Source organism: Homalodisca vitripennis, chromosome 6 (genome assembly GCF_021130785.1).
Source record: "Homalodisca vitripennis isolate AUS2020 chromosome 6, UT_GWSS_2.1, whole genome shotgun sequence".
In the NCBI taxonomy this organism is placed as follows: domain Eukaryota; kingdom Metazoa; phylum Arthropoda; class Insecta; order Hemiptera; family Cicadellidae; genus Homalodisca; species Homalodisca vitripennis.
Genome location: NC_060212.1, coordinates 161,434,792 through 161,506,880, shown reverse-complemented (window position 1 = coordinate 161,506,880; position 72,089 = coordinate 161,434,792). Strand labels below are relative to the sequence as shown.

General features: G+C 33.5%; 1 protein-coding gene across 1 annotated transcript; it reads right to left on the bottom strand.

Moving 5' to 3' along the window:
* Window positions 1-40,182: 40,182 nt before the first annotated feature.
* LOC124365622 (neurogenic differentiation factor 1-like) lies at window positions 40,183-41,978 on the bottom strand. Its single transcript, XM_046821611.1, has 3 exons — window positions 41,810-41,978; window positions 40,576-40,804; window positions 40,183-40,419 (listed from the first exon to the last, which is right to left on the bottom strand). Exons 1-3 carry the CDS (start codon window positions 41,947-41,949, stop codon window positions 40,183-40,185), a joined length of 606 nt encoding a protein of 201 aa, XP_046677567.1. The 5' UTR covers window positions 41,950-41,978.
* Between the last annotated feature and the right edge of the window lie 30,111 nt (window positions 41,979-72,089).

The following is a 72,089-nucleotide window of genomic DNA, read 5'->3' as shown; positions in this document are numbered from 1 at the left end:
GAAGTTCCTTACTATAGTAAACCTCTACATTCAAGAAGTGATCCTGCATGCTGTAAAGTCAGGACAAACCAGAAACAGAGACTTCCACTAGCATCACTCTCGTAATGCTTTAAACTTTACTCTTCCAGTCCACCACCTGATTCTTTCTGAAAATAAGCCGTCATAAAAAGGAGCTCTTCACTTCGATAAACTTCGAGAACCTCTAAGAAAAGAACCACCAAAAAAAGGTTTTAAAAATGCACTGACCAACTGGCTACAAGAAAGACCATTTTATTCAGAGAATGAATTCTTAAGTAATTTAATTTAATTAGAAACAAGATATGTACTATACGACGCAATGCACTATTCTCAACTGTGTCAATAAATAATTTGGATATTGTCCATTGTCTAGGGTTACGAATTTCACAAAACAGCAATTTTAATGATCTTAGCATTGGAGTATCTCGGTGTCTGGTCAAGATCTCCCGATTAAAAGTTCCAGGGTGAATTCACAAGAATAATTTGTCGTCTTCCAGGTTATTATTTCCGGTGGAATCGTATTTGTAGGTATAAATACTGTGAAGCGTTATTGATATTCAATACCTGAGCTACAAGGGGTCAACCCCACACAGTTAATGCAAACAACAGTTAATGGTAACAGCTATAAATATTAATGTATAAATCTTTTATTTAAAAAATTATATAAAATAAGACATCGTAAAAGACCTAAGAAATGCAAGTTGGAGATAACAGGAAGTGTAATATGAAAGTATCCAAGACGCTGAAGGAGTTGTCTCCTGTAACTCGACTAACTTTCAACAACGGGATAAACTTTAACTCGTCTTAGCACTCTGGCTTGACGAGGAATATCTTTTTATGGCGCATTTTGATTTTTCATAGCAATTTTCGGGGCAAGTTTTATGTAATTTGTTTTGATGTTAATAACGTTATGTAAAAGTTTAAACGTTACTTCATTATATGAGTATGCAGTTGTCTTTGCCAATATACCTCATAAGCATAACTAATATTATAAATGAGTAAGTTAGTACTGACTAAAAATAGATATTAAAAAAAAAAAACATTATGGTTGCCTGTAAAGTCGGTTTTACGGGCGAATATTTTACGTGACAACGTCTTTTTCTCGGTAGAATATTTATTGATATGAATATTATTAAATTGCACAATAGGAACAAGGAATTAAATGAAAATAAGAATTGCACAAATTTTAACTATAGAAATATATTTTGTTTACTAAAACATTGTACATAATTTGAAATTAATTAAAATTTGTTATTGTAAATGGTAAAGTTGAATAAAAACATTTACTAAAATTGGAATTTGAAATTCTTGCTAAACACAGTTAAATTCTAACTCCGCGCGTGGTGATTGGTCGGTTTAGTTCGTTTGTTTGGTCGCACCGTTATGACAGGTTAGAGGTTATAATTTGTTATTTTAAATGTTTGACTAGCAATACGCGCTGTTTCTTCTCAATCGACTGAATTACGATTGATTGCAGAGTGATTTAAACTAATAATTTACTTAATACTATCAACATTTGTCAATAGTATGACATAACCTATAAACTCAGTTTCTCAACTTTTGTGTCAATCTAACAATTAATCAATCAATCATAGTTTACGATAATGAAACATCAGTGTACAATTATTTACCTTTATTTTTGTAGTTGTTGTAAATGACGAATCTAAGCACTCCACATTTTCACGAATAAACATAGTTATCTGCTTTATCCCGTGCGGCGGACCCACAGTTATCTGCTTTATCCCGTGCGGATCCCGTGCGGCGGACCCACTGGACGGGCATCGTAACGTTACCGGGCGTTACACTTTTTCATGAGTGACTCCGAGCCGCAACCTAATTTAAGACGTTTTCACGTCAAAATAAAACTTAATAAGTCTCCGTACGGTTTTAAAAAGTGTTTTAATAATTTTCAGCCATGGTTTATCTACTGTAGAATGCCATTTACTATTGGCCACTGGTTACTTGCTAGTGGTTGGCTAATAAGTACAGATCTATTACGACCCTTTACTCTTTAGTTCTACTGCTAAGATAACTAATGTTTGTTTATGCACTAATAAAGTGTATGCCTTAGGAATAGTCTGAATTGACGTTTTTTATTCCTCTCACATGCGTGTCATAACATGCTGGTATGATCTATTTATTTCTAAACCTAATGATATTATAAATCCGAAAGTGCCTTTTTGTTTGTTCTGCTTCTACGCATAAAAAAATTAACCGAGTGTGCTGAAATTTTACATGGACACCTTTAATATCCCTGGTACGAATATAGGCCTATTTCTCTTTCGAAAACCCATTCAGCCAATGCTCCCCGGGTCACAGTAGCAAACATCCCATCTTGGTCTTTATAGTTGTGAAATATTAATTGAAAGAGCTTGTCCAATGTAAACAACTGTTCTGTGTAAACATTGTTTTGTGACAGCACAACTATATGTTTAATTAATTTAACCAATATTTTAAGTTTGTTTAAATTTATAGCAAGTCAATGTTTTGGAGTTATCTTTCACAAATATTTTAGCTTTTAGCGATTTAGAGTACTTACTCATCTACCACATAAATTGTCCTTAAATATAAGATGATCAGAATTTGACACAAAAATTTCCCTTTGAAGCATTTGGGTAGAACTATGCTAGATGAATGTTCGCTGTACTGCTCTAACGTTTTCAAATATTAAAATACAATTTTCGGTTTATCAGAAATAAACACGTAAATAGAGCCGTTGTTAATGTACTTTTACGTGTAAATGTTTAGCAAATATTTAGTATTAGATATAAAAAAACTATGATACTATCTGTTACCACAAATTTAAAGACTATTATAAAACCTAACTAAGCCGTCATTTGACAGAAATAGGCTTTTTAGATCTTTGTACTTATATACATTTGCTTGATAAGAAAAAGGTCAAAATCAACTATGGAATAGAAATACTAAGGCCGAAGTAAATTTCAATAGCCTCAAATATACGCATTGGCTGCAAAAGAGGCATAAACATTTGTTGACACTTGTTTTGAAAAATATTAATCATGCAGTCCTTGATCGGTAGTGCATTGCAGGTTGAAAAGTCTATGCTACCATCTACTTTTTACTACAGGTTACTAAAGTAACGAATTTGCATGGCATATTCTAGTGAAACGCTATCATACATCCACCCTACTGAACAAAGCTGTGAAAATTTGCACAAATAAGGTCCTTTAATTAGTTGGCTTCCTTGATATTGTGCATTACACATTATCAAGGATATGACGCCTTTAGGGAAAACGGGGGAATGGAGACAAACAGATCTAAGAGCCATTATGTATCAGACTACACAATTTGATAACTTTGATATGTTAAATAAACTCATTTTCAAGGATTTTCATTTCTTCCCTAATCAGAACACAAACGACGGAAGAAGGTAGTATTTGACTAAAATAGTGTTTTTAAACTTACGTAGGCGTATGTATATACATGTTTTTGATCTTTAAAAATATAAATTGTAACACCAGAAATATCTTAGATTGGAATTAGACGTTTCTAAATATAGTTTGGTTTCCGAGACCTACATATGTATAGTCTACATTATTTTCCTGGCCAGGGAAACAACTAAACCCAACTACGGAAACGTAAATAAATTAGATCGGAAGTGAATTAAAAAAGCTTCAATAAACCGTTTAATAAAGCAGTAAATTTTTAGTCGTACGTAAGTATTATATTAACTCCTTCGTTATAAGAAGACGAACTTAACTATGGCTCATAAAATATGTTATACCAAAAGTATATTATAAGAGCTTGAAGGTTTTAAAAATTAACATATAATGTTTTATAGGGAGACACTCATCTGTTAGAGCTGAATTTCAACGATAGAAATAGACACTTTTAGACTGTAATATCTTTAGATTTCTACGTATTTATGTGTGTATATATATATATATATATATATATATATATATGTGTATATATGTATACCATTACCGGTTAATGGTAGCACATTCACCCGGCAAGGGATCCGGGTTCGAGTCCCGGCGGAGCAAGTACTTTTTGTGATTCAATGTTTATTGAAAAACTGGATCAATCTTTTTGAGTGCGGTTTGCGGCATTAAACTCTGCTAGATAAGCCCTTTAAAATTATGTGCATAATGACCTATGCTCCTATTTAAGATTTCCTTATGACTCCTTGCGGTACGACCCCATGATATTACAGAAAGCTGATAGTTCCTTAAAAAAGTAGATTTTTAGGTGTAGTGTTGATGTACCAAATTTTGTTGATTTATCTGTTATCGTTCAGAAAATATGATACCTGTGCAGGACTTTATGTACACCCGGTATATATAAAACTTCTTTTAATACCGTACCTTTAGAGTTTTAAGATAGTGGTAATATGTGTGTTTACACACACACACACACACACACACACACACACACACACACACACACACACACACACACACACACACACACACACACACACACATACACACACACACATATATATATATATATATATATATATATATACACATACACATATACATTATATTGCAAAAAATAAGTGTTTTAGAACTATCAGGCATATTATAAAAATGTCTCCCCAGTGTGTTAAAATATCATGTATGAATTCTCAATAGCTGGCGTACAGTTTTAACTACTATACAACATTGCGGTAGTAATTATGGTGAACACGATAACTAACGTTGTTCTTAATAGATGCAGACTGAACTTAGTACATAAGCAGTATTTTTATATAGCTATGATGAGTTTCTGTAAATGTTATATCTTAAGCCTTAGTATAATTGCACTTTATATAAACAAGAAAAACAATTATCACCATAATATATGTTAGTACAACTGAATATATTTTCCAATAGAGGCAATTACAGTAAATTAAATAGCTTATTTTATACAATCCTTAATAGCTTAACTCTTAATAGTCCATATTTTAATGTTAGAACACCACAGAAATTTGTAAATGCTGTATGTAGCACTGTATCCATACCTAAGTGTATTGTTAAACATAAAGTGTAATATTGGATGTAAAAATCATTAAATTATCTGCATTCATTTTGTTAACCAAACAATAGCTCGATACCTGATGCGCGGTTTATTAATTAAGAGTGATGGTAATGTCATCAATAGTTAAACTTTCTGTGATTCTAATGTTAAAAATTATCGCGCTTTCATATTTAAAAATAGCTTTACATTTAATTATTGTTATTTGAATATGGAAGTTTGTAGTATGTTTGCAGAGTATATGCTAAAAACTGCTATATACTAAAAGAAAAACACTACGTTTCGAGGATTTGAGTCTGTCCTCTTCTTCAGATGTCAAAAGATTTAATATGTAGGAAAGCAAACATAAATGTATGGACTAACCAAAGTCAAAACGGCAATAGATAAAGTTACTCGTAAGAAAAATCGGAAAACTTCCCTGAGGTTTATAACAGTGTTAACAATCACAAACCATGAAACTCCGAAATACAAGCACACTGCACAAAATATGTTCTACAAACAAAGGAGATTGAGTTTTGGGCTCACTTTTTGGTTTCACCTTGGCGGGTCTATCTCCGTATATTGATTTAAGGTGCATGTCAAAAGATTTTTCAAGAGAATTTGTCTTTTGTCTTCTGAGGCGATGCACATTTTTGTCTGTTTGATTGGATAACTGTCTATGTGTCTGCAGGATATGTAGAAAATGAAATGAGCTTTACAGATTTGATATTTTGGATGCTAACTTACCGAAGACTGTTTTATTATCGAATTGAAAAATAATAAAAATTACCGGTTAATAATAATATTAGTAGTTTCGATCTATGGGTAGAACAAATCACGAAGAGGTCACCAGGGAGTTTGGTAACACCCCGTAATCAGCAAAGAGACCGCAGCTTAGTTTTGAGACTTTTCGAAGAAATTAGGAACTGTTATTGAATACGAAGGTATTCAGTGACTAATCACCAAGTTCTATCACGTTTACAGATTGGCGTGACTCTGATGTAATTATTTGAAAGGCTTCTTGTGGTCTTTGATATTGTTACTTAATTGAACAGTCACGCTGAACAGATTTGGTCTATACTGAAGTAATTACGAGTAAGTTATTTTTTACTCATATACTCTTACTCTTGAGTATATGTTAGGTGTATACCAATACTCGATATTTGTATTGGATCGGTCATCCCGTCACATTATTTCGAACAGTACCCTGTGAGTACACAGTGAAAATCTGCATAACAAGACAAGATATTTTCTTGTTAATTTTAAAAGTATTGAAATTGATTTATGAATGATAACTATTGAAAAAATATGACAAATTAACATTTTAGCTTTTGGGTAAAACACGTCAAAATATTATTAACACAATTAAAATAATTAGTTGTTTAGGTCTCGATTTATATATAGATCTATCTTAAGTCAAAAGACGTTAAACTACTACTGGAAACTGGATAAAATGGATTAAAGGGCATTTTAAATAACAGTTTTTGTTTTAAATGTCTGGAAAAAAAAGTTTAAATATTTATTTTGTTATATGTCTTTGAATAATAACTTAAAATAACTTGAAACATCGATAGTTACAAGATGATTTATGAAACTTCAAACAATATTTTGTTATTATAAGAAATATAATTCTTTATATTGAAAATCTGCTTCCGCTGTTATAAGTGCAATTAATAGAGTTGTAAGAAACTCAAATGTATAAATTGTGTCAATAGAAGAACAATATGGAATCAAGGAAGACATTTAAGTCATCCTGTGAGATAATCATAATGGGAGAAGGTTTTATGTGACACAAAATATTTAGAAGGATTAAAAAAATAATAGTTCTTTAAAATAAGTTCGAATTGTAACATTCTAATATAACTTTAGATTAATCTCTAAACATCGATTACACTTAGAATTTTAGTTTAAAACTATTAGACTAAATTAAGAAATGTGTTCATCAAATATTTATGTTCTAAATAATACAGTAAAGCAAGTACCCAACATTATTAACTAGATATGTTCCCTGAAAAGTTAAAATCCAAATATATTATATTAAAAGTTTAGTTTTCAATTCTAAGCAGTTTCTCAATAAAAGAAATACATTTATAACTTTATTTATAATACAACATTTTATATAAGGAAAAGTTACAATTATTACAAGCTGCAACAACGAAATAATGAAGTAATGATTTATTCATCCATTATTTTACAATTTCATATTTTTAGAATTACTTAGGATTAATGAACGTTGCCGGCAAGCTGTGTTTATTCCGTCCTCAAAAATCAAATTAGGTCACTTGGCCATTGCCAATGTAGCTACAGTTTAACTTGTATTTATTGACACTATTATACTGGAATAAATACAAATTATAAATCTTACTGAAGCAACACTCCAGCTACAAAAGTTTTCACACCTAATTTTATATTGCTATTACGTGTTAAGAGTATTACATTTGTAATTTGTTTTAAATTTTCAAACAGACAATAAGCTTTATGATACACCGATGTTTCTGTTAGTGAAGATTTTTCTGTTACTGTTTAATAAACATATCTACAAGCCTTTTATATTGTGATATTTTGTGTAGCTCTTATCAATTCTACCACGAAGAGTTTTGACCAACAGCTATCATTATGAGTGAACTTGTAGCTGTGCACTTCCTGTTATTCATACTGTGGTAAAAAAATACAAAAGCAGAGAACTTTTTTTGTAATAAAATTTTTGAGATGTTGTTCGGAATAATAGACTCGATTGCTTTTGAAAAACTAGACAGTATATCGTACCTAATATTGACTTGATATAAACAGATATCAAATATCTCTAGTATAATAAGTAAGACAATCACTAAAGCGCTGATGTACTAATATTGCAACATTAGATACGACAAGAATATAGAAAACGTGAAATACGATAACCAAGGCAATAGAACAAAAAGTGTCAATGGGTCTCAGAGAGGCATCAAACAACTTTCTTGGCCGATCTCAAGAATTAACTTGTCGGCTCGTTAAATTCTTTCAGTTCTTTATTGGGCTCCAAGAATATCTCGAATTGTTTCTTTGGCCACTTTAGAAAATTTTTCTTAAATTAAAATATGAACGCGTTGTGGAATCAACAATGAAACGTTTTTTAGTTCGTAAATTTTTTACCTTTCTTATTGAATTACTGTAAGCAAATATATGTTGTCCACCTTACCATCTTTAGGCAACAACATATATTTGGTCCACCTTGCCAAATATATGTTGTTAATCGCAAAACAAATGTCATGGTTTTTGCTATGGGCTCCTTTTTGAGATTTATTCTGTAGGAAATGTTCATAATTATTTGACTGAACTCTTTAACTCTCATTATTTTTTCTGCTGTCACGTTCACTCGAGGATGAAAATAAACTTGAATGACGCATTTTTATTTTTTTGTCATAGAAAACAAGTACTGAATATATTAAGGTTTTTAGAAAACTCGAAGAAAGAGTTTGATGGAAAATTTAAATTAAATGTGAGGAAAAGTCGTGCCACAGGAGCACACTTCTATTTCTCTGCACAAAATAAATAGAAGAATAAACTGTCTGACAATGTCTTACAAAATCATACTAACGACCCGCAGTGTCTTCTTAAACTCACCACCTGTCTGTCCCTATGTGCGATGACTCTTGATAAAAAGGCCCAAAAACTGGGTACATAAACACTTATTGATCTAAGGAAGAACTCTATTGGTTTTGAGGTCAAATGGTCCAAGGACTGTACAATTGTCACTATAAAGGTCATAGCTGCGCGCCTAGTCAGTATGAGCTAATATTGTGTGTTGCAGGATAGAAGGCACTCGTAATAGTCGGGAAAGAGACTTTCTTTACGCACTGCAGTGACCTTCAATACTCCGTTGTATCCATATATTGTTTTATTGCCACAAAGAATCACTTGGTGGACTTAACCTACTGAATACACACCTTTTATTGAATAAAATAGTGCTGTTCAAATTATAAGCGGCTTTGCTTCAACTAATTCTTGTACAGGTTCTTTCCGTGATCATGGTATACTCTTCTCTCTATGTATACCACTTTATATGTTGATATTTTAGGACCGAATTCCAATAAGTGGAGAAAAGCAATGGTTTCATATATATATATATATATATATATATATGTGTGTGTGTGTGTGTGTGTGTGTGTGTGTGTGTGTGTGTGTGTGTGTGTGTGTGTGTGTGTGTGTGTGTGTGTGTGTGTGTGTGTGTGTGTGTGTGTGTGTGTGTATGTATATATTTAAACACATAGATATTAAGGTGTGTACAACACCTTATAACAGATATTTAGTTTTATTTTATTATTATGTTTTTAGATCACTTCACTAAAGACAAACGTATGAAAAAATAAATACTACTTTCACGACCCAAGATATTACAGGAATTACATAAAATTTAATCGATTTTGTAACCAGTCCATATAAAAACTGATTTTTTGTACTTTTTCATAATATGCACATGGGTTATAGCTACAGGAGTGACGACTTTGTTAAGTTTTATGAGTTAAAGAAATTAGTTTACTTTAGCAGTTATAAATTAGCCATAGTGAAAGGAACGATCGTAACCGATTTGGTAGGAACATCAGTGTTGTAGGCCAGCCTACAAGTTTCCTCGTTAAATCTAAAAGAAATGGTTTTGCATTACACAGAAGATTTGCTTTAAGAAAATGAAATCACTCACTTTGCTAAAAATACATTTTTAGAAGGATAACAATTTTCCCGTGGAGGAATATTTAATATCAGTAGCTATCATGGGGCAAGAAATCGGATATGGAATAAGCAATGGTACGGTGATTGGACTATATATTCTACTTAACAGGCTACCTGTTCAGGAATAAATATTTTACTTAGAAATAGTATTTCTGAATTAAGAAAGCCCCTTTCCAGAAGTTTTTAACCTGGCACCAGCGCAATTCGATACTGGTTCTTTTAACCAGAAAATTCAATTAGTATATTTTTAAGAGATGGAAGTTGCTCAGAATAACCCTTAATTGTCAATTGCTATTTTGTCATAGCACAATAAAGTTAGTCTTAAAGTGATAAAAAATTATAATATTCATCACTATTATTACTATTATTATAGTAAATGCACATACTAATTAAGATACGATTATGTTTTGAATGTTTTTTTTGTAATTCATTCTGACCTGACAAATTATTTTGTCATTTCTACTAAAGATTCCCTAATAAGCAATTAACCCTATTCGATGAGTTTAAATTATTTTAATAATTAAAGAATTGTCATTGAACTTAATTAAGTACAAACAGCTATACATGTAGGTATTCCCTTTAACAGTGATCGTGACAGTGCAATATGTCCAATATTTTAGAATACATAATATATCGCATTCACAGTATTCGTTGATACTAATTTTAGAGAATCACCTTTATACATTTTTAAGTCAGCCAAACGGACTACACAGCGACAATTTCAAATAAAAGCAACGAAACAAAATATCTGGAAGTATTTTCACCTGGGAACGAAACACCGTACAATGTGTATTGTTGTGTACCTACCGTCTCGTTAACGATCTGTCCAGACACAAAACGTGTTGTGAGCAAGATATTGTGTTATCTCCGTCTGTAAACAATGCCACATCGCGTCGCGCTGGACGGGCTCTATTTAGCACAAAAACACACTCTATCCTTTTTTTAATTAAATAACTACAAACTGATAAAGTACATTAATTGAAAATGCTTATTGCGTAATATATTCAAAACAATATACAAGTACTATATTAAAATAACACTTACCCGATTTTGTGTAACGATTCCTCAAGGTACTTTTTGGAATCTGCTATAACCGGGCATAAGAGAACGAGCATCATAAGTTATTAATCAGTTCATGATGATAAAATATTTGTTCGACCATTTGTAAATTGAACAAATTATAGAACCATTAAGAAGTATCTTGAAAGTCACTTTTGAAATATATAACTTAAAATCAAAGTATCTTTACATTTTACAGAAATTTATATATACATTGTAAAAAATTCAGTAAGTAATAAAATATTTTGAATACTGAATTGAAGGTAATCGAGGTTTAAGATTGATATAAAAATATCGGTCATGATTTTAAGTACTAACAATTGTATTGATATTCACATAAATATAACACGATATAACTTTTTCTTTTGAAACACAAGAATTAAAGTTATATAAAATATACCTTTATAAAATAACAGATATTGTATAAAATATGCATAACAATATTACGGAATACATTTGCCTCTTTCAAACTACATGAAATAATGTTGGATTAAAGTGAAAATCTGTTAGTAAAATGCTCGTTACACTAAATAATTATAAGCTTAATTATTTAGATAAGGAAGTTCAAAAGAAACTCTCAGGACGCAACTGCAGTAAATTTGTCTGGAAACTTTCTTTGAATTGAACCAACTCAGAATAATTAAGAGTTCTTTGTTTATACAGAGAAAGAGATCTTTAACTATTATCAAAACAAGAAAACTGCAGCAGAAACAAGTTAAGATTTGGGTTTGCGAACAGTTTGCATTGAACAAACTTTTCCTCGGTATTGTTAAAATACAAACAAATCTTGTGTGGGTAGAGTGAGACACAATTATAAGGAACATTTTCTTAAGCAAAGAGAAGAATCGTTGGGAAAAACTTTGCGATAATACTTCTTAAGGATCATTGTAGTATATATCAGTAAGTATATATTAGGTTGGGCTATTTTTAATTAAAACTTTACAAATTTAACAATAAATTCCATAAGTAGTTTTAACCGATGTTTGATCTTTCAATAAAACTACTTGTAGTACGTGGTCACAAGTAGTTTAATTAGTAAAACACATTTGCAACGGTAACGACTAAACGACTACATACTTACTTGAATACTTAAATATTGCATCTTTGACCAGACTAGCTGGATAGATTGCGTTTTTTATCTAGAATAAAACTCTAGGCAAATTGGCGGTACTACACAATACATACGATGTCAATAAAGGATCTGTGGTTTAAATAGTTAATATTCTCGATCGATCGGCAAGTGAGACTATATATTATTTTATAATTTTAATAATATATATAAGTATTACTTATATATTTGATAATATATAATAATAATATATCATTTTAACTAATTCTGAATATTTACATTGTGATTCTTGGCATCATTGATGTGAATATAGGCCTATTATTATTTCTAAAACCTTCGGACTATACCCACTGGCCTTTAAAGTTGTGAAATATTTATTAAAAGAGCATTTTAAATGTAAGTTAAAATTAAAACTTATATTTGAAATATACTTTTAAATGTACATGTGCTCGCAACATGTATATTTTCTTAATCTAGAAAAAAGGCAAAATTAACTATGGAACAAAATATACAAAGTCCAGAGTAAATTAAAATGGTCATCAATATACACTTTTTGATAGATTTTCTTAATCATGGAAACAAGGCAAACTCAACATTGGCTTCGGAAATATAATTTACTCATACCAGAAGTGTTCATACACGTTCAAACTTACGAAATTGTCTACGAAACTGTGGATAACTGCTAGTAACATAATAAAGACAAACTAGGGAAAGAATAAAACTATAGCAACTACTCTCAAATGTCGATAATATGTTGGTCAAGAATTTGAAACTACCATTAAAAAGTCTGACTGGGGATCCTGATTAATCGAAATTTGGCTAGCTCAACAGAATTTTACATTTTAGAAATAAAAATATAAATACAAACCAAAAGATCAGGGATCCTCGAATTCAGGAACAAGATTGAAACAAAAATATATCTCAATGCTACAACCACATTCTAATGTCTAGTAGTACTGTCATAAAGTTCAGGCGCAGACAACAGAGAAATCTTAGGGACAAAAACATTTACATAAGTCATCCTAGATGAAGGATAAACCACAGTTTTACGCTCTAGCTCTGCTGGAAAATAGTGTGCTCTTGGCCAGTAATTGATTTTAAAGTTCTGCCACCACTTAGAGCAGGAATTTCTCTTCCTCTTATAAAAATCTTTATCATCTTGATCGTGTTTCGGGCCTTGTAGATTCTTTTAAATTGACGCATATTACTGTCGCCTCAATGTATTATTCAATATTTTATGGGTAGTAGATCGATCAAAGTGTGTTACATATCAAGCATTTTACTCTCCGTGGTTTGGCCATAGCGTTCTACCACATGCGTCATATTAAAGATACAATTTATCTCTATATTAACCTGCTATTTAGGTTTCGCATGCAGTAATAGTTTGAGAATATCATTTAAGAGTAAGAACAAAGCGATTCTAAATAAATAACTGTAATAACACTAAAATACACAAATATTATCAAAACACGTAATGAAAAAGTAACCACACAATAATGATACAACTGGATAATGTACACTCTAAACGTATGAACTGTTCTGAGATTAAAGTATAGAAGGTATTAGTTACTAAAGCGTAGTTCGAGCCGGAAAAGTCCGGTCATTCTGTCACGGTGTAAAAGACTGCATTAGTGTACTCTCTAATCTTCATTGGATTAGACTAATTCAGAACTAATTCAGACCACAAACGACTAATAAACACATTTCAAGTAACTTTACCACAACAAATAAAAGTAAAGACTTAATTATAATTTTGACGATCTGTTACTTCGTATGGGAAGAGAGAACGAACTCCGGTTTTCACCATTCTTAAGTTTTGTATGCTCTTCAAGAGGGATTTCTTGAATAAGTCTTCATCCTTTTCAGTTTAGGAATGGACCTTGTGACAGAAGACGTAGTCTTAGGAATCGTATAAATTAAACTCACAAAAAGATTAATTTGGGGGAAAGCTGATCTAAGCATAAGGCTGGACTCAAATAATTTCCACAGATCTTTCAGCGGGTTTCCTGTAAACTCTTTACTGGAATAGAAAACTAATAGTTCATTTTTTATCCGAACATTGTCAAAAAACTTACCATATACATCCAACAAGCTTTTTAAAGCTGTTTCCGGAAATGAATCTTTATTCTTCAAAAATACACCTTTTGCAGTTGGGTTTCCTCCTCTTTGTAGTTGGGCCTCCCTCCTCAACAACTTCCTCATTATCTTTATCATAGTCACCATGAACTTAAAAGAGTACTGTCATTTTTTACCTGTAGTAAGTACACTATATCTATATATTTCTGTGTATACCTCTTTAATTCTGCCTTGAACTCCAGATATACGTCCAGTCCAATGACTGTACGTACTGGCGCCATCATAAGTTTGAGCAACAAGTTTTGCATTGCATTCCAAATTGTTTAAATAACCAATGATATGTTTTGCAATAGCAGCAGCGTGTTTTTCGTAGCTTACATCACTAAAACCTAAAAACGTTCTTTTATTGACGCCATTATAAATATATCGAAATACGATAGAGAATTGAGCTTTGTTTGAAACATCTGTGGTTTCATTAACCAACACAGCCACAAAACTTGCATTACTCAATTTTTCCTTTATTGATAACAGAAGAGGCGACCCCACAGCTTCAATTAAATAATTTTGAATGTCCCTTGAATGTCCTTTAAACAAAGTAGCGTTTTCTATGTGTTCTGTTAGAAGAAGATCGTAGTCTGTTATATATTTCAAAATCTCAATGTAACACCGATTAACAGAGTTTTCAGTCTCATCGTGACCTTGAAACGCTTTTACCTAAAAAAAACGTACAGTAATGATCAGTCTTTTAGGAATATCTCAATTTTCCTTTACCTCTTGATTGTGAATAAAGATGTCTGTCTTTAACTGGTCATCTAATGCGGTCCTTATTATGCTCTGACCAAATTATCCAACACTCAAAGACGATCACAAATGATTGTCCACAAATTTCGTGTCCTGCAATTAATTGATTTTACTAAGTTTCCCTAAATGGGTGAAACCACCTTTGGTCCAACTAGTATATTATCCTCTTTACCAAATAATAAACAATTCCAAAAAAACCAGCATTGAACTATGTATTAACAGCCAAATAGTCAATTTTTATTATTAGAGTTCGATTGAAAATGTTCGGTAAACTTTTCACTTGTTTGCACCAGTAGTCTGGAAAAGACAAGTTTGGTAAGTCTTAAATAGGCCTTCCAAGTTTTATTATTTTCTTTTTTCAAAAGGTCTAGATGAGAAGGGTACATCAATAAGGCGTGTAATAATACACTCCGTCTCCATCATTGTGAAGAAACAGACACAGCGGTACTATTTTATTCATTTAAATTCGCAACATGGTAAGATGATACTATACACAACTGGGAGTTTATATGTCCAACAAAACCAATAACAGTGACACCGATAACGTTATGGATCATACAGCACGGAAAAATGTGCGTGGGTATTACGTTATAACATAATTAAAGCCAGGACAGGGCCGGGCTTGGCGGCCAGACTGTGAGCGGGTCGCGCGGTAAGCATTCGGCTCTTTGGTAAAACTCTGACGACACGTTCGGCTACAGGGATCACTTGAATGTCTCCGTCAAGAGAATCTACCTTCCCTGGTCTCTCAACACCGTCTACCGCTCCCTCTCCACCCCATAATTAACCATGAACTCTATTTGCGTCCACCAAAGCTGTCACATCACAACTTCACTTCAGACGCAGAACATCAAACTCAAAGAATTGTGTTTTTAGAGCGTTTCAGACTTATTTATAATACCATTGTTAACGGTTTTAGGTATAAAATATTACAGAAATAATTGTATAAACCTAATCAAGTAGTGCTTTATTAGGTTCATCCCAACGCGAGCTACTGAATGTAGTTAAAGATGTAAATAATTTATGTAACTTGTAAGTATAATATGATTTAGAACATTTCCCGTCGTTAAATGTTAAATAATTGAACAGTATGTTTCGAATACTTTTGCCCCATTGGGAAGGCCTACTACCATGTACTCAAGCCGCAAGCGCTTTTTGCGCACCCCGGAAACACACCATGAGGCCTACCAGTCTATAATTTCAGCAGTTCCACAAACCGCCGAGAACAACCTATCAGGTCCTCACCGCTCCTGTCCAAATACCAAAGATGGCATACCGTTCCCTTGCTATTGAAGGGCAGTCAAAGAGCATGCGCTCAGCAGTTTCATCCTGTTCATTACACATTCTGCAGAGCGGATCCTCATGAAAGGTGCCGACTCTGTGAAGATTCTTCCTCAGGTGACCATGCCCAGTGACAAGACCAATAACCCGAGAAGGCATTGATATATTTAATGAGAGAAGGTCCGACGCCACCCTGGAGGAAAGCGTCCGTAATACCATTCTGCTCATTCTCAAGCCCTTATGCATGCTCCACCTTCTGCCATGCTCCGCGCGAACCCATTTCGAGAAAACCCTAGAGGATTCACACCTTGGAACACCGCAGAACGGTTGAGGGCCCGTCATAATATTGTCGCTGAGCTCTGGTTGGCCAGGGAATCAGCTCTTTCGTTCCCAGGGATCCTCTCATGACCAGGATCCAAACAAACTGTCACCTTGTTGATTCTGGCAAGGGAGGAAACGGCTTGATAGCAATCCCAAACTAGTTTGGATTTGATCACACAAGAGTTCAACGCCATCAGCGCTGCCTGACTGTCCGTGAAAATATTAATCGTCTTGCTCCTATATCGCAGACGATGATTCTCACGAGCACATTCCATAATAGCTGCGACCTCCGCCTGAAAAACTGTCGGTACGGACCCATAGGGACCACATGCTCCCTACATAGTCTCACTCCCATAATTCAAGCGCCTGTGCCGCTTTTTAGAGCCGTCTGTGAACCATTCGAGCTCCGCTGGTGGAAGAGATTTCCTTCCCTGTGACCAATCATCCCTAGAGGGTACAACAATCCTAAAGGGCTTGTCAAAGGAAAACTTCTGTGACATCTGATCAGAGATCATTTGCAGAGCATCCTCCTGTATCAAGGTGCTAATTCTACAGTGCCCACTGCTGCAGCCCGACCAGAGTCCCATCTGCTGAAGATAGTAGACACTCCTCCTGGCCATAGCCCGAATGACAATGTCCAGGGGGGCCAGGTTGAGAACAGACTAGAACTGCACCTGGCGCACTAGGAAAAGCCCCAGTGATAGCAAGGCAGGCCATCCTTTGGATACCCGCCAGACGAGCTACCAGCATCTTAGCCTCCGTTTTTGGCCACCAGACGACAGCTCCATACATTAGTGCAGGTTTGACTACGGAAACATAAAGCCAGTCCCCAGGGCCCTCCTATCACACGTCCGCATTGCATTAGAGACCATTTCCCCCTGGCGAGGACCCTTTCTAGATGAGGTCCCAAGTTTAGAACCCTATCTAGGATCACGCCCAGGTACTTGACCTCGGACTTCAGCTCAATGGAAGAGCCTCTGAATAGAAAAGAACCAATGCCCTCCATCTGTCGCCTCCTGGTAAAGGCAACCACAGTAGCCTTGGTGGGGTTACACTGAGGCCAACCTCATCACACCAATTTCCCACCATGTTCAGAGCAGCATTGGTCAGTTCCGTAATTGTTGTGTTGAACTCGCCACTCACAAGAATCACAACATCATCTGCTTACTCCTGTGCAAAGACACCGCTACTATTCAAAGAATTTAGCAGGTCGTCTACAACCAGGTTCCACAGGAGAGGAGAAAGGACGCCACCCTGCGGACAGCCCCTCATAGTCCTCGCATTAACACTTGCTCCCATGAGGGTTGTAACAACCGCCCTGTCCGCAAGGCTCTTATCCAGTCACATATTTGACCATCAATACCACGTCTTGAGACCGCATTGATAATCACCTGAGTAGCTGTGTTGTCAAAGGCTCCTTCGATGTCTAGGAAGACACCTATGTCTACACCTTTTGCTGCTAGCGTCTTCTCAATCCTGCGTACCAATTGATGCAGGGCCGAGTCGTATGATTTTCCTGGAGTGTAGGCATGTTTATTAGGATGTAGAGGTCGCTCCAAAAGAGTCCCTCCCATCAAAACCTGGCAACCATTTTCTCCATGGTTTTAAAAAGAAAGGAGGGCAGGTATATCGGTCTGAAATACTTTGGCCGTTCCATGCTAGTCCTCCCCTGCTTTGGTATGAACACTACTCTGGACACTCTCCAGGATATTGGAATGTACCTGAGGGCCACGGAGGCTCTGAACAGTCTGCACAGCTGGGGAAGGAGAATATCCAACCCCCGCTGCAAGCAAACCGGTCTCATACCGTCTCGCCCAGGAGCTTTGTAAGGACTGAAAGAGTTGGTCGCCCACTCGATCCTTCTGAAGGTGCGCCAGACTCCACTGCAAATGCGTGGCGCGCCCCTTATGTCTCCCCTCACTGTCGAATGGTTGATCACTCTCATGAACAATACAGTCCTGAAAGTGTGTTCCCATCATAACTTTTAGAACTCCTTCCGGTTCAGTAATGTAAACACCTTGATCATTCTTGAGACTACAAAGCGGCGAGATGGAAATATTTGCTAGTAGCTTCTGTAGCCTTTCACAACCATGCACACTATCGATGTCGGTGCAGAGCTGCTTCCAGGCTAGCCTCTTATCCGTACGAACCTTACGGTTGTACAGTGCAAGAGCCTCGTGGTAGGTCTCCCAAGCACCCCAAGTTTTGGCTCTCCTGAATGAAGCCCTGACCCTCTTCTTCAACGAGGCCAGTTCAGAGCTCCACCAGGCTACTTTGGATCTTCTCCTATTAATAACCGGATAGCTGAGATCAAAAGAGCCCGCAATCGCAGAGGTCAGACCGTCGGCAGATTTGTCCAGCTACACCGCGTTGTAAATCCGTTTCCCATCAGTGGGATCAGATTCTAATTGTGCCCTGAGGTTTTCCTTGTATGATACCCAGTTTGTGTTTCTTGGATTCCTATACTGAACTTTTTCCAGTACCAGTTCACCGATTTTAAAGCAGATATGAGCATGATCAGAGTGGGAAGGCTCCTCAGACACATGACAGCCATGCATCCGACCAGCTATACCCTCCGACAACATGGTCACATCTAACACCTCCATACGCGTCCTCGTGTGAAACGTGGGCACATTTCCCACATTTCCAATCATTAGGCTATGGGACATTTCGAATATTGAAACCTGTCCTCTTCATCAGGTATCAACAACCCTAAGGCATACACAAGGACATGCACCAAAACGTTTTCCTTCTATTATCCTTACAAATCGTACCACGTTAAAACAACAAACATCAAACAAACAAATACCTACCTAATGTAAACTTAAAGCTTCTGAAAATATCAAATACAAAATATTTCTTCAGCAATAAAAACTAATCTTTAATACAATAAATTAGATCATTTTATAATAATTTAATACTACATTTTTAATTTAATAATTACATTTTCACTAAAACCTCCTTATTTATTTTTGAATTAAACTTTGTGTAGAAAATTACTCATAGTGTACAAAAGGAGTAAGTTATACATAATCACTTTAAAAATTGAAAATTTGTTTTAATGTTAAAGGATTATCCATTAACTGTTGAAACTTTTGACAGTTTATGATTATTTACTCTGAGAGTAATAAAATATTATAACATATTTTGCTAACAGGTAACAAATTTCAGACATGAATGTGTGAACCAGATGTCTTGCGCCATAATGTGTTGTAAACTGATTTATTTTGTTGTCAAAAAGAAAAGAAATATTTTTTATGAAACAAACTACTTGCAGTAACTTTGCCGGTATACTAAAATTAAGTGTTGGCAAACATTTCAATGGAAAATGCCATCTGAAATAATATTTATCCCCTTTCGTGTGTTTCGAGACATTATACAAAGTACCAGTACGCGTTGTGGTGTTCTGTTTGGTTTATTTGGCATAAAATGTAGCAATAAATTGGAAGGAGAGAGGTTAAACAACCTTCAATAAAAATAAAGGCTACGTGACTTTAGGCTGGAATAAAGGCTTGGAAAACTGCTGTAGTAGACTTATCTTTAAGGTTCCAGGTAGTAATGTTTCCAGTAATATATCTCTGGGATCTATGGGGAAGAGATATCTTTTTATTGTATTTCATTATCGTAGCCGACTTAATCTGAAATTAGATATATTCAACTAAATTCTGGAAAAGTTAATAGCTGGAATAATACAATTTAACTGAATAAAGCTTAATTCCACTGACCATGACAGGAAGTGTTTCTTCAATCGCAAGAAATAATCAGTGATATTGCACATATTTATTCACAGATTCCAAAAACCTTTATAAATGAGGAAATTATATATGTTTTTAATAACAAACGTGTACTGTAAGTTTATCGTGCACTAAAAAAGGGTAATGGGGTTTAATTGAAACTAGTTTTAACTAGTGTAATTAGTTTCACCCAGAATATTACAGCAGAATTTCCTAAACGGATGCAATCAACACCTTATTGAATCCCTTCACAAGAGGACTTCACGTTAATCATATTAAGGCAGTTACCACCTCTGTGAGGCGACACACAGTATGCGTGCTGATTGTACTGATGCTTGTATATGTCAGGATTAAGCCAATTTGGGTTTTATATAATGTTCTTCGTATAATCATAATACGTAAAATTTTTGTAATTTTTTACTAACAAATCCTAATAATATTATAAATGCGGAAGTAAGTTTTTTGTTCATGGTAAAACTACACAAACTTTGTACTGTAATTTTACATAGGCATTCCTAAGGTGCCTAGGCATATTCTTATATTGTAAATCCTTTCGGACTACGCCCGCTGGTCTTTCAAGAAGCAAAATATCGAACCTCGGTCTCTATGTGAGTTCAAAGAGTCGGTAAAATACATTCAACTGTTATTTGTAAACATCATATTTTTCAGCACGCCCATATGTTTAATTATCTTAACCTATATTTTCAATTTGTTTATATTAAAGAACAAAAGCGTAACATAGGTTTAAATAATTTCTTATTTAAACATCGTGGATGAAAGGCAAACCAATTTTTCAATTCTGCGTCAAACAATACACGAGACACTAAATGCAATTTTATGATAAAAATCATCGAGGTGACATCGCATCAATTTCTTACTGATGAGTTATACGACACTGACTAGGTATATAAATACTTATATAATTCCTAGACTGGGCCGAAGAAATAGTATAAATGAATATGGATAGGGAATTAAGAACTTTACTGTATCATGTATTCTTTACATATGGATGGAATCTGTCACAATGGAAGTTATTTAAATGAGTTAATATTTTTGATGTTGATTTTAGTTTAGAATTTTCAAAACAATATTGAAAAAAAATTATACTATTTTGAATCCAACCTCATTTAAAAACTATATATATATATATATATATATATATATATATATATATATATATATATATATATATATATTAATAACTATATATTTATATATATATTAATAACTATATATTTATATATATATCGTCTTCTTATATTGTTTTTCAGGGTAAAATAGCGGACTCCAATTTTGCGATTTAAATATAATACATTTGAATTAGAAGGGCAAAACTTGAAATTAGAATTAATCAAAATTTTGCTTAACCTCTTGTCCTCTTAATCATGAAAAATGGGTACCTGTCGCATTATATATGATTAATTCCACTTATCAAAAATATCATAGGACCCTATCATATTACATCAAAAGTGATTTCACTATGAAAACTATTAACTTCGATTTTGGATTTCCTCTACGTTTATTTCAGAAATTGTACTAAAATCGTAAGAGTTATTCAAAGAAATAAACGGAATGTGACAGAAATTGCGAGCGAAGCCGCGGGTACGTGCTAGTCATGGAATATTAAGAGATAATAAACAATATGTCAATGATTGTTTCCTCTTAATAATCATAATAATAATAATGATTGCAATACACATTCTTGATAGAGTGTTCCATTATAACAATTAGTTGTCAGACGGTAGTCTTAAACATTATTGTAAATTTGGTAAAATAGAAAATTGTGTACAGCTCGGTTTAAAACTTCGTGCTTCTTTTACGTTCCCATCTTTGTTGACAAGTTTTGAACTTTGAGATCGCTGGATGGTGTTATTCATAACCATAGGTTCAGTAACTCTGCACCTACCAACACATGTTTTCAAGTTACAGGGCTTGACAGAAATATTATTCAATTCATGAATGTGTATTTTTCTCTCCCAGGCCTGTTGAAAACTTTGTTGAAGTAAATGTATAAGATAGTTTTGACAGTCATATTTTGCACTGGCTTCGTCATTGTTACCAATGCTGCTCTGGACAGTTCACTGTAAGTACACTACAATTTTTTCTGCCGACCCTTATTGATGGTGAACCAGTCCAAACCATTGCCCCAGTATTTGAAGTTATACCAGAAGGTTGTGATACTGTCAAAAGACAACAAAGGAAATTATTTTGAATATCCCAAACTAAAAGAAAGCCCTAAAGTAATTTTATCCGCTGTACAAAGTGTGATTAAACATAAAGCCGTCGAAAGACTGAAGAAATTACGTTAAGGACGCTAAACACTACTCACAACAACGAGATACGAGCAAGTGAGAGAGGCGAACAGAAGATACGTTCAGCGGAATCCCAAACTAAGTCGTGATGCACTTCGTAGATATCTTGAACAACACCCTCAAATCCACGGGATGCTGTCAGCCGATACAATGATCTTCATCCTGAGGTACACAAAGATGCAGTCTGCCTTTATGAGGAACAACATCCTGAGGTGCTCTTCATCTGTGCGACAAACAAGATGCGGTCACACGTCACAAAACACTTTAAGGCTTTCATTTCAAAAATCCTAAGCTAGCTGAACTTCGTCCCTTGCCAATGAGTTTGCTGGACTCATCGTTACCACGGACCAATGGCACATTGGAGTGATTTATTATTATACGACATTAAAAGCTACAAACTGAAGAAAACTAGTCTCTGGGATGACGACATTTTCATCTGCCCACACTGCCAAGCACCTCTGTTAGAGGAAGAAGGATCCTTTACTTGAAATTCTTTGCCAACTTGTTTGACAAAACCTAGACCAGTCTTCTAGAAGTAATTCAACCAGAGATAAAAATACGACCCTTTAGTTGTAGAAGTAGAAGTTATTGAAGCAAATTTGCATTGTGCTCATATTAGACTTCTTGATAGAAAATAGTCTATTCGGTATATTGAAACCGAATACGGGCATGCTATTCCCGTAAGGAGGGAGCTTGTAAATCGCTGTGAATCCCAATAACAATTGGGATCAGAACAAGTTATACCTTCTAATACGGAGACAGGTGACACCAAGGTGAAGTTCTGAACGAGAAGCTGCGATACTAAATTTTCGCATATAAGACCAAGGCACGACAGAAGAAGTTCTGCCTACTTAAATTACTAAATTACTTACACTGATTTCTAAATACGGAGTGTTATACCAACTCATACAGTCGTTCAGCTGGTTACAAAAGATGGTTTACTGAAACATAAATATATTATTGTTTACTCTATTTGCTTTTATATTGTTGTCCTTTTAGTATAATAAGGTGTAAATACAAGTTGTATTAATGTTTCAATTACATGGACCATTGTTTGCTTTTACTACATTTTGCAAACTCTGATTCTCCTAAACGTGGAAACTGAAATAATATGTACCTAATTTATGCTTAATCTCGATGGAAAAAAATTATATCGGTCCATAATATTGCATTTTAAGTGCTTTCACAGACTTTAATTTGCAAATTGCGTAAGAAGCCGTGGGTTACTACTGCTTGTTTAGTAATAACGACTTAGTAAATATGTTAAAGAATACAAAAACTATCTTTTAATTTTTTTCGTCCAACAGTTAATATCTTTTATTACTTTAGAAAATTAATATTGAAATATAAGATAATGTTGAATCCGGTTAAACATATTTCTTCTTTTACGTTCCTGTCTTAGGCAGCGTTTTGAATGTTGAGATCGTTTAGTGATTTAATCAAAAGCTACGGTGGTAAACTTATAGAAATTTGGCTAAACCAAAATATCTACCCTACTTAATGAATATTAACTTTAGACTGTAAGCTGTCTTAAAGTTATGGAGTTAACAATCGATAAATAGGTGAAATAGTCAGAAATGCTTAATGAAGAAGATTGTAATTTGTGGGTTCCAAATGAACCTACTTAAACAGATAATCACTAAGACTTTGCTATATTATTTCAAACGAACAAAATCAACACAAATAAATGACAACGACCACATTTGAGACTTAAAAGGGGGTGAAAGTCTGGCTTTATTTTCCGAAACAAATGAGCAGCAATCAGCATGCAGACAGGGATGCTCACGGCAACACAGACAATCAGAACGTGAGCCTGCACCTAATGAAACGGCCACATCACAATAGACCTTGGCTGTCTTATATTCTAAGGGAAACAAATAGCCTGCAAGTTCTCAGTTTTTTTCACGCTATTATAAAGCTAGGCTATAAGTGTCATGTTTAATAAGCTAAAACACTTTTAAATTGTCATTTTGAGTAATGTATTAGCTAAAGTATGTACTCATAATTCCATGTAGTAGTAATTGTCTTTAACTGTTATTGTAACGCTTTTGCTCAATATAAAATCAAATAATTTTATTTCTCTTTATTTAAAATATATATTTGAAGGTTATATTCTAACTTGAGTAAATTTAGATTTTTATTTATAATGGTAATTTAAAAAATAAAAATAATATCTTAAATTTTGTATTTTTTTCGTATCACATACTTATAAAACTTAAAATACAGATTTACTTTCTAATGCTAATGGACTGCAAGGGAGATTGGTAGGATTAAAACCACGAAAAGGAACAATTTTTACCTCCTACACCCAATATTACAAGTCTTGTAATAATTACAAATTTAGCTCAGTTTATTTTATTTAAGTTAGTTAAATATTACAAAATTATGACATCGCCTCTTTCTAAAGATCGACAAAAATGTAACATAGATAGCAGTAATACAGGTAGTAATAAATAAATTTACAAAAAATTTTCGTAAATATTTGAACCAAGCATTAAAAGATGAAACAAAATTTAATTTTAATGAATACTTTTTTAATGTTTTAAACTTCAAGTGTATAGCTAAACGTGTAATTATGTGTTAACATGTTAAAATATGAATGTACTGCTTTTTACAAACGTTTTATTCTGCGATTTGTCATAGGCATCTTGGTTACTAATAAGACGAATGTAAAAATATTCACCAACACTCAGCCAAATATCATGGATCCATGTACCGTCATCAAAGCCGAAGCTTCTTATATAGAAATAAAACTTCATGAAATATTTCGAGTCTATTTATCAGTTCGTGATCACTCAGTAAGCTTGCACTTGTCTACTGAAGTTTCTCTTCTGTCTACCTGAGGGCTGTGTATGTCTACCTCATATGTCTGAATATACGTCAGTCTGTCAGTTCACTGGACATCTCGAGATATAGTCGTGATCACTCAGTAAGCTTGCACTTGTCTACTGAAGTTTCTCTTCTGTCTACCTGAGGGCTGTGTATGTCTACCTCATATGTCTGAATATACGTCAGTCTGTCAGTTCACTGGACATCTCGAGATATAGTCGTGATCACTCAGTAAGCTTGCACTTGTCTACTGAAGTTTCTCTTCTGTCTACCTGAGGGCTGTGTATGTCTACCTCATATGTCTGAATATACGTCAGTCTGTCAGTTCACTGGACATCTCGAGATATAGTCGTGATCACTCAGTAAGCTTGCACTTGTCTACTGAAGTTTCTCTTCTGTCTACCTGAGGGCTGTGTATGTCTACCTCATATGTCTGAATATACGTCAGTCTGTCAGTTCACTGGACATCTCGAGATATAGTCGTGATCACTCAGTAAGCTTGCACTTGTCTACTGAAGTTTCTCTTCTGTCTACCTGAGGGCTGTGTATGTCTACCTCATATGTCTGAATATACGTCAGTCTGTCAGTTCACTGGACATCTCGAGATATAGTCGTGATCACTCAGTAAGCTTGCACTTGTCTACTGAAGTTTCTCTTCTGTCTACCTGAGGGCTGTGTATGTCTACCTCATATGTCTGAATATACGTCAGTCTGTCAGTTCACTGGACATCTCGAGATATAGTCGTGATCACTCAGTAAGCTTGCACTTGTCTACTGAAGTTTCTCTTCTGTCTACCTGAGGGCTGTGTATGTCTACCTCATATGTCTGAATATACGTCAGTCTGTCAGTTCACTGGACATCTCGAGATATAGTCGTGATCACTCAGTAAGCTTGCACTTGTCTACTGAAGTTTCTCTTCTGTCTACCTGAGGGCTGTGTATGTCTACCTCATATGTCTGAATATACGTCAGTCTGTCAGTTCACTGGACATCTCGAGATATAGTCGTGATCACTCAGTAAGCTTGCACTTGTCTACTGAAGTTTCTCTTCTGTCTACCTGAGGGCTGTGTATGTCTACCTCATATGTCTGAATATACGTCAGTCTGTCAGTTCACTGGACATCTCGAGATATAGTCGTGATCACTCAGTAAGCTTGCACTTGTCTACTGAAGTTTCTCTTCTGTCTACCTGAGGGCTGTGTATGTCTACCTCATATGTCTAAATATACGTCAGTCTGTCAGTTCACTGAACATCTCGAGATATAGTCGTGATCACTCAGTAAGCTTGCCCTTGTCTACTGAAGTTTCTCTTCTGTCTACCTGAGGGCTGTGTATGTCTACCTCATATGTCTGAATATACGTCAGTCTGTCAGTGCACTGGACATCTCGAGATATAGTCGTGATCACTCAGTAAGCTTGCACTTGTCTACTGAAGTTTCTCTTCTGTCTACCTGAGGGCTGTGTATGTCTACCTCATATGTCTGAATATACGTCAGTCTGTCAGTTCACTGGACATCTCGAGATATAGTCGTGATCACTCAGTAAGCTTGCACTTGTCTACTGAAGTTTCTCTTCTGTCTACCTGAGGGCTGTGTATGTCTACCTCATATGTCTGAATATACGTCAGTCTGTCAGTTCACTGGACATATCGGGAATGCAATAAGCTGCAGAAGTACAATTTTGCATACAACCTCAGCAAGCACTGTTAAGCGACACGATATAGCGTACTCTTACCTTATAGTTTAATAAGTAATGAAGATAAATTACGGTAATAAATCAATAATAAACAGGAATAATAAAATAAAAATATAAGAAATAGTTCTTCTTTATGTGGTAAATGTGTTATTCAATTTTGAAATTAGTAATCTTCAGTAAATATTGAAAAGGTGCAGCATTATTCCTGTCAATAGATAGATATTACTATTCATTATTGTGAATATCGCTATTCAATGTTGAAATTAGAATGTTGCATCATTTAAGTCAATAGGTATTTAAACAAACACTATTATTCACTATCATGAATATTGTTATTCAATGTAGAAATTAGAAATTTCAAGCATTATACCAGTCAATAGGTAGGTAAACAAATACCAAGAACCTAGAAATATAGCTCAATAAGACGTATTTAAAACAAACCGAAGCAAAGCAAAAAAAGATGTTAATAATAAAAGAATGCCCCAACTGCCTCAGTCCGAGCCGCAAAGTCGACCCAAGGGAACGATTAAACAATGCTCTACTTCGTTACTGTTCGTTACTTAAAACTTTCTTTATTTCTCGTTAAATGCCATTCCCTGACAATCTCTTTCATAAGCCCCTGGGAATTTTGATATTGATTTTTTAATTTACTAATATAATCTTGTGCATCCAATAGACGACTGAATATTTTCATTTGGCCTTTTTATTTATTCATTACATCCATTGAAGAGAAACTGTAATTTCATATACAAATACAGTTTTCTCTTTGCTCTTATCAGTTATATCCAGAGTTATTCCAAAATTTAGAGCAGATTTTAATGAATCTGTATTTGATTAAGTATACATACCTACACAAAGGTACTAATGCATGGTACATAGGTACTGTAGGTACCTATTTAGTATAATGTACCTACATAATAATTTTACTACATCATAAAATCAAATTATGGATCTGATATTGACCTAACAAGGTTTGAAACATTTATTATATTATAATATGAATGGAAAATACAGGAGACAGATATATAATAGTGAATGAACCATTTATTCAAACATATATTAAAACACGAAACGGTTAAGCGTGCTCGTTTAAAAACTGTCATTGAAGTTTAAATATTTTCTTCTGAACTAAATAATATTTCCTTTACGCTTCTGGGTTTCATAGTATTGATACTTTCTATAACACTATGGGATTTTATGTAATTAAAGTTAAATATTACTAACTCGCTTTATAGTCTATTCATCATCCTAGTTGGATGGTTGATAATGATATATAATTTGGCTTCTGGTTGCGTTACCTGTGAAATATTGCTCCCTAGTTTTGAAATCCCTTCGTATTCTTTTTGGTTGTTTGATAGTAACATTGCAGGTAACAGTTTAGACGGTTTACGTTAAATATTTATTTATGCTTTGCAATTCTTTAAGCATTCATCCAGGTTCTACAATCTCTTCTGTTGTTATACAAAGTATTTACTTACATAGATTATCAATGAATTCTTCTTTGTTTGCATTTTTATTGCTCCAATTTTACGCGAAAAATAGTTGTATTGTTAATTTATTCCATCTAGGTTGTTTAATATAGAAAGTGGATTTATTTAATATTATTAGAGTCCTTTAAAATAAATTTATGTATAGGAAAATTGCTCCTAATTTTAAGTGGTATGTCTCGATCATACTTAAAGAAATGTAACACTTTTTCTCAAGAACTTTTAATTATTTAAGGACCCTTAAATTAATCGCAGCTTAAAACTTTAATTTCTATATCTAAGTAATTTTAAAGGTCTTCAAACGATTTGCGTTTAATTAAACCGAAGATGTGAAAAATAAAATAAAATAAATTACTTTAAAAACACTCTAATTCATAGTTTAGGAAATAAGGTATGAATACTATTAACAGCTACAAAGCATAAAAGTGTGGACTAAGTGATGTATAATATGTAGCACTTTAATTATTACAACATTTAAAAATAAAATATCCCACTTTCTATGACTGGTGTAAGTATTATATAGCAGTCGATTAAATTAAGTAGGTTTCAATAAAAAATAAAAAGCCTACTCCTTGTGACATAATAAAATGTAATAACCTATCTTCAGAATTATATCTGAACAAGAATTACTGGGTAAGAGCATACATGGGAAAACTCAAACCCCAAATAAAAGCTTAAGTAATGTAATCTGGAGAATAATTTACAAAACTGGGCTTGTTGGAATAAAACCCTTTCATTTAGGCGTATACATTGTTGTTGCACTTAATAACGGATTAATTCTCAAGTGCTCAAAAATATTTGTATACATATTGGAGAAACTAGAAGATACACACTGCTACAAAATTGTATAATATATTTTGTAGTGTGTTTCGTGCTGTGCTGGTTGAAGTTTACGTGCATTACTTAATCTAGGCATAACTTACAGAACGACGTTCGTTTGACCCGGCAAATGTTTAGGAATAAAACATTACATTTTTGACACAAGAGTTATTACAGTGATCATTTATACTCTTTGTTAGTCTAATCAGTGTTTTAATGCATACAAGATTAAATAGGTTTATTACTTTGGACTGCTGTTCCTGCTGTAAAAATCTTGTAGAGTGCATGATAATTATTAAAAATAAATTATCGAGAACTTATACGTTACACAATAATAAAATATTGTTCAGTGAATTTCACAGTGGAATTACAAAAAGTCTATAAAACAAGCTTTTGAAAATCTTAACAAGATTTTCTTAAACGCTTAATCTTTTGTGAACACGGTTTGCTAACAAGACAACAAGAAAGGTACACAAATCAAATCCTTCGACTGTTTTCCTATTAAATTGTTATTTTAAACATTAATATGTTTTCAGAAACATACTTAATTCATTGACGTTTTCCAGCAATCACCTTTTCTTCGTATCTGATACTAATTTCGTATCAGGTGACAAATCAGAAGCTTTTGTGTTACAGAAAGGGAAACTTGAAACAAAGTCCACGCCTTGAAACATTCATCTGCACTTCAGGCTGTTCCATTGTTTTCAGACAAAATAGAATTTTAAACAGCTATTGTCTCTTTTAATAAAGGCTTCTTTTCAATTTTTAATTGCATATTGTACAATATATGCAATAAAATGTAACTTGTATATGGATATCTAGCTTTAAAGCATTTAATATCAAGCACAGTTGTTATAAATAACTTTGCATGCATGCTCAGAAGTATTAGGAGTAAATCCATAACAAGCCAATTATTATCAAATTTAAATTAAGTTTCCACTTTACCTATTAACTTGTATGTGGATATCTAGCTTTAAAGCATTTAATATCAAGCACAGTTGTTATAAATAACTTTGCATGCTCAGAAGTATTAGGAGTAAATCCTTAACAAGCCAATTATTATCAAATTTAAATTGAATTAAGTTTCCACTTTACCTATTAACTTGTATATGGATATCTAGCTTTAAAGCATTTAATATCAAGCACAGTTCTTGTAATAAATAACATTGCATGCTCAGAAGTATTAGGAGTAAATCCCTAACAAGCCAATTATTATCAAATTTAAATTGAATTAAGTTACCACTTTACCTATTAAGTAAAAACAACTGTTAATATATGACTGTTTGCTCTCATTCAGCCTAATGGTAACATAAAGTATGAGGAAATAATACAAGAATTGTACTATGAATAATTGTAACGATATTTGATCACACAGTTTTCACTTCAGGTTATTTATAGGATACACAATCCCAACACTCCCAATCCCTATTTTTCAAATTTTTACTAGAAAAGTAATAAAAATTGTAATAAATATTGATGTGGTCATATCCCACAAGATAGATTCTGCCATTCTTAATAAGACTTCGCGTTTTAAAACTAACATCATATGGTCATACGGCTCCTGAAGGCGTCTGATGTACAAGTGACACAGACCCCTACCTTGTGTGTGTTTATACCTGGTGGAAGCCACACACATATAGTATACCTGTTCACATACGTAATGCTAGGATCACTAATCTTTGGGATGATAATCTTGTCACTTAGTCCACGCGATATTTGTTATATATTACATGTGTATTTGGAAGCCAAATAATTTCTCTCATTACTAATCAAAGTACCATGGAATGTGGAAATACGTGACTTGGAGACAGGTTATTATGGTAAACCTTTTTGATAAATACGTTAAATTCTAAGACTCTTGATTTTTTTCTTAAATTGTTTAATAATATTTGCTTTTGAAGTCAATATTACTAAACAAATGAAGAGATAATCTCACAACATGTCCAGCTTGTCTATGATTTCCATTTAGTGTCATTAAGTTCCGATTACTAGAATGTTCCGCATTTCTTTGCTAAGAGGAATAATTATATTATGTTCAGGTTCTAATTATTTTTACAGGAATTTAAATGCCCAGTGTGTTTCAACAACAGCTGACTGTTACCAGAAGGATATACGGTGTCCATAATTCATATTACAAAATTGTTTCTGTACATATTTGAGGATAATTATGTCGTTTTTTTTCTAATCACTAGGTCAAACTTATGATTATTCATGAAAAGTATTCAACCTCTCAATTATGACTTATTTAAAAGTAATTTAAAGAAATAAAATAGTCATATACTTGCTAAATTAGAAAATGTTTTCGTAAGAATTAAGGTGGCTTAACTTTACTTGACCAGATTTTACGCACTATATTATAAAATAACTTTACCGTATTAACTTCCAATTTAAAAAAGGTTAGGTATTATAAAGTTATTGCATAGTAATCCACTCTGTCCACCGATAGCATTTCAATAAGTGAAACACGCATCTAAATCATCACTAATACCGACCGAGGTTCGCTACAATCAGCTTATAGCCTGTGCCTTCTCCTAGCGACTGAAACTGTTTAATGCGATTACAGAGAAATCTTCTTGCAAAGAACGAGAGGAAAAGCGTTGATTCGGCCCAGATGGGCCAATTTAAAATTGGTCTAAGGTAGTGAAGAAAAGTAATTAGAGCGTTTCCATTAAATTGTTATGTAGAGTTCCATAGCTCTGCTTGATTGTCTCAAAATGTCTGTTAAAATTGAAAATTGTGGTGTAATATAATAAACAATGACTGACCGACAACACACATACACGACGTATGTTTCAGGGCAATATTTTTAGTAAATATCTATTTTATATAAATATATGATCATCATAATTTTTAACGGTGTTGATTTTACGTTGGTAGAAAAATATACGAGCATTATATTTGGACGTAAGAGGGCCAAGACAAATAGCCCATAATTAATCAACTAGTTACCTTACCTAGTTAAACATTATCTTATTGCATCGGCTTAAACGGCTAATCATTTATTGTCCAACGTTAATTCTAACCTAATCACTTATTAAACATAAGTATTTTATATACTCGTAATACACATATCGTGTACTATATAATATACAGCACGGCAATAACTGCGACCGGTCCGGTCCAACCCAGCTGAGGCCTCTCCACCTCCCTTGTTCACTGCAGTGTGATCAATACAAGAGTTTTTTCTTTTTTAGATGCATTTCCACTTAAGAAAAGCCGAGTCGTACTGGGCTAGCCCCGTCGAAGTGTGGGTGCCCTGCCTTACTCACACAGTTATCCACGGTCTGACACAATCACACAATCAGATCCAGCTCAAGTAAGAACTCAAGTATTTCTGGTTTCAACACGTACTTTTGAAACAAGGTTGTGATAATTATTGACTACCTCGCTATTTGATCACTTTCCAGAATCGATGCATAGACATTGAACTTTCATTCTGAGTGTTTTATGATATCGTTATGCAACACAACATATCATACTTACGGTGAAACTTGACAGCCGGCTGTACCGATGGCCATCTAAATTATAGCCAAACGAGAACTTTGTTAAAATTGTAAGACCTTATTGTTTCATAGAATTATGAAAGATATCTCATTTTAATGATATGGTAAGTCTAGTGTGGACCCAATTAAGTTTTAGTTTAAGTTCAATATTTTATTGGTTTTTCTGAAAGAATTCGTTCTACTGTATTTTATAATTAACAATTTAAATATTCAGAAAGTATCCACATTAAAATAAAAAATCGTTTGGTTGGGCATTAATTTGCAACTATAAATAAAGGCGTTAAAGCGTTTCAAGTTACTCAATGGTCTTATGCAATAAGTCGTTTCACTACATCCGGTTCTTAATACAATTCCTCATTATCCAGCAACTGTTTCTGTATAGTCTCGTTAATCGGGCAAAGCTGCAAACATTGGATACGTAAAAACCAATGACACTTGAAGCTACCTCCCATGTTTAAAGACAATTTATAAATGCGAAAACGGCCGTCTCCGATACACGTTACTCCTCACGCAGTGACTATCGACTTCCGCTTTAATCTCGTCTTATCTCACTCAATATGTGTATTTTTGGGACAGCATTAAGTTAAACATATATATATAGAATCGCATTCAGACATCCATGCAATTTCGCTCTGTACAATCAACATCTCTGCTCCCTGGCTTCTTGTTCTTGCAGATCTTACTTTGTCCGTGACCTCATAACTCTTGGACTCCTCAGGGACATTACGATTTCTGGTTTTCTAAATTTTTTAACTATTTGTATAATATTTTGGACTCTGGTTTTCCAGAGGTTCTTAAATAATATATGATACAAGTCCTTTCTTTGCAGATGGATAGGTGTTCTACAATCTCTTATATATATATATATATATATTGTAACAATGAATGCATTTCTGAAGTATACATTGTTCATGTTTATTAGTTTTTTTATGTTTTATGGTGTAGGCTACGTTATATATTTTTGATTGCAGTCATGGCCATTATTTACCATTAGTTTATTGATTTAAAAATACGGTAGTGTACAGTTTGAATATTAAATATGTGGTAATTTTCTTTACTAAATTGTGTTTTTTCCCCAATATATATGTCAGACAATCAAACCACTGAGATTATACGCAATCACGATGATGTACTAAATATATAAATACTATGTATAGGGTTAACGCATACTTGTGCTAGCTAGTTAAAAAATAGTTCAATTTTGATTCAAAACCAGTCTATTACAAGCGTAGGCTACAAACAAACGGATAAGAGAGTTTGAGACAAGCGTTAATATCTCAGTATGTCTCAGCACTAAAGAAATAAAAAAACTACCGATGTATTGCACTAAAAAGGTTTGTACGAGGAATCGACAAGTTAATCTTGTGAGTCGCCAAGAAAGTTATCTGATGCCTTTCACAAGTCAAGGATACTCTTCGTTACATCATTTTATGTTATCTTCATCATGATTTCTCTGTTCTGCTTCTCGAGTGACGTTGCTATCCTTTCTTGCGATTTAAACGTGTTTTGTGACAACTGATATACAGTATGATAACGTAAGTATAGCGTTTATTGCAAGTTACGGTTTGTATCAAAATATTTTAAACAAATAACTTCACCACTATTGCTAGCATTTATATTAAAGAAGTAAAGTTACTTAAGAACTACAGTTGACACTTGAATCTAATATTAGTAATCTTTACTAATGTCGAACTTCCAAATAGTTAATGATCGTAGGATATCATTTCAAAGATTCGAGTTATATTAGAAAAAAACACCTTTAACCTCTTGCTGAATATAAAAACTATGTCTATAAGAAATGCCCCATTGTTATATATAACATTTTAAGAATATAAATAATTGAATGTCAAGAGTATGTTACTTGCTACAGGCAAACAAGATATCCTGATTAGTTTAAGCCAAGTTCTACACATAATACATGTGCGTAATTCTAGATTTTGGAAACAAATAGAGCATATATATATATATATATATATATATATATATATATATATATATATATATATATATTGCAAGTTTCTGAGTATGAGTAAGTATCTAGTAAATAATTTAAGAATGCGCTATTGTAAATATTAAATGCCTACTGACGTATTTGACTTTGAGAGCAGAAAAACATTAGTATTTGGGGCTTCATTTGTATTTTTGGAGCCAGAAAAAGATATGATACAAAGTTATTGGTTTCCAAATACATACAATATTATGTGCAGAATACCTTTTGGTAGAATTTAAAGAGATTTGTGTATGAGAATTTAGATTGTTATTTAGAAGTGGGCTTGGAGATCAGGAATATTTTTTGAACAAGGTTAGTCATGATAACTATACTGTGAAAGTAATTATGTGAATCAAAATTAATACATTTTTTTGCCGTAGAAATATATTTTGAAAGAATCAAACATCGCTGTCAGAGTTAATAGAATTTATTTAGAGCACACTTGACAAAACTTATCACTTTATGAAATGTATATTTAGATGAATTTAAGTTAAATATATTACAATCTAATGTTTTACACTTTTAATTCTCATTTTCTAATTCAGCTTTATGTACATAGGGAAATGTATTTAAAGTTGTTATAACATAATTCAATGTATATATGTGAAACAAACAATCAATGTGTTCAAAAAATGAGTATATAAATAAACAAAACCCGTTAATGATATGTACCACACAGTAATACATAGAGATGTTCTTGTTGATTAGGTATAAATGTCAGTTTGAAGAAGACTTTGCTACAAACATTATTATAAGTTAGGCAAAGACAAGTCAGTACATAAGTCTCAGCTTTGTAACTGAAACTTGGAAGTTCAATTGAAATTCCAAACAGGACTTCGGTACTACTTGGATGTTACGGACTCTGGAGCAAGTTTCTGTGAAGATGGTTCTCTTGGTTTCTTGTCGTGAAGGAAACATCAACTTAAAGAATTTGACTACTTACTTACCTGGATATCTACATATTCCAATAAAGCACCATAATAAATTAATAACTATTTTCACGTAGTTGAAATATAATCTACAGGTTCTAATTTACAACAACATTAGGTGATGAGGTTAATTAATAATAATGCAAGAACCCATTTAACTTGAATGTCATATAAAATTATAAAGTTGTTTAAAATAATTGTATCCACCATGACAAAGTTTTTCAAATACTATACCAAGCATTTCCACGACATGCTTTACTTTACAATGCTTTACTTATGTATAAAAAAAGAAAATTCTTTTGCTAAGGGAAATAATTTGTTGAAGTATTTAAAGGCCCTTTTATACTTTTACTCCTATAATATTTTTAATGCTGTGTTGTAATTTGTATGAAATAATCTGTTTAAAATATTTTCTCTGTACTTTCTAAAGTTTAAAAATATAATAAATTCGTGGCGTCTGAGCCCAAGTTTAGTGGATATGTCTTTTATATTTCTTTTACAACTATTATAGACATATTATACACGGTTTTTCGTGGCGGTGAATAATATAGTTAATAGAAACAAAATATTTAGCTAATATTGTCGGTTTTATTAATACATTTATGTAAATTCGTAGGGTCGCTTTAGATAAGAGTTTCCAGATGAAATCCATTGTGTTTTTGAGATATGTCTGTAGATGTTTGGATGACATCTCCTATAATCCGGATACCCTGAAAGCCCTATATGAAATAAGATTGTACGGTTATTTGGTTCTCTGGTAAAAATAAGTGTAATAACATAAAAATGTTGTGGTCCACACAGTGTTGAAATTGGCTCACAAAATTAAATTCTTGAGATATTTAAGCCTAATTGGGAGATCCATTTTCAGTCCGCAGAAGTTAGACAGAAACTTTAGTTGTGTAATTGTGTACGTAATTATTGACTTGGTGTAAACAGGAATCTTTAATGTAAGATATGACACCGGCAGCATACGCCTAAGAATTAAGATGAGTATGATTGTTGGAGTTGACAGTTAGTTACTTCAAATCCAAAATAAGTATTAAAATAACCTCTTAACGGCCAGAGAGCCCTATATAGCACCTATCTGTATCTCTCTATCTCTAACATATTAATCGATTCTGTGACTCCTTTGGTCCCCTTTGTGCCATAAGTGACTCATGCAATAATGTGCTTCACTTTCATTGAAGTTCAGAGTTCGAACAAGCCTATAATTTTATGATGTAATGTCCAAAACGTTGTTTAAAGATACTAATTTCTTTAAAATAATGCCCTAATTTAGAAAATATGAACAAAAAATGCGAATTATTCGTACTGATTGAGAGGTTAATCAGGCAATATCTAAAGATACAAAGGACGACGTTTTTAAAGAGGTAAAAGGATGTGTTAGCGCCCCACGATAAGACATCCAAACGATCAACTACTCCTTCAGCGTAAAGCGATAGCTACTCGCTCTATGACATATATATATATATATATATATATATATATGTGTGTGTGTGTGTGTGTGTGTGTGTGTGTGTGTGTGTTTTTTTCATGTATAAAAAAGAGCAATAACTAAGATAATTTAATGAAGTATAAACCAATATTATGTATTGGATATCGAAAACTATATACCTTAAAATATGCCCCACTTCAATGTGATTAAGTAAATGTTTGTTACATTATATGCGTCATAAAAATTTAATTCGTTAAACATAATGGTTTTAAATTTTGCGCGACTAAAGGAAGGACGTCCGCCTAAATTAAAACTTTTCACCCACTTAGTTTCAAACTGGTCTCTACCGGATATTCCATTCTTTAATAATGTCTCAAATCCTCCAATCTTTTTTTTAAAACAAAGGGTCTTAATCATTCTACGTTCTTTCACTTCAAAGGCAGTTTCGATACAACTGCATTTTAGATGTGACAAAGCCACAGCAACGAACATTTTCCTTTTTAATTGTTCTTTTATGGTTAAAATATGCCGTAACAGATGAAAAGGCCTCCTTTAAAATTTAAAGTTTGAAGATTAAAATTTTAATTTTCTTTTGTGTGTAATTAACCATAAGTTCAATAAAAATGGAATAAAAGTAATAATAGTATGGGATTTAATTATATGCATGGTTGAAACATATCCTTATAATATCGACCGTGATTGGATTCATCTTTCTGTAAAAGGTTTTCATATGTTCAAGAATCAGTTGTATGAAATATTTTTCCATTTTTTAAATTTGTCAAAGTGTACTAGTATTAGTAATTAAACACAATATAAGTCGGTTAACTTTGATTGAACATGTTTGGCACAAGGAAGGACGTCACCGCTTAAGATTTGTCATACATTCCAAGAAACTCTGAACATGTTAGCCATGAGTCTCTAATTTTCCTACCTCTAAATAATATCCGCATCTAGAGTGAAATTAATAATATACTAAATACTGTATACTATTTTATATATATATATATATATATATATATATATATATATATATATATATATATATATATATATATACAGGGTGTCAATTAAGTCTGGAACCTCTTTTTTAATTTTTAAACCACAATATAAAAAAATACCAAAGTTCATACGTGTTTACTGGTTATAGTAACGCATACATCTGCCCAATTACCGACCGGATAATCCCTTTGGGGGACGGTCCACAAGGAGTCAGACAAAATTCTTAAATAACAGCATAGGTCAAGTTTGGTATCAAATTAAAGGTCTTACTTAGCAGAGTACAATGCCGCAAACCGGACTTCAAAAGGTGGATTCATTCAGTAGTTATAGCTATTTGAATTTTAAGACAATTGAACGATGTAAATTATTAAGTATTACAAGTAAACACCAATTTTTAAGTACCTGTGATCAAAGTAAGTGTTTAAAATGTTGACCAAACTTGACCTATGCTGCTATTTAAGAATTTTGTCTGACTCCTTGTGGACCGTCCCCCAAACGGATTATCCGGTCGGTAATTGGGCAGATGTGTGCGTTACTATCACCAGTAAGCACATGTGAACTTTGGTATTTCTTTCTATTGTGGTTCAAAAATTAAAAAAGAGGTTCCAGACTTAATTGACACCCTGTATGTGTGTGTGTGTGTGTGTGTGTGTGTGTGTGTGGTGTGTGTGTGTGTGTGTGTGTGTGTGTGTGTGTGTGTGTGTGTGTGTGTGTGTGTGTGTGTGTGTGTGTGTGTGTGTGTGTGTGTGTGTGTGTGTGTGTGTGTGTGTGTGTGTGTGTGTGTGTGTGTGTGTGTGTGTAATACTTACGACTTAAGGCTTCAGGTTGATAACAAGTTGAGGTTCACTAGACGGTAAGTCAGAGAACAGCGTGATATCCTGCAATTTGTCTCTCTTTACAAGAACTTTAAAGAACAATGGTCGAGAATCACGGAACTGGTTCACAAAACTACTCGTTTATTGATGACGGTACGAACTTTACACATTATCTGTTACCAACAATTATTCAAATGGTACTAAGAATATCGTTTCTAATTTATTGCTACTATGAATATTACAACGCTTACCATATCTTCTTGTAAATCCCCTCAATCGATACTGATACTTCAATACTTGATACTGATACTTATTATATCGCGCTCATCCATATAAATTACTATTTTTTCATTTAGTTTTGTATAACTGTCTGTATTCTCAAAGAATATGCTTTATGTGTTAAAGCTTAATTTTGGTTAAAGTACTTTTACCAGTAGCACTACACAATAAACAGTAATTTAATAGCTATTAATACTAAGCATAATGAATCACTATTGACTAGTTTTGTTAAACAAATTAAAGCTCTTGTAATTTTTAATTTTCTGGTACCACTAACTGTTGTTTAAAAAAGATTTTTACGGTATACAATGCTGAACAAATATAACTATTCTTATACATATTGTATCTTTTTAACGCTTCCCTATCTCAAATACAAATTAACATTCATGTCATTATACTCGTATACTCTTAAACAGTCTATCTCACTAATTTGTTCATGTTAATTAGGGACTTCTACCTAAAGACTATTAAAAAAAATAATATTCATAAAAGTTTTTAATTATATTTAGGACATAATTTACTAGTTTTCGACATAAGAGAGGAATAATGCATAACATTAATGAATTGTCTGTTGTTAGAATAAGACAAATATATAGTAAGTGTACATGTGAGAAGGAAATGTAATAAAAACAAAGAAACTATAAATAGAAAGTATGAAACCTGACCCACCTCGTTCTTCTGTTGGTCATTATTCTATTGTTCATAGTTTCAACACCACTTAAATATACGTACAGTTATATATAATACTTGAATTGGCTGTCAGCTATTTGCGTTTATTTATAATGAATGTTTATAGTATTAAAAACGTAGTGAAAGTCTTTTTGGTTTTCCACTTACGCAAAGAGTAAATATCTGAACAGTTAAGCTATTATAAGATTAGCTAGTATTTTGCTTCTAAGTTTAACCGGTATGAACCGGTTTAGTTGGCTATGAACTCGTTTAGCCTGTTGTGAGCCAATGTAACCGGTTATGCGCCAATTTAGCTGGTTATGAACCGGTTTTTTTTTTATAATGTCTAGTACATTGTATCAGAAAATGTTTATTCAATTGACACAAACTTAACAACTAAAACATGAATTCGTCAATGCCATAACAATCGGCTGCAACCTCGCTGTCAGCTGAGGTAGCAGTCAGGTAGTGTGGTTGTGTCTCTGCAGGAAACCATTGCGTATGTGCAGGATCAGCAGACTGTAGACTCTGTCGCCACCGAGACACCCAAGTTTGTCGCCTGTCGGGAGGATCCGGCAGAGGCTCCTGGACAGTGAGAGGACAGGCAGTACTGAGAGTCGACACTGCTGGCCACTGGCGACATGCAGGTTTACATCACCAAAGGTACAACTTTCTTTTTATTCAGTTTCAAAAATTGCATCTAGCTATAGGCAATAAATGAAACCATAATTGAAAAAAATGTTGATAGAAAACCCACCAAAACTATATCTATGACCAACAAAAGTGTACCTTGTTGAAGGAATACAGTCGAAGACTCGCAGCAACTAGCTGAGCGGTTTGCTGACTGAGCCCACTGGTCAGAATCCTCCAGAAGGTCATCAAGTCTAGAGCTTCATTCAGGGAGAGGGATCTCTGCAGCGCAGATATGTAATTGATAGCCATCCTTAGTGTCTCTATCTTGGATAATTTCTGGTGCATGCTACCACTCTGGTAAAGGCAGGGATCAACGGGCATTAACCTATAAACGAAGAAATGCTATAAGATAATGTATATGGTTTGGATGAACGATCTGAGTAGTGGAGAGATCTCCATAGACGCCCAGTATGTGTGGGTTTTCATACGTTCTGTCACTCAGATATGCGCAGAAATGACTTATCTTCGATCGACAAACTTATCAACAATGATAACATACCTGGAAGGTCATCAGATTAAACTGTTCAGATGCAATATGTAGTTTGTGGCTATCCTTAGCCCACTATCTTGAACAGATGTTTGTGAACCAGTGAGACGGTATATGCAGGGGCCAATAACGATAACTGTATAAAGAAACCATTAAACTCATCCATATTGTTAAAATTGCCATTTGTTGTAGCGTTAACATTAAAACGATTAGACACTCGTCTAAGTTATTTGGTTCATATTCATCACGATATTACCAATACGATTAATAGATAGAGATATTATAATTGTTACCAGCCAGTCTTCTTCATTTACCACCAAAGCTAGAACTACATAGCCCTTTCTTACACTTACCTGAATGACATCAGAGCAACAGAGGTTGCGCGACATTATGTAATCCACACATTTCTCCACTTTATGAAGTCAATTAAACAAGAGTAATTTTTTTAAGTACCCTCATTATCATTTATTTCTTTTCCTATTTCTGTCCCTTTGGTTTTCCGTTTATGTTGTTGTAACGTAAAACATTACATTTTTTTACTTTTTTGCACTATTATATTAATGTTTAAGTAATCGTACGTGTTTGACGTAGAAATACCACATTTATAAATAAGGATAATAGAATTTCGTATATTTTTCATACTTATATGTTACAAAATGTATTAGATTGTGTAATATGCAACGATGGCAAATGCCCTAAATCCTCTTCTCCTTTAAAACACCATCAATGGTCAATAACAAACTTTACATATTTTTATAACTTGTAGGCTACTCTTTCGTTTTATTGTTAATTTAATAAAATTACACAATATTGATCTTTTGACAAATTCATTTATCTACTTACAACCGAATCTTGTCCAGAGCGGCATTCAGACAGTGCATCCTTGTCCTCTCTCTGGAGTTGGCCTTCCAGCGTCTTGCCTCATGTCTCCTGGAGCCTCCAGCACACCCGTTACCTCTGGAACCTCCAGTATAGTTCACCATACTCCAGTCAGAACCTCGCTTCCACTACACGGCTCATCCAAAGCTTATCTTATCTTCATAATTCTCTCTAATACAACACTTTATCTAATTAACAAACGTTGTATAGTATCGATCACAAGTCCACCTCCCTCCTACACACCAATAACTGTGACTGGCGCATTATTTTTACAAGTGCAAACAGATTTTAAACAAAAAAATAATTCTTACCCTCATTGTGTTATTTTAGACGATATTTTGTTTAAGAACTGTCTTATTTTGTTACCATTTCTCAAACTACAACTCATTTACATAGTACCTTAAGTAACAAGTTTACTCAAATGGAGCCAAAATTTGTACACAAACGAAAAAGTTTAAAAGTAGATTTTTGTGACTCCTTATGAACTAATTTTAATGGATTGAACTTATAACAGTGTACACCCTAAATTCCGCTTGCCAACGTACAGATTATTAACTCTTATGTAAGTATTATTATTAATGGATGTATTCATGTTTCCAGTTTAATTATGTTAAAATTAGACTGTAGTATATTAAGTATTATATTATAATGATAGATAGTATAAACATTAATTATTTGATTCACGATATTTGCGAACTACTCAACCAATAAACATCTACCGTAATGTTCACCGCTGGAAATATTTGTAATGTGATTAAATTGAAACATTCTGTAGCAATTTAACTAAGGCATGTACATGTTATTGAATTTCACTACGTTTGTTTGGATAGTTCTAAAAGAAAATTATATGTTATCAAAGGCGTTGTTACTGTCACATTAGGAATAACACAAAGAGATTATATTGCTAATATCTTTAAAATTATTTGACCAGTTGAAATTTTATTGTTTTCATGCTTAATATAAACGAACCATTGAGTATTTTTACTGTTACGCAATATCTCTTTATGTAAAATCAATTATTGTAGGTTCTCACTAGTATTAGGAAAAGGGATGAGTTGCGGAAATTTGAATTCCAAATGCTAAAACTCATCTCTCTGTTTGACTCATCACTTCTAAAGTTCTGTTCGACTTTTTTAAGGCTATAATTTTATCGGTAATCGGTACAGCAAATTTAATAAAACCGTATAAATATGTGAACCAGTTTCGATAGATCCTTCTCACATGAATCACTCCTCTGCTTACTGCTGGCGAAGTCTAAAACAGTACTTAATTACTCAGTTTTATTAAGAAAACATAAATATAAATAAAAAATGTGTATATTTCTAACCATATATTTATCTTTTTGTACAAATTGTGTAAATTTTTCGAAGAAGACCTGTGAACAACATTTCTTGCTAAAAAGGTATACACAATATTTACGACAAAAGTACATCACGGAACATTGCTATCTTTGAATTTGATGTATAAATGTGTAAGCTAAACGATATGGTAAGTAAAATATGCTACGAATATCCATAACATTTGTTAATCATGTCCATATGGACATTTACGACAGTTATGTAAGTCGAGCCAATAATATTGAATTATAAAGCATTAAAACGACATTATGGAACAAAAAATACTTGCTTCTTTCACCAAACAGTTAAACTGTTCAAATAGAAATCTTATTGGAACAGTCACTTATTGAACAAAGAAATTGTTAGGGTATGTTGTTCTTTCTTACAATTGGAAGAAACTTAAGACATTGCTCGTTGTTTCCAAGTTTAAACGAGTCTTAGCTTCATCTCTTTAATGCTACAGAACTAAACTTTCCATCAAGTGTGTATATTGACTTTAATGGAACACTTTTGTAGAATAAAGTAAATCTTGTATCCATTAGATAAATCGCATGTGTGGTTGTAACACATGCAGGTAATATGGGTAGCCTTCAGAAATGTGGTTAACTTTATAGCTAATCTTCAGTTCTTCGTAATTTTGTCATCCAACCAAATGTGGGATTTGTATGATTTCAATATTTCATTCATACAGATAGTCGTATACATACTTACGTAGTGTATACATATTTTACATGTAAATGAAAGACGTTTTAGACGGACATTAAATTTGTATTATTACGGTAATAATAATAATCACTGCTTGTTCCAGACAATGAGAATTTTAAAAATATTCCTATCTTTTCTTTGTATTCAAGCACATTAAGTTTAATAACTATGACATAATACATTATTTATTTATATTTATATTATTATATTATTTTTCACATGAGAGATTTTTATATTACCCAAAATAATAGCTGCATACAAGATACGCGCCATGGCTTTATTTATTCAACTCATACATAATCAGTAATGATCTTCAAAATTGATTGCATAAATACAATTTTAAAATCAGATAAGTTATAAGTATCAAGTTTTTTGGAGGTCTTACTGATGCTGTTCTATGGTGACTAGAAATACTTTGGTACGAATACATCTAAGGAATTATTTTGAATAAGTTTGTATGACGAGAGTTTCTCTGTGAATCACTTTTTACTTCAACATCGTGGCAACAAGGCAAACTAATTAGTTTATTTTTTTATTTTAATGAATTAACTAAATTGGGAATGTGTGCATGTAATGTATTGAATTTGGTTTCCTTATACATGTGGGACGACATATTCACACTAGCTGAGGGACCGTTTATTATTTTCATTGAACAAACCATACGCTCCGTGACCACAATGCGAGGAATCAACGAGCGCAGTTAGTCAATGATTATAGCAAGTGAAATCACAAAGCAATACTCGAGACAATAATCGCAACTTTCAAGACAGAAATTCGTCGAGGGGATATCGCATAAATTTCCCACTGATGAGTTATAGGGTACTAGTTAGATATGTAAATAATTATATAATTACTGAACTTGACTGAAGAAATAGTATGGTATTACGAACATGAATTGGCAAGCAAGAACGGTACAGTTCTTGCTTCCTAGAATGCAGTAAAGACTGCATCATTTTTAAATATGGATGCCCAACTGTCATAATGTAAGTGTTTATATGTATAGTATTGTTGATGTTGATATTAGTTTTTAATTTTCAATAGCAATATCTATAACTGTACAATTTATAAAACCGTACTGTTTTGAATCCAGCCTCATTACAAAATTATATTTTTGTCTATTTATATTGTCTTTTTTTAACAATAGCCTATAATGTTCCAATTTCACGTTTGAAATATATTTAATTTGAACTAGAAGTGCAAAATCTGAAATAATTTTGCTTAACGGTCCTCTTAATCATGAACCCTGAAAAATGGGTACATGATGTAGGATATATGACTAATTAAATTTTTAAAATATTTTAGGACCCTATCGTATTACATCACAACTCTTTTACTAAGAAAGCTATGAACATCGACGTTGGAGTTTCCTCTACAGTGATCTAAAATAGTTGAAGTTTTGCTGATCGTAGGAGCTATTCAAACAAATACGTGGAATTTTGAATAGAAATAGCCGCGGGTATTTGCTAAGATTGAATACAAATTAAGTAATAATTCTTCGCACTACTGTGTATGTCGCACTATGACAGCTGATATTTATTATGCGAATACAAAGTACTGGGACAATGCATGGCACATTCAGCTCTGTAATTCGACAGCTTTCACAAATGTGTATAGTAAATAAATTGAGATTTTCAAATAAATGTACTGACAAATCTAAAAATGTGTTGTCGTGTTAATGTTTCGCAATCCTGAGATCACGAACAAGGGAAGAAAATTTTTAATATTTTTTTAATTCATAGTGGTAAGGTGTTGAACTGATAAATTACAATTTTACGTTAAAAAAATTCAATTTATAAATACTCTTGTTGTTTTTCCGGACATAAATTTGAGAATCATTCACACACGAAGCGTAGTTTTAGCGAATTAAGAGCAAGGGCAATCAATACTGACTACCATGGGGAGGCTTGGTCCCAGCGTTTTTCACAGATTTATGTGCAATATTGTACTCTGCAAGGACTGCGTTCCTCCAACATAACATGCCTATAAATATTTATTGACCATAAACAGGATTACTAGAGGTCGTGTATCAGATGTTCCATAATCTTGTTGGTCATTGGTTTTAAAGAGTTGAATATTTTTAATTGCATATCTGTGTCTTACTATTGAAATGTTATCGTTGCACTAAAACATGAAGCATTCATGATGAGACTGAATATGAACGTCCACAATAGTTACTTCCGTCGATCAAAATATTCTCAATTAGGTATTTTTCAATTTTATTTTAAAATTATAAATATAATATTTTTATGAATTTTGTCCATTCTGGTGACTATAGCTCAGTAGATATACACCGTTAATTGATATCTTACAACAAACAGTAAATAAGATCTAGATATACATAAAAGATTCAATTACTAAACGATTCTTTTACTATGATATTTAGCCATTCCGATTTTAGTAATCAGTCTAACTGTTTTTAGATATTTTCAAGGCTGTGTGTAAAGTTTTATATTGAATACTGGAATGAAATCATGTTGCAGTCAGATATTTATATCCAGCGAGTCCAACTTTTAGTGCCACACTGCTACTGAAGTGTTTCAGTGGCCAGATCTAACAGCAAGAACTTATACAGCGAAGGTGAAATCTTTTATTTATGTGACCTCTTCAAATCCGTGACAACAAACAGGGAGGATACAGTAGGAACTGTAATATATTAATTAATTAAAACTTAAATTGTTTTCATTAATTATTTACATTAACTTAGTCTAAGGGAAGATTAATATAGGAGCACCCTCATAAAACCAATGAACTTGGATGGAATTTCGTTAAGCAATAAAACAATATTTTTCAAATTATTTACTAGTAATCCTATAGTAGTACTTTTTATATTTACCCACCAACTTTGATTTTTTTCTGGATTTTTTGTAGCGTAAGCTAAAACAAACAGATGCATACATCATGTTATAATGTAACAGGGAACTTCTTCCCTCTATATATTACTAACAGTTGCACGCTATTTCCTATTGAATAGCAGGTACGCTATAGGATATCCTTTTTGGCGAACTTTCCTGAAAATAAATTATGTTCACTGGGAGATATTCCTGTCTCCTGATACATTTCGCAAAAAGTTTAAAGATCAGTGTTTGGGGGCCTTAAATGGGAGAGTTGTGAAACAGGTTTATAAGTACCAAAGGAATTATACTATTTCATGATATTCTAACGAAATCCCCAACTCTTACTTCATACGAGTTATTTTAGGTTATTTGGAGTAAATACCATCCGTAGTAATCTTATTGAGAGCACTTATGATGTATTATGATGGAGGCCTATGCTCATATCAAAACATTTGTGGAGAGTAATGAAAATATATATACGTTCATCTAAAATGTTTGTAAAAAGGTCTACTTTTGGTCATTGTGATTAACTTCTGGTCTAAGGTTATTCCGTTGCCGTATTTGCGTTCTATTGTAACACCTATACAGAAAATATATAAATACACAAGTTTGGATATACTGGAAGTGTTTACTTCTTTGCATTGCCATCTAATACTGATCTAAAGTATTTCCGGTGCCATAAAAGTGTTTCTTTTGTTTCTCCCAACCAAGAAAGTGTACATATACGTCGGTTTGAAAAGTATACTTCGGTCAAAAATCGCCTACTTCTGGTCATTGCAGTATACTTCTGGTCTAATTTATTTCCGGTATCGATCATCTGTTGGGTACACATACTCGTATAGAAGGTTACACCTTTCTAGGACAGCGGGATGTTGAAAAACAAAATATAGTTCTTCTAGAAATTGAAATCTCTAGGGAACTTTCTAGGATTTCATGGAAATGCTTTAGTATTTGCTATTTAAGTCATGAGGCGTACTAATATCAAGATTTAAATTTTTGTGATATCGAAATATATATGAAGTTTTTGGAAGTGAGGGGTGCGAAAGTGAGGGGTTTGCTTGTTATATACAGATATAATCACCACATAGGTACGTACGTTATAATCTTTTATGAAACCCCTCTGGCTATAGAATATGTACGGTAATGAGTGACACAGAAAGTCAGGGGTTTGCTTGTTATATACAGATATAGTCACCACATAGGTACGTTATAATCTTTTATGAAACCCCTCTTGTTATAGAATATGTACGGTAATGAGTGACACAGAAAGTCAGGGGTTTGCTTGTTATATACAGATATAGTCACCACATAGGTACGTTATAATCTTTTATGAAACCCCTCTTGTTATAGAATATGTACGGTAATGAGTGACACAGAAAGTCAGGGGTTTGCTTGTTATATACAGATATAGTCACCACATAGGTACGTTATAATCTTTTATGAAACCCCTCTTGTTATAGAATATGTACGGTAATGAGTGACACAGAAAGTCAGGGGTTTGCTTGTTATATACAGATATAGTCACCACATAGGTACGTTATAATCTTTTATGAAACCCCTCTTGTTATAGAATATGTACGGTAATGAGTGACACAGAAAGTCAGGGGTTTGCTTGTTATATACAGATATAATCACCACATAGGTACGTTATAATCTTTTATGAAACCCCTCTTGTTATAGAATATGTACGGTAATGAGTGACACAGAAAGTCAGGGGTTTGCTTGTTATATACAGATATAGTCACCACATAGGTACGTTATAATCTTTTATGAAACCCCTCTTGTTATAGAATATGTACGGTAATGAGTGACACAGAAAGTCAGGGGTTTGCTTGTTATATACAGATATAATCACCACATAGGTATGTTATAATCTTTTATGAAACCCCTCTGGTTATAGAATATGTACGGTAATGAGTGACACAGAAAGTCAAAAGCGTATGTTTGTAACACAGCTGACATAATGTTATTAAGGTAAACACCACATTACTATGAACACAACATTACGAACAGTTAGTTAAATTAGATTCTATATAAAGTTAAAATCATCAGTAATAGGCATGACTTTTGTGTAACCTACTTCAGCAGTAAATAACTGCTCCAAGACACAGTATCCAGAGAGATCTATCTCCAGAGTCCTCTGCTGCCACAGATAATTGGCTCGGGTTAAATCTCTGTTCTCTCGTGGTTTGTTCCCAAACTTTCTCTTGTTGATTGACCCTTAGTTACTGAAAGCTTTTAATCTGACTTATTCGGATATTATTAGGGTGCACCTAATTATGTTTTAGTTTATGCTCAATATTTTATTGGTTATTCTGAAAGCATTCGTACTACTGTATTTTATAATTAACAATTTAAATATTCAGAAAGTATACACATTAAAATAAAAATTAAAAAAGCGTTTGGTTGGGCATTAATTTGCAAATATAAATAAAGGCGTTAAAGCGTTTCAAGTTACTCAATGGTCTTATGCAATAAGTCGTTTCACTACATCCGGTTCTTAATACAATTCCTCATTATCCAGCAACTGCTTCTGTATAGTAATTAGAAAGTATATCGACATAAAACATGATCGTACACCTGAAATATGTAACCTATATTCCATTAGTCCCTTTCTATTCTAATGCAATGCACACAAGACTCAACAAAACCCCGTTGTCTGTAGATTTTTAAAATTTTAACAAGCCTACGGAGTAATATATTGTAAAAAACTTTAAAACGTTTCGCGTGGGGTATAATTACTCATACAATGCAGTAAATCGAATTATTACACTTTTAATTTATATTTAACTAACTTTGTATAATTTAGTAAAAGATGCAAAAATTATATAGGTAGGGGCTCAAAATATCGAAGTGTATTGTAAAACACATTAAAAAATATATGGAGGTAATAAAATTAGGTTAAATGTCCACAAAATGTACGTGCTGTGAAAGTTCACTTGTAGCATCAATCAGCTAAGTGTTCTCACAATTGCAGTTTGTAAAGTTTAAAAAGTACTGATATTGTTCGTTTTGTAGAAAAGTAAAGAAATGTTCTATAAATTGTCGAGAAGAGTTCGTACAGTTATCGACGTTACTAAATCTGTAACGCTTGCAGAAACAAAGAGGCTACAAACTTTGAAAGTGGCAACAATGTCATAGTTCCTTCCCTTGAAACTAAGGACAAAGGACCTCAGAAAACTTTCCAAGTAAATGATTCACTTTCCAATTATCCTTGGAGTAATTCAGCTTCGATTATGTATTCTAATAAAATTTATAATTTGTAGGATACAGGACATTTGTAAGGTATGTACATTAATATTAACTTTGCCAGAAATATTTTAATAAGGTTAATGTGGATTGTATGATGTATGCAATGATATAAAAATTTTACAAACATGATAGTTTGAATTATAAAATGTGAATTTACACTTGGCAGTTTTATCCATTGCTTTTTTATTTTTTGTTATTGCGCGTAACACTCCTCAGCCGTGCGGAGTAGAATCAGCTGCTAAGACTATTGCAGTAGGCCTACTATGTGTTACAAATTACGTTATTTCAGTCTCTCATCCAATTAGCTAGTAATCTCTGCTTGAAGGTAAATTAAAATCGATTTTAAAATATTAATCACTATCTCCTGCACAATTACACATAATGATTATATTTAATTAAAATATGTAAAAATTGTAAGATTAAGATAAGAATTAGAATAAGTGTGAGACTTGTGATTCAAACAGAAAATAGATATGTGTGACGGTTTTCGCATGCAGAAAGATTGCGCTACTCTGCAGTTATTTTAATAAGATTTCTTGTTTATTCATAATAATTAAGGCTATAATTTAATTTCGAAAATTGGTAGAATATTTCGTAAAGGTGGCTTCTTAACGAAAGACGAGTTATTATAAAATTATGACTTAGTTAGCTCTGAGAGCTATCTCAAGGAAAGGGTTTGTCATACAGGATGCCCTAAAATTACCGTCAAAATCACCAAGAAACTGAACTCCACTCAAGAGAATGTTCATGCTTCCACGACGCCTTGATTAATGGTACTTCACTGCCAGCATGGTTACTGCAACCTGGTTCAGTATTAAATAACTAGACGAAATGTAAGAAGCAGCAAATTCGAACCTCTAGTTGATGAATTTGAATTAGTCCAAAGTTGAAGCATATCCACAGTAAGCACTAATTCGTTATTCCAACGGAAGAGAATCTACTGTGTCACTAAAACACTGCTCTCAAGTTTAGTGGTGACAGATTTGTCCAATTGGTCGGAAGAAAAAGAGGCGGAGAATGAACATGAAGAAGTATCACAAGAAAATAAGGAAGATGTAGCAAAAGACACTGAAGCTGAATCTAAACAGTTTAGTCAAGAAAATAATACAGTTTCTCCTGGAAGAGGAATAAGAAGAAGAAGAATCCCCGAAAGTTTCAATAACTATCTCTTAAACTAAAAGTGGGACATATTTATATAATTTACTCTTTATAAAACAAAACTAAATATTCTGTTAAAGAAAACAATTGTTTACACTTTCATATTGTATTTTAAGGTTATCTAGATCCTTAGTTTGTAAAATATTGTATTTCATACAATCAAGATTGTTTCAAGATTGTTATGTTATATAATTTTTGTAATTAAATTAAAATTTAAAGGATGACGATATAAATAAGAATCACTAACCTTAATCTGCACCAAATATTATATATTTTAGTTAAGAAGCCCAAATTCAAATAAAGTGTCTTAGTGATGAACACCACCAACCAACTATGCCATGTTGCCAATAGTGACATTGAGCTTTTAAATTATTCTTTATGAAATTTAGACGATGTTTACCACTTTTTAATGGACGCCACATGGTTAAACTCAAAGGATTTGTCAAATTACTTTCTAAAAATATACCTTCAGTAAGCTAGTAAGTATTTAACAGTTTATTATCTAACATCCAATACGACAGCGTTTTTTACTATATGAATATAATATTTTCTGCTAAAAACAAAATTGAGCAGGTCTTTAGACTTAAAAGAAAGCTGTTAGAATAATTAGAAAATTAAGTTATAGAGTCATGTAGGGAAGCTCTCAGGAATTCGGGATTGCTGACTTTGCCTTGAATCTATATTCTTGAGTGGTGGTGTACTGCAGATTTAGATACGCTTTGATTCTTGGCGGTAACGTTCATCAATAGAAAACCAGAGGCAGAGACAACTTTAGAACTCACCGACATAGGCCGACATTATCTCAACACCTACTGCAACAAGTTGGAGTAAAACTAATAAAAAAACTCCATAAGAGTATTAAAAATTTTGAATACCACAATCAATTTAAAACTCGTCTCAAAAGCCCTTTGGTATCCGATGGGTTTTACTCTGTTTATGAATTTATTATGAGCCCCTGTGACATTTGAACGTGCTGGATCTGAAGTCTGGGCGACTGTGTTTTGAATGTATGTGGGTGCAATTGTGTGTGAATGTATCGATGAGGGGAATACTTATTGAATTCATAAATTTGCTGACGATTGCGATGCAATTCATATTGTTTGTATAACGTAATAAAGGATTATTATTATAGTTTACTACATGAAGGAAGGGCTGGAGGGATGAACTGGATACGTCCATTTTTAAGAATTGTTCCAGCAGAGCAAAGAACAGCTAGGAAACCAATTTCGTTATGTATAAATGACTTTTTTATACAAGTTTATTGCAGTGGACGTGTTTAGTTACTAGGAGTGAATGTATGTTGTGTTAGGGAGGCGTTGAAAATTAGACAATTGACTGAGTTTAGTGAAATATATCGAATAGTTGTTACTGACTGATACAGGAAAGGATTTATTAAATCTTTATCAATTAGTATTGCTAATTACATAAACTTTTTTCCAAAGACAAAAAATATAAAATAATTTTAATATCTCGATTAGTATTTATGTTTATTATAATTCAAAGCAATTTAAGCTTTATACATGAACCATAAATTATTTTAATAACGTCAATAATTATGAAAACTTTAACCTACAAACACTGTTAAATTTTAAATGAATATTGTAAACTTGAACATAGACATTTTAGAGATTTTATTATTTTTTCTAATACTATCAACGTTGTAATTACCTGTATTTATCTTATGGATTAATGCAAGTAGTGCAGCTTATTTTAGCTATAAAAACAATCACCTGGTAACCTCAAATTTTCTTATTTCCAAGTAGTTATTTGCAAATTATTTTTGTTTGTTTGCTAGAAAGTAATCCAACTACCTTAACCCTCTAAATCTTTTACGTGATTACAAATGAATGAAAAATGATGTAAATGATGTATTTGTTTGTAGATTTATTAAGGTATTCGACTGATTTGATCATTTCATCGGTAATTGAGCTCTTTAGATAACTTTAAGGTTGTCCTCATTAAGATTGTCGCTCAACTTGAGGAGTTAATAAACTGCATTTACCTCCATAACAACTTGTTCCAATAATAGGTCACGTAGTCCTATTGTTTCATCAGTGATGAAGCCCTATAGTAGACGTTAAGACAAATATGGTCGATCACTGGGGAAGGTCAGAAACTGCATTCACCTCCATAACAACTTGTTCCAATAATAGGTCGCGTAGTCCTATTGTTTCATCAGTGATGAAGCCCTATAGTAGACGTTAAGACAAATATGGTCGATCACTGGGGAAGGTCAGAAACTGGATTCACCTCCATAACAACTTGTTCCAATAATAGGTCATGTAGTCCTATTGTTTCATCAGTGATGAAGCCCTATAGTAGACGTTAAGACAAATATGGTCGATCACTGGGGAAGGTCAGAAACTGCATTCACCTCCATAACAACTTGTTCCAATAATAGGTCATGTAGTCTTATTGTTTCATCAGTGATGAAGCCCTATAGTAGACGTTAAGACAAATATGGTCGATCACTGGGAAGGTCAGAAACTGCATTCACCTCCATAACAACTTGTTCCAATAATAGGTCATGTAGTCATATTGTTTCATCAGTGATGAAGCCCTATAGTAGACGTTAAGACAAATATGGTCGATCACTGGGGAAGGTCAGAAACTGCATTCACCTCCATAACAACTTGTTCCAATAATAGGTAATGTAGTCTTATTGTTTCATTAGTGATGAAGCCCTATAGTAGACGTTAAGACAAATATGGTCGATCACTGGGGAAGGTCAGTAAACTGGATTAACCTCCAAACTTAATCGTTTACCCGCACATGTAACATAGATTAAACTGTTAGATTTATAGTAGAGTAGGTGGTGGTGGTGGTGGTGGTTCATAGTTCAAAAGAACGGAATAGACTTATTTACAGTAGTATGAATTGTATGAATGATGGTAGAGCATTCTTGCGTAATTTTCTGTAAGAAATGGAAACGTATAAAAATTAATGAACAAATGTTTAATAAATAATATCTGCGTTTTATTTTGAAAAAGCCAATGATAAATTTTAAAGTTAATTCAACAAGTATTTTTGGTTGATTTTAGAATCAAATTTTAATTTCTACTCATTATGTACTTGGACTACTCCAAAATTCTAGTGATAGAAATGTGAGATTCTGATGCTTGTAATAAACTATAGAGTTCTTTTTATTAAGAAAGAGCGGATTATAAGTTCTTATAGTCTAGTAGAATGTAGATACCGCGCCATTTCATCCCATTTCTTCCTGTACAATTTGGGTACTGAGAGGATTAAAAACAGCTCAACACATGTACTTGGCACCTTTCTTACAAATCATCTAGTATCTTTACCAGCAAGAGTTAAATAGCGTTAAACCAATAATTAATAAAACTTATTATATTTTATTAATTAAACGTTGCATTTACTCCTAAGAAATAAGTTACGCTACGAAATCTGACCAAATTACTTTTAAAAAGCTATGACTAATCGTTTCTTAAACTAAATGAGCAATTTGAGCAATGAGAGAAGGTTACATAGCATGAGATTAATAAACATACAGGTATAAAGGTAATTCATTCATTTTGGGTCCTCTTAGGAAATCATGTTGTGCTTGTTGATCAGGCTGGTTAAAACAAAGCGTATTTTTATTCGTAGTTTCTAAAATATGCACAACTTTTTAATACATTGTTTTTATTTTATGCACATTTCTATTAAAACAAGTATAAGTAAACCTGAAATTTCAGTTGCAAACAAACAATTACAACTACACTAAAACATCCCGTTACAAAACCAATTCTAAACCATTATTAAGATATATTTAAAATATTTGCAGTATGTAGAAAATACAATGCTCATGGATCTTTTGATTTTAATTTTTTAAAGCTTAACTCTTTTTCTAAAGCATTGTTTAAAGCTCCAACTGAAGTCCTGCAAGTGTGCTGAACAGTCTCGCCAACCATGGACTGTGATTCGCAGCAAAGCAGATACATCTCCTCCAGTAACAACTCAAAATAAATTTGAATTATTGCAAACAAAAAAATACAGAAAACACCGACTACAGCTTGACATCAAACAGCAGTCAAAATAAAAAGCATAAACCTCAAAAGCACCGGCTGCCGCTCGCATACTCTCAACCTGCAATCTATTTTAATAAGAGGCGATAGTCATACTCGGCACATCGCAGGTCTTTATTTATTTCCAACGGCAGCAGCCAATTTACAAAGACAAGCATATATGGTAGAACAAGAGGACTGGTCGACTCCTCTACTTCGGTCACCGGTGTTTGCAAACCCGGCGCCCTCCTACTAGACATTGTCAGCCTGCCTCAGCTCGCACCTCCACCTGCGAGCACTGTCGGCCTGGACCATCCCGCGTCTCCACCTGGACCTAGGCTTCATTGCGAGGTGCTAATTGCCGGAACAAACGACCTGGCTACCGGCGCCCAGCACACGATCTACCAGCATCTGGTGCAGTACATCACCAACAGACCGGCCGACACTCAACTAGTAGTCGCCACTATGCCACATCGCTACGACCTTCAAGATCCTGACAATCCCATCCATGACGAGACCATGATCGTGAATGCTTTCATTGAAGAACTGGCTGCAGACACGACATCCAAGTGCTTCGTCTTGACACCATTAGCCGGAAGTATTTCACGAGACATGGTCTACACCTGTCGATGCGTGGCAAGAGACTGCTGGCCGAGATGTTGGTGAGGTGCTTGTCTACGCCCAGAACTCGCTCCGTTTGCACAGATAGCATACTGTCAGCTATCGCTCCTACGCTTCAACCGTGCGCCGGCAGAGCGATTCCTCTGGTAGCGCCATCACCGGTACCGACGTCCCCTCCATTACCCTCATCTCCAACGCCTTCTCTGACACTTTTGGGGCCAGCGTCTTCACCGTTGTCTCAATCAACGTCCGCTCCTCTCACTCTGCCGCATAACACCTTTGCTGAAGTTGTCGCTGGGACATCTAAGCCCAATTCAATTGCACAAACAACCAGCACTCAGTCTTTTTAGTAGAAGCTCCACCTCTGATCCCCATAAAAATTTGACTGACAAAAATAAAAATAAAACATTCCAATTTAAAGAAACACATTTCAAAAACAGTGTCATTTGTGCATCAAAATGCATACATGGCTACGAATAAGGTGGATGAGCTTACTCTCATGTGCGAGGAGCTAAATCCAGACTTGTTATTTGTGACCGAACACGGTTTTTAACAACAGCAATATCGAACATTTTAAAATTCCAAATTACCAATTGGCAAATGTTTACTCCGCAACTCCTTCAAAGGAGGAGGTGTAGCAATATTTCTGAAAAATGAGCTCTCCTTTACCCCTCTCACTCTTTTCAACCCTACAGACAAACACTGTGAACATACAGGGGTAAAACTCAAAACCAAACACTCTCATATTGATGTGATTGGTCTATATAGGTCTCCCAATGGAAACGAGGAATTGTTTTTTTTTTTGTTTTTTTTTCAAAATTCGATCAAATCTTGACTGACGTTGCAAATAAAACTCGCGGTTTTATAGTCATGGGAGACTTCAACATTGACGTCTTAGATGTCGACAGTCCCATGACAAGGAGATTAGCTGACTTGCTGAGGTCGTTTGGCCTGAACTGGTCGGTTAACTCTCCAACAAGAGTGACGGCCAACTCAGCGACCGCGATTGACAATGTCATCACAGATTTGACAAACGTTGAGGTCTTGGTGGTCGACACAGCCATTTCAGACCACTATGGCCAACAGGCCATCATCAATGGTCACGAGGCACCAAGGGTCCCCATCTCAGAGAAAACAATTCAGAGATACAAGGCCCACAAACATAGCATTGCTCAACTTTCAGCTAGCAAAAGAAAGTTGGAACTTTCTGAATTCTAGGGATCCCCTTGAGCTGCAATTTCAAAAATTTGAACAAACATTTCATTTCCATCTAGACGTGAACTGTCCTCTAAGGAAAACCAAACAAAAACCTAAGAAACGAAAGTGCACATGGATTACCAAAGGTATCCTGGTTTCTAGAAAAAAAAATATTTTTCTCGGAAAAACAAGCACACAGTTAACGAAGAGTTCAAAAAATTTTTTTTTCAAAAGTACAAACAAATTTATAGAAAAGTCATCAAAGCTGCGAAAGCCTATGATGTAAACAAAGCGTTGCTCACGTCGAAAAACGTATCAAAAACTGCATGGGCCTTCATCAAAAATTAAAATCTATTAACTGACAAACCGATTGAACTACAGATCAAAAAAGAACTACTCAATGATAGTCCTTTAAGGGTATCTGAGGAGTTCAATAAATTCTTTTACTCGGTTGGAGTTAAACTAGGACATCGTCCTCCATATAGCCAGCCTGTTCACATATTAGTGCCGAGTCCAATAGCTTCATTGGCTCTGGTCCCGGTATCAGAGGAGGAAATTGCTAGAGTGATACGAGGCTTCCCATCAAAACGGTCTAATGACTCAAATTATGTGTCAACGTGGCTCCTAAAGCAATGCTCTAAGCATTTATTGGGGCCGCTCGAACACCTTATCAACCTCTCTTTTCACTCGGCAGCGTTTCCTTCCTCTCTCAAAATCGCTATAGTTACTCCAATTTTTAAGAAGGGCGATCCTCTTTCAACTCAAAATTACCGCCCCATATCGATATTGCCGGTCTTTAGCAAAATCTTTGAGAAGCTCTTTCTTTCCCGTTGTGTGTGAATTTTCTGGACAAACACCATCTGCTGTCTGTAAACCAGTTCGGAATTCGAAGATCGACGGTAGACGCAGTCGAGCGTCTAGTCGATGCGATAGTAGAGGGAATTGAAGGTCGAGGAGATACTTTGAGTATTTTCTTTGACTTATCAAAAGCGTTTGACTGTGTCGACCATCAAATCCTCATTCGCAAACTGGAGTATTACGGGATGCGAGGAGTGTCGCTCAAGTGGCTCAAATCGTATCTCAGTGATCAAACACAATTTGTAGGCATTTCAGACGTCAAATCGGGAGAGGGGGGGGTTTGAGCTATGGTGTTCCTCAGGGTTCCATTCTTATCCCTTTACTCTGATCTACGTAAATGATGTTGGTTCATCGGTACAACAAAGGCGACTCGTCCAGTACGCAGATGACACGACTCTCTGTCTCAACTCAAAATCATAAGAAGAACTTGAAAAAATTACTTTCATTGAGCTCAACAGTGCAGTTCAACATTTCAATGAGCTCAATCTCAAAACAAATCCTTTGAAATCGAAATTCATTCAATTTAGTTTGCGACAAACAGATTCAGATTGTAGTCCTACAGTCATGTTAGACGAAACTGAAATCACTGAAGTGTACTCAATGAAATTCCTTGGATTACACCTAGATCGAGATTTGACTTGGGATTGTCATGTAGACTATGTTTGTTCAAAGTTATCCTCAGGCATTTATGTCTTGAGGAAACTGTCCGAATACTGCCCAACGCAGGTACTGATGACGGCATATTATGGACTGATCTACCCACACCTTTCTTACGGATTGGCATTGTGGGGAGGTTGCACAACCTCAAACTTTTCTAGAATTTTCATCCTTCAAAAAAAAAAGCATTTCGAACAATTGCAAAACTGCAATGGAGAGAGTCGTGCAGGCCAGCTTTCAAAAATTTAAAATTGTTGACATTACCTTGCCTCTGCGTATTGGAAACGTGTCTTTTTTCAAATCCAAATGCGAACACACACAAGAGGTAGTGATTTACACTCTTATGCAACTAGAGGCAGGGATGACTACCGAACTGGAAGACACAGGACGGTAGCTCACGAGCGTTTGCCTTCTCAGGCAGGAGTTCGAATTGTCAACAACTTGCCGAACTCGATTAAATGTGTCCCCATTCTGAAGGCATTCAAAGCTCGTCTAAAACAACAACATTGATTACACATGCGTTCTACAGTATAGACGAGTTTATGGCACACAATTGGGAGACCTCTCAATTGGTTGACTGACCGGGGAAGTGGTGGATCAATTCGAATGAGTGAGAGAGAGTGAACGCAAAAATTGTATGTATGGAAGGGTCTTCGATGGTAGAACGAATGGAAAATTTTGCTCGATATACTTGACGATTGCTATAACATTGTTTTTATGTTCTACGCAATAAATAATTTATAATTATTATTATTATTTATAGACTTGGTTTGCTGGTAAAGTGTGGTATTCTCAGATCTCTAAGTAAGTTTATTTTATTTCTTTGTACCATATAAAAACTCATATTTAAGATTCTTATGTTAATAAAATGTTTCTGGATGAAATATTAACCTAATAAATATAATAACCAGGACAGCACTCAGCTCCGCCATGTCCCGTCACTGCGCCGGTCCCCGCCCGTCGAAACGATCCCTCAAATAGACGTGGTGCGAGGCTCGGCCCGGGCTCCCTGAGGCCTTGGGTCCCGGTAAAATTATCCGAAAACCGGTCTGAGTACTGGCCTGGCTGGAAAACGATTTAGCTGACTTCTTTCTGGATTTTCCTGGCGAGAGTATGTTTTTTGTATTTACACTTTATAGAAGTGTCAGGAATTAGATGTAGGGACGAATGTACACTTACAGTTTTTCTTGTGCTAAGGAATCATAGTGACTTGATGGGATACAATATGTTCACCATGTTAACTGGCTGACGGAAGAATTAATATTTTGGTGCAATTTGTAAGTTATACTTACTTTTTTTTACCGAGACCACAATAAATAATTTCATAACGTTCTTGAATATACGAGTAGTTTAACTTGCATAAAGCACACTTTATTAAAGTTTATGTAGACGGATTATCTAATTGATCCCGTAAGTGATTACATTGACTCCCATAGGATTATTTGAGACAATATTTTCGTCATTTAAACTACAGGGGCTGCCTTGAGTCAACTAGATTCTCCACATAATTCAAGTGTGAGAAGTGAGTTTATAAGTCCTTGTAACCTAATTTCTATACACTCACTCTGATTAAGATTGTGTGTAAAATAATTCTTTCCAATTACAAACAAGGTCTGATTAAGAGGTTTGGCGCCAGTAGGCATAAGTGGATATGACGGTCACCCCACTTGAAGTATATATATATATATATATATATATATATATATATATATATATATATATATATATAAAATAGCCTTCATCTATCATTTTTATTGAAAGGGAAGGGGGATAATTTAGAAATTACTAGAAACGCCCTTAGGTGAAATTATCACGTAATAAACCATCTACCTTTCAAGTAACTATGCCGGAAAGGGCATTTTAATTCAAAATGCAGGACTAAACACAGATTGTAGTATTTATATCGATCTGTGGAAATATAACGGTCTAGATGTAAATAAACAACAAGCTTTAGTGCTGAGCACACGTATATGTATTATGTAAGGTCGTAGAGAGGATCGGTAGGTATTGGGAACATAACTGGCAATAAACTTCAGCAATACCGAGCCTGTTGCCTGAGTCTGGCTTTCACCCTTCTTCTCCTCTTCCTATCTTTCAATGAATTTCCTTTGTATCTCACAATATCAAACTTTCATATTCACCTCCGTTTTCCTGAAAATCCGTATGACATGAATGGTTCAGAATACTATGTAACGTAAAATTTGACCTAGATTCTTCGCACTCTGGTTTCTATTTGGTTAGAATTTCTTTTTAGCCTTATACTTTCACATATGACACACTTTATTAAAAACGTTCCTGAAATATTTTTTAATTACTATGAAACAAGTTGTCTCATAAGGTGCAAATAATAATTTTGTCAATAAATAATATTTACACAATTTATAAACAGAACTTTTGGAAGTTTGTGTACAAAATAAAAGAGAAACTAAATCGATAGTTCTCGAACAAAAAAAATACGAGTGCTGTAGTAAAAATATGTTAATGTGATCTGTACAACTGCATTGTGTTTCATATGCTTTGTTACTCTTATTTAAACTTCCATTCACTTTTGTTTATTTTTAAACCAATGTTTATGAAGTTTTTCTGGAATAAGAAAGTGGTAGTTTATTCAGATCTCAAGATGGTAAATTAATACAATTAATTATGAGAAAATAGAAGTAATACTCATGATTTAAACTTGGGAAAAACATATATTAATTAGGAAAAAAATAAACTAGAAGGTTAGAGGGAAAAAAAGAATAAAAAAAGAAAAGTATTACGGCAGGAAAAGAACATAGAATTACACAAGAGAGAAATACGACTAACATTACAACTTATTTACAATTGAAACAGAAAAATCGATTTCTAACATTAGAAGGCAGACTAGTAATTAGAGGTAGAAAATTAAAATGAAAAGACCTATCGTTACTATAAACTGTCGAAAAACTGAAGATGACCAAAAGTCCGAAAATACTGCGTTTACATCGATCACTTTGGCAGACGATCATTAAAAATGCACTCAAAGGTGCAGACTAAATAGCCCCCTCCCCTGACATCTTGGCCTGGTATATCATAGATTTTCAGGAAGACATTGAGACATAAATAGGAAATAAATATACAAAAACATTAGACAAGAAAGACTCACATAATATTAAAATTTGACATCTTACTGTGCCAAAAGTAACTAAGGATGTTGGATATGGTGTTGTGTGTTGGAAGTTTATTAGGAGTTAAAAAGGTTAATAAAGCCACCAGAAATCGAACTAAAAATTAATAGATTAAATGATATAGGAAATTGATTAAATTTGACAGCCGCCAGTAAAAAAAGGGACAGGGAAGCAGCAGAAGAATGCTTTTCTTGAGTAAACAGTGGCGAAAGTTAAAACCTAAAATAAAATATGGTGATTTGCACAAGAGTACAAAATAAAACGTAAGTAAAACTTAGAGGAAAAGTATAGCAAAAATCTATTCGGGAAACAGATTCAAATGAAGAGTTTTGGGAAAGAACTACAAGTCTGGAAAATGTTTAGTGTGTAGAATGACCAATATTGCCAGAACAGTATTTTTCTCCATTGCTTTCATCTCACCGATCACGACAGAAATTTTGACCAGAGACTAACCAAAGGAATTCACTGTGCATCTGAGATTGAACGTAACTTCATGACACGCGTCACTGGTCTATGGACAAGATCTTGCCGTACCAAATACTCTTTGTGTTATCTTTGTCCAGTAAAATTTTTTAGATACAATTTACAGACTTAAAATATCTAATTATTATTCTAAAAACTTAATTTTTGTGTTTTCAGATAAATTTGAGGTATGAAATAAATTTTCTCTCAGTAAAAAAAAATTAAAAAAAAAAAAAATTAAAAAAAATAAAAAAAACGGACAAACACACTTCTGTAGATTTTTGATTTTCAGTATTTCTAAGTTTTATAACGAATAATAATAAAAGTAATATTTGAAATGTGTAGTTAAAAATTCAGATACGATAAAGGGTCATCCATAATGCATTGCATAAAACTCGTAAGTAGTAAACTTTAATAATAGATGTACGTTTCACGTAAAAAAATCTGAATTGGTTATTTGGGTTATTGAAACTAAAGGTAATACAATTATAATCTAAAAAGTCCTCTCCGACTATTAGAACTATAGAGGCAGGTTTCCATTAGTTGCTAAATAAGGATGTTTTTGTAGACGTATGTATGAATAATGTATGTTTGAATTAAAAAGCGGTACGAAATTTCTAAGTATAGCAATATAGTATACAAATGAATATTGTCAATATTGAACTGAGATATTTTGCCATGTTAATTTGCTCTCATTGCCCTTGTTATGTCAATAAAATACATAAAACAAGATTTAAATATTCTACCTGCTCAGAAATAAAATTCAACTTAGAAGGCTTTTACTAACAGATATACATAATTTTGGAATGATTAGTTTTTATATAGTTTATACCTGTATTATTAGTTTTTTTTTCACTGAACGATGGCAAATATCAGGAAAATCCTGTTTCCTTCACAATCCTTCCATCGTAAAAAATAACCTTTAACACAAAGAATAGTTTTTATAGATATTATTTATATTTTATGAATATTTTATACTACGGAGGTTAATTGAAAAATATACTAATACCTTTCAGTTCTATAACATTTGTCATTAGGATATTAATTATTACGTCAATGTTTTATATACATGCATAAATAAAAAATACTTCAGTTTATGACGCTTTTAAAACACAGAATTTATTGCTCTTTCTTTATTAAATAGATTATTACATGTATGAGTTGAAGTAAATAAATACTAAAGTACAAAACGTTGTGCATGGGTCTGTTCTTTGATAAAAGGCTGCATTCATTTTTTTCTGGAAAGATGATAAATAGTACTTAGAGTAAAAGTAATACGTATCGTATAAAGTTCTCTTAGTCAAAGAGCGAGACAAATACCTGTTACTTGACAGCACGCATAGCAACTGCAGTGCGTACCGCCTCACGCAATATTACCTCGTCCTGAGATGTGAATAACAATGTGGCCAAGTCAGACTGTGCGCAGTTTTATTAAGTTTATGAAATCCTTGCTTTGCGTTTAGATTACAGTGGAACGTATATTACTGCCATAATGTTAGTTTGTTTGGTGTATTTTGCTAGAATACGAAGAAAGCTGAAGATGGTGGCCGTTTAATATAATATAAATACACAATTGAACCGTTATAAGTAAATATGTTTGCAAACTTAATTTCTGGTTAATGGAACTAAATCAAGTCAACGTTTTTACAAAGATATATGTATGGTTATAATAATTGTGTTTTCTTTTGCGTTTTTAAGATTAAGGATTTTTTAAATATTTTAAAGTGGTACGGCTATAATAGTAGCATGCCAGCATTGATAGTTATTTTCTCATCAGTGTTATGCAAATAAAATATCTAAACCAGTAATGCATTTCAAATTTCGAGATTATATAGCTTCATGTGAATTGAGCCGGAATTGATATTGCTATCGTCAAGCTGGTTCCCTAGACTATATTGCAGTAATTTTTAATACATTACATACACTTTGATAATATTCCTCATCTAATAATTCAGTGAAAGTTAGTGTATGTCTATCTATTTAGTGTACTATGTCTATCACCTTAATATAGGTTGAAACGTTCGATAATGACCCTAAACGTTTTCATCATATACTTGTTGGAAAGAATATTTTGGTTAACGGAACAACTATTTTAATTGTATAGCCTAGATATCTCTGTATGGAAACTTCATAACTGTACTGATGTCATTAAAAAAATGTTTTATGATAGTTGGTAATTGAGAGATAAATAATTTTCATTGTCCAGTGCTATTAAGAAAGCTTATAGTTTTGTTATTGTAAGGCTTGGAAAAATAAGACTATACTAAAATAATCAAAATATGCCGACGTCTTTAAAATTAGTCCAATTAAAAATTGACAATTAACTTTTTTAATATAGTTTAAATTTGAATATTTTACATAAAATCCAAATGTCTACTATTCTTTTTTCCCAGATAGTTCATATTGCAGAAAAATCATTAACGTATAAAACTTGCAAGTGCGTTGTTCTTGGCACATTATACAAGACTATTAAAATATAGATGGATATAATGGATTTGTATGACAACCGAGGTAATGGTTCCAGAGTACAGTAAGCTGCACAATTAAGCACTTCACGTACATTTACTGGCGAGAAGTCCCTCTCTTGTTGTGACCATTACTAATGGTTGTGTATACGAGTAAGAGCTTTGGGCAGTTTCGCTTCTATTACCTTGATCGCTTTCATGTGCCTGTAATTGTCCTCACAAATGACGGCAACTAAATGGTTGTTACTCAGCTTGATATTGAACTTGTCCTGGGGTTTAAATAATTAAATATCAAAATATAAGTACTCGTTAATCGAGATAAAAATAAAAATATTGCATATAGTAGGATTTTGGACATTTTCCATCTTTACTTAAAAATCCAAACTCTGTTTGGAGGGCTGAAATGTTCGCTCATCTACGAGTATTGCTTCTTTTGTTAGTTCGGGGGTGACGTGTTGCTTGTGCTCTTGGCTCCTGTGCGTCTTATTAAAATTACTTGAGTTAATTCTCTCCAATCTGGACTTTCTAATATGATTTAAAAATTATTATAACTTTGACTGGCAGTTCACTGCCACCACATTTTAAGTTTATACGCTTTTTGAATATTCTAAAGTTTAAACATCTGAACAGGAGAGAAGATGTTAATCCTCAAAACGTACAGTTATACTCGATATGTATCATATAACGACACCAAATGTCTGAAAAACTATCCTCTCAAATTATCAATCGTCCATAACCAACTTTAATCAAAGTATTACACATAACAGGGTATGTAACTTCGGTGATGTCGAAGGTAATATCATGTATCGTTGCCTATTTAGATAAAGGATTTTATATTAAGGATTACCTTTGATTTTCGTATCACATATAGAGGGCGCGATACATAATTATAACTTGGATAAAAGTCTGGTATTTATTATGGTAATGTTGATATATTGTTTATAGACTATTAATATAAAGGACCTTGAATATACTAACAAACCCCAGAAGAACTTGCTCAACATCCCGAGCTAGTTTGGTTTCCATAGCACAGCTATTTGTACAACCGAGTGCAGCGTAAAGTACCTCATGTCAGGTTTATCACTCATAAAAACAGTCTCAAGATATTGAACCGCATCCTGGAGTACCATCAGGAGTGTCATAAACATTGGCTGATAGCCTGGAATGTTCTCAGATTTTATATTTCGCTTCTAGCCAGGATCACATTATGTTGACAAATGATTATGAAAGCCTATCTTACGATCTTAGATTCTACAATAATTGTCTCTTTCTCACGTTTACTTTTCTTGGATATATATATATATATATATATATATATATATACACATGTGTGTGTGTGTGTGTGTGTGTGTGTGTGTGTGTGTGTTCTTTTTTTCTGACCACCACATTTTTTTCTACTTCGAAATGCTATTTCGAAGGATGAATTTTGAAATGCACGTGTCTCAGTAGACCATATTTAAAAGCATATTTTAAAGGCCTGTTGTAGACGCTTTTCAATCGAAGTAGACATACTATAGCCGTAGGTATTTATATATTTTCTTGAATGGGAAACTAGACAAACGGTTTTAGAGCATCAAAAGTGAAGCATTTGTTACGATTCATTTTCTAAAAGGGTAATGTTTGCTTGTTAATTTAAAATTTCAATATATGTAATAAATTCACAAATTTAGGGAAACTTTTGACCATATTTGGTTTAAATACTTTTGTAATTATAAGAAATTTAAAATGGGTTCACAGCGAACCATCTATAAGTAGCATGATAATTCTATAAAATAATAATCCTCAATTTTAAAGAGTGAATGATGATTATTGAGGTCTGTAACGACTGATAGTTAAATGTATTTTTTAGCAAAGCCCAATCCATAACTTTTTCTTTATCTTTTTTAAAGTAAATCCGCAGCAAAGTTTTTCTATTCTACACCAAAGGATAACAGGATTTTAGAGAGATTCCAACGTAGGTGTCAAAATTTAAGATCTAATATTAAGTGTCCACAGAAAGTAAAAAGAAACATTCGATAAATACTACCATTAAGTAAAAAAACTGAAGTGGATGTGTGTGTGTGTGTGTGTGTGTGTGTGTGTGTGTGTGTGTGTGTGTGTGTGTGTGTGTGTGTGTGTGTGTGTGTGTGTGTGTGTGTGTGTGTGTGTGTGTGTGTGTGTGTGTGTGTGTGTGTGTGTGTGTGTGTGTGTGTGTGTGTGTGTGTGTGTGTGTGTGTGTTAAACAATAGTATATATAACATGATTTTTCATGCAAGGTTTTTCAATTGTCAATGTTTTCGTTCTAGTTTTAAATGTTACTGTCATCCATAGTATATACCAGTCAAGTTCATGGGATTGCCTTTAGAAAAAGAAATTTTATTTCAAATTTCTTTAAAGTGTTGAGGGAAAGATGAGCAGATAGAATTTACAAGCTTCGTTTTTACTAATAATACCAACATGTGCACATCTCTTCTACGGTTTGCAAGTGTATTCCTCAGTTAGGCATAAAGTTAGGATTAATCCATCGTGTGTCAATCAAGCCCCCATTTTTGTGACGAATTCAGTTTATGGAAAATTACTTACATAGCCGCAAAACCAAAGGAACAACATTGTTCTGCTTTTGGCATGTTGGAACCAGCCAAATTAAAATTAAACACTTCTTTATTTTATTTTTTTTAATTAAGCACTTTTTTCACAATTTGCTAGAAATACTAAATAATAATGTAATCATAATCATAAATGCGATTATGCATATCCCATCATGGATTATACTCAACAACTTCTTTATTCAAATCAAATCAAATCAAAATGCTTTATTGCCACAACACATTATACAGAAATGTATGACATCGTCACAATACAATACATTGCAAAGCTTTTACTTAAGTAAGATATTCATGTACATTAATTTAGACTATTTTAAGGGCTTACAGTGATCAATGAATTCATTTACAGAGTAAATACTAATATCTAATAAAAAGGATTTAATCTCTCTTTTAAAACATGAAACAGATAAACTTTTCAAGCGCTCAGGTAGTAAATTAACCTTCAGGTATTATTCTTGCTAAAACCTTCCGATAATAACACGGTCATATCTGTGTTAGCTATGGTAAACGCAAGAGAAGCAACTTCCTATGACGTATATAAAGACAGCTGCTGCTACTAATTAGGTTTTATGAGGAGTACACAATACTGATCCACCCTTCCCCTTACATCCTCGGTATACACAGGATAAGTATCAGTTATAGTGAAAGTATTAAACATCGTCTTAGTCAGTAGTCTGTTGGATACTCACAATTCATGCTTGTGACATTCATTACGAAACTCTAATTACTTTTGTATGTGTGCGAAACGCCGATAACTGGAAACTGAATGGTGTACAAATCGGCAAACGAAGCTATAAATTTAACCGTATGCAAAATACTCATCGCACTTCTGACATTAGACGAATTAAATCAAAATTCGAAATATTGATAGTTATATTAATTGCACAATGATCAGATAATAAAGGTACAGTCTCTCATTGGGTCATGTTGTGTCGTTGAACTTGGATGTAGGGAATAGCATTGTATTGATTATATCCTCAGTTTTATGGTTTATCTGACGTAACTGTTCAGTGTCGTGTGTGTTCAACTAAACTGCATGTTTACTAGTAAACTCCATAAAAAGCATAGAGAGCCGATATGCGCTTAATGGCGACAATTTGAGCTCTTTATAGATCAAAAGAAATGTCAAAGCTAAATATTTTATTTTCAAAGGTTTTATTTTTTATTTTTAAAGGTATTATTCATACGAACCAATTAATAGAATGTTTTTAATAACTTCAAATAAGTATGTATTACCTTTAATACATCCATTTTTAATTAGTGTATACAAGTTATTTAGTTATTGGAACATATAGTATATATTATTATTGCACTATACTTATCTCAGCCAGTTCGTTAACTATACGAATCTGATACTACTGCAATATGAGTGATTATTATATTTCCCCTGATACCCACAGATAATATTACCCTGCTTGTGTTGAAAATATAAAAACTATTGAACAACATAAAATATTAAACTAGTTATCGCAATTAGAAATATTATTTCCATATATATTTTAATTATGTATCAACACTGTGATTTTAGTTGCACATATTCAGTAATGTTCTGATAAGTAAAAGACAGGCAGTTCTGTTCAACTGTATAAGCTTTAACCAATAATCACTTCTCTCCCCATGTTCAGAGCTGGGAACGTCTTTAATACGATTAGTCGAAAGCTTCTTGTGGCAAATTGAGTTGGGCGTTGATTGCATCAGCGTACATCCGTTATTGAATGTCTATTTATTCACGGATTTTCAGCAAACGAATTGCTGTAATTCACTTATGGTCAAGTAATTGATTTTCTAATAAATTTCCGGATTTTGATTCTGAAAACGGGTTTCGGTTGTTTATAATCATACATTTCCACATCAGTTTCCTGTTCTAGTCAACCACGAATGTAATTAAAAACTTCTATGTAAAATGAGCTATTTATTGATGCCATTGTTTTAGTTACAAACAAGTCTATAAGGGGAAACCTTTATAATGAAGTACATGAGCGTGTACAATGGCTATAAATATACACTTTGACAGATTTTCCTTATCGTGGCAACAAGCTTTACATCGGCGTTGGAAATAATGATTCGCTTGAACCAGAAGTACTCTTACACGGGGAAAGCTTACGAAAAGCGTGCGAAGCCGCGGGAAATAGCTAGTTTATATATAAATAGTTTAATACTTTCACTGCAACACTAGTGGTCTACGCTATTTATGACAGCGGAATTAGTCGAGTTAAGCATCCACCAAAGTTAATTTGTTAAGATATTATAGAATGCAGCATATTTTCTTATTCAAATGAAAGCCTCCCTTTGTTAACCTCGTTTTCCTCTGCTTTCCTCCAATCTAGTTTTACCGTTCTTTACACTGCGATTTTTCCCTTTTCTATCTATTATTATAGTTCAGAAGTTGAGAGTCAATTTGCTTGGTATAAACATATGAACTTTTTGAAATAGAATTTAATACAAAAATGGAATACTTCCGCAGATTTATTTTTCATAGTTTTAAACAATTTAAACCAACCATTCATCAGTTAAATAAATGTTAAATGATCATCAACATCATCAATAATAAAGACCCTTAAAGTGACGGCTTTGTCGCGTTATCTTCTTTTCTGATGGTGTTATGATTATTACTTATGTGTCTGGCGGTTGGTTTTAATTTAGATACACTTTATTTGAGAAAACCATTTATATGTTCGTATTTTAACCCTTTCTATACACTCCACCTAAACTAGAGAGTCTGACGGCCATTTTCTGATGGTGTTATGATTATTACTTATGTGTCTGGCGGTTGGTTTTAATTTAGATACACTTTATTTGAGAAAACCATTTATATGTTCGTATTTTAACCCTTTCTATACACTCCACCTAAACTAGAGAGTCTGACGGCCATTTTCTGATGGTGTTATGATTATTACTTATGTGTCTGGCGGTTGGTTTTAATTTAGATAAACTTTATTTGAGAAAACCATTTATATGTTCGTATTTTAACCCTTTCTATACACTCCACCTAAACTAGAGAGTCTGATGGCCATTTTCTGATGCCATGTTTCTGATGTGTGGTTTTAATTTAGATAAACTTTATTTGAGAAAACCATTTATATGTTCGTATTCTAACCCTTTCTATACACTCCACCTAAACTAGAGAGTGACGGCCATTTTCTGATGGTGTTATGATTGTTACTTAGATCTAACTTTATTTTATTTGAGAAAACCATTTATATGTTCGTATTCTAACCCTTTCTATACACTCCACCTAAACTAGAGAGTCTGACGGCCATTTTCTGATGGTGTTATGATTGTTACTTATGTCTCTGGCGGTTGGTTTTAATTTAGATAAACTTTATTTGAGAAAACCATTTATATGTTCGTATTCTAACCCTTTCTATACACTCCACCTAAACTAGAGAGTATGACGGCCATTTTCTGATGGTGTTATGATTATTACTTATGTGTCTGACATTCGGTTTTAATTTAGATACACTTTATTTGAGAAAACCATTTATATGTTCGTATTCTAACCCTTTCTATACACTCCACCTAAACTAGAGAGTCTGACGGCTATTTTCTGATGGTGTTATGATTGTTACTTATGTCTCTGGCGGTTGGTTTTAATTTAGATAAACTTTATTTGAGAAAACCATTTATATGTTCGTATTCTAACCCTTTCTATACACTCCACCTAAACTAGAGAGTATGACGGCCATTTTCTGATGGTGTTATGATTATTACTTATGTGTCTGACATTCGGTTTTAATTTAGATACACTTTATTTGAGAAAACCATTTATATGTTCGTATTCTAACCCTTTCTATACACTCCACCTAAACTAGAGAGTCTGACGGCCATTTTCTGATGGTGTTATGATTATTACTTATGTGTCTGGTGGTTGGTTTTAATTTAGATACACTTTATTTGTGAAAACCATTTATATGTTCGTATTTTAACCCTTTCTATACACTCCACCTAAACTAGAGAGTCTGACGGCCATTTTCTGATGGTGTTATGATTATTACTTATGTGTCTGACATTCGGTTTTAATTTAGATACACTTTATTTGAGAAAACCATTTATATTTTCGTATTGTACTAACTAGAGAGTCTGACGGCCATTTTCTCTCTTAGATAAATTCCTTTAGCGATATCAAGAAAATCCATGTTGATTGTTTATTCAGTCCTAATTGGCTCTCGATTCCTAAACTATTACGAGTTTCATCCATCCCAGTTCTACTCTCTGCGTGCTGCCGCTTCGTCCAGTACAACTCTTTCAATTTACAGAAACATGTGTCAAAATATTGGTAGTGGAATATGTGAACGCTTACGAACATTACGGTGTCTTTATAATACAACACAACAACTTTACGCAAAGGATTGATAAGTATAAATGTGCTGGAAATTTATATATAAATAACGTAAATATTGATCTATCAATGCTATGTATTTCAACTGCTAATAAACTCTAGTACAATTCTTATTACTCCGCTAAACAGAAAAAGAACATTGTTTTCATAATTATTACACATGTGCGTGTGAATGTTTTTGCATTTTTATATATCTTTATTATATCATGCACAATAAATTACTAATACTGATTACTGAGAAACTGACCACATGGAGTCCCTTTTACAAACTTATTCACATACTAAAGATCGCATATCGCAGGTGCAGGGTACCATGGAGAATACACAAACAATTGCTATACACATTATTGATAGGATGGCGGCTTATCCTCTCAGAGCATTTTAAAATCATTGAATAAAATGGTGATTTATATAGAATTTTCATATTGCAAGTAAATATACAGTGATTATAATATATGATCAACTTTAACATGCTTATGCAAATTCTAAATAAACAAAGACGTTTTGGGTTTTGTTTTTCGTAGAAGTGCAAATATTTTCAATTGTATAAAGAGTCGTAGTGACGACCAAGATGTTTACCACGATAGACCTCACTTAATAATATCTCATTTTTTAAATATT

Excerpts from the sequence above, each read along its gene's own strand:
- LOC124365622 (XM_046821611.1), bottom strand. The coding sequence starts at position 41,949 with ATGGTGAACTATACTGGAGGTTCCAGAGGTAACGGGTGTGCTGGAGGC. Across the intron at positions 40,805-41,809 it reads GCTCTGGACAAGATTCGGTT|GTTAATGCCCGTTGATCCCT; the intron begins GTAAGTAGATAA and ends CTTCGTTTATAG. Across the intron at positions 40,420-40,575 it reads GACTGTATTCCTTCAACAAG|TGGCCAGCAGTGTCGACTCT; the intron begins GTACACTTTTGT and ends GCATGTCGCCAG.